The sequence below is a fragment of the Dipodomys merriami genome, unplaced genomic scaffold (genome assembly GCF_024711535.1).
Source record: "Dipodomys merriami isolate MVZ:Mamm:240054 unplaced genomic scaffold, mDipMer1.0.p SCAF_1, whole genome shotgun sequence".
NCBI classification, from domain to species: Eukaryota; Metazoa; Chordata; class Mammalia; order Rodentia; family Heteromyidae; genus Dipodomys; species Dipodomys merriami.
Window position 1 is genome coordinate 83,877,374 of NW_027202270.1, and position 72,089 is coordinate 83,949,462.

A 72,089-nucleotide genomic window follows, 5' to 3' on the forward strand; every position below is an offset into this window, starting at 1 on the left:
TTTTGGCTAAAGGCTGTAGGAGCTCTCTGGCATGGCGCCACATCTGGACAGAGACTGAGCAACAGAGAGCCGTAGAGAGTAGTTTCACTCACCAGAATTGAAAAGTGGTGTGGACATGGATGTGAAGGTCAGCAATGGTATTGGTGAAAAGTCTCACATGGTGTCTCAAGGAAGTTTGGTTCTCGGAAAAGTGGTGGTTAGGAAATTCTAACATTTCCATCTCAAAAACCCCATCCGAGTCATGGCACCATATGTAAGGTATATTAAATAGGTTTCATTAGGTAGCCAATGAGGAGAACACCACACACTATTCAGGCAGGAAAAGAAGTTTATTTACCTAACTGCTGCCCCTGCCATTCATGGTGGAGAAGCATGGCTGAAAAGGAAAGGAGGGGTGGGGAGTGGGCAACACACAACCCACCTCTGGACCAAGACTTATCTAGGCCAGGGACAGGAAGAGGTATGGCCAGGTGGGGGAAAGGTGTGGCCACATTGGATCTGGATATGACCTCAGGGTCTGGGACCCTCCTAAGGTCACATGGGAGGCATGTGACCAGAGGTGGCCAGGATGTGACCTAGAAGGAAGAGAAGGTGACTGCTTCCAGGTCTGCCAGTTACCTAGGTAACAGATACTGGGTGGAAACTTAGCCAAGAGGGAGGGAGGTGTCCCTGTTCAGACCTTACAGTGAGGAATACATTAAAAAAAAAAAAAAAACACTTATATTCACGGTATTTGATTCTGGTGCCCTGCATTGCATACATACATTTTTCTAATTTGGGGAGGGGAAGGGAAATAACAAAATTCTTAAATAAGGTTACAGGTTGACCCATTGTAACAATGAGATGTACAAGACACTATGTTTAAAATGAACTTTACAACTTGCATGGGGGGGTGGCGCAGGGAGGAGTTGGGGAGGTAGGGAAAAATAGAGGATGTATACTCAATAGGAAATGTACTCATTACCTTACTCATGTAACTGTAACCCCTTTGTACAGTATTTTTACAATAAACACACACACATACACACATACATATAATATATATATGTATATATATGTATATATATGTATATATGTATATATATAGCCCACTTATACCTAAGTTAGTTACATATGCTAGACACTAAAAGGCTTTTGGAATAAGATAGAACTCGTGTCAACTTTTTAGGAATCTTTAGAATTAAGGAAAACTGAGAATAAACAAATATCTTCAAAACAGAGGTAAAATCTATGTAGGCAGGCTTTGTATCTGGGATATCTTCTAGAGCAAATCATGGAAGGGATGATTTGTAATCCTTGGGCTATGGAGTTAGCATGAGTAGATGGAGAGGAAGTGTTTAGCTTGAATTTCTATATGGATTTGTCAATTTCTCTGATACAACTCTGCATGGGAGCTGGGCACATACTTGGAATTGCTATAAGCAGAGTTCTTTTTGGTGAATGGATTTATGTCATCTTACAGGCAAGTTTCCAGAAACTACCACAGCCCTTGTGCTTGTGCTGTAATTTCTTGAGAGCTTATTTGGAGGTTCTAGCAGGAGAGCGCAGCTACTCGTATTCCCTTGACCAAAGACCGAAGACCTCCTCTATCTGGGATGGTTATCCTCATCAACCTAGCATGCAGCTTTGGGAGGGACTCACATGGAGTGGTGAGGAAGGGGACACCCGCCTAGCCAGCCAGATCAGCCAAATCAAGTCTGGTGATCAATGGGTGACAGATGTCGCAGCCAGATCGCCCTCACATCCTTGTGCTGTAATTTCTAAAATGTCTACTAAGATTTGGCATAAGGTTCTGGTGGCATGATAGCATGCCGATGGAGGCTGAAAGACACAAAACTGAGAGGGTCAAGGGTACCATGAATGGTGAAATTCATGTCAATGAGATCTTGAGAGATAGTAACATGGACCTGTTTAAAAAGGAGAAATTCACTATGGAAATGAACAACTCTTGTGTTTAGGCATCTATCCTTTTTCACCAGTGGGGAAAAAAAATCCTGACATTCAAGTTTCACCCTACTGATAAAAGAATGAGATAGAGAAAATGTGGTTTATGCACATGGAAAAGATTTCAGAGTTGCCTAAACTTAACAGCTCTATATAACCTAATAGTGAGTGGAAGGTACTGCCAAAAAATGTGACTAGGTGAGGTATTGTGGTAAAAGAAATACTCAATACAGGGCTAGAAAGGTGGCTCAGTGGTAAAGTGCTTGCTTTGCATGCATTAGGCCCTAAGTTTGATTCCTCAGCATCACATAAGCAGAAAAAGCTGGAAGTGGCACTGTGGCTCAAGTGGTAGAGTGCTAGCCTTGAGCTGAAGGGGTGAGGGACAGCGTCCAGGCCCAGAGATCAGGTCCCACAACTGGCAAAAGAAAAAAAAGAAAAAAAGAAAAACAAAGAAATACTCAAGAGAAAGATGTGATGAGGAAGTAACTCTACAAACTGGATTCTGATGGATAGAAAGATGTGCAGAAAAAGGCCCCATTGAGGCAAGGGCATAGGGAAACACATGGAAAATTACTATTGAAACATGGTGTATTTATCCAGAACAAGAAGCTGTGGGGAGTTAGAAGCAAGAAGGATTTAACAATTTAAGGTGGTTGTCATATAGAATGGAATAGAAATAGGTGGGAGACATAAAGAAGCTGAGTCCAGTTGAACCCCAGGAGAAACTTTCATGTTGAAAACTATGCAAAGGTGAGAGCATTTTTCTCAAGAGGTAAAGAATTTCCAACCCTGAAGGCATTCAACAGAAACAGAGAGATCATTTGTCAAAGATAATATCAAAGTGCTTAAGAGTTATACTCATAAAACTGTGGCCCTTTATCACCTTATCAAATATATTTCTTACAACAGGACGTACTTTAATGATGAGGTAATCAGAAACTGTCAAGTCAGAAGATCAGAATTGTCATATATCTTGTCCAAGAATACCTAGCTGACAGTAGAAAACAAAGACCAAAATGCTTTGTTCTCAACTGTGTAAACATCTTTCCTCAGATAAATTGAGCTCTTATATCCAACAAAGGACACTGTATGGAGTTGTAAAATAGCAGGGGAGCAATGGCATCTACTGAGCCCTTTGAGAATACCAAGCATTGCCGGGGATCTCCAGGCCATCAGTGAACAAAACATGTCACTTCTTAGTTTGGCAAGCCTTATCTGATGTTGACACTACCACGGTTTGAGTTAATACTAAAATTATTTTATAAATTTAAGATCTGTTTATGAAAGTCTGTTTTAAAAATTCTCTGGGGCTGGGAATATGGCATAGAGGTACAGTGCATGCCTACCATGCATGAAGCCCTGGGTTCAATTCCTCAGTAGCACATTAACAGAAAAAGCTGGAAGTGGAACTGGGGCTCAAGTGGTAGACTGCTAACCTTGAGCAAAAGAAGCTCAGGGACAGTGCCCAGGTCCTGAGTTTAAGCCCCCGGAATGGCAAACACACACACACACACACACACACACTCTCTCTCTCTCTCTCTCTCTCTCTCTCTCTCTCTCTCTCTCTCTCTCTCTCTCTCTCTCTCTCTCTCTCTCTCTCTCTTTGAGCTGGGCACTGGTTGCATCATGCCTGTAATCCTAGCTCGTCAGGAGGCTAAGATCTGAGGATCACAGTTCAGAGCCAGTCTGGGCAGAAAGCCCTTGATACTCTCATCTCCAATTAATCACACACACACACAAATGGAAGTGGAGCTGTGACTCAAGTGTTCTAGCTTTGAGCAAAAGGAGTGACAGTGCCCAGCCCAGAGTTCAATCTCTAGTACTCATAAAAAACAAACAAAAACCTCTAAAAAACTCTTTAATCATTACCAAAGCATTAATTCCTAAACTTAGCAAAGGCAATACTTTTCAGATTCTAAAAAAGGGGATTAAATTTAAAATCATTCCATGTAATTTTTATATTTACATGAGGAATTCTTTGTGGTACTAGTGTTTGGACTCAACTCCTTTGACCACATTCCCCCCACCTCAAATGGCACTCTGTAACCTGACTCACCTCTCCAGCTCTACTTTTTGCTAGTTATTTTAAAATTTAGTTTAAACTGTTTTGAGATGTCATCTTGTAAACTGTCAATTCCTGGGCTGGCTTTAAACCTCAGTCTTTTGCATTTCAGCATCCTGAGCAGATAGGATTACAGACAGGAACCAATGATGTCTGGCTGTGTAAGGGTCTACATCTGGACTCTTCATCTGCCTGTGTGTCTAGCCATACTGCCTTGATGACTGCAGGCAGTCCAAGCTCTTTGTTCTTTTTCTTTTCACAATTAATTTGTAATTCTAGTCTCTTGGCTCAGCTGCCTGTCCAGGCTCTCAGAATCTCAGCTCTGTCTGCCTGCTGAGATATTATCATGACCTACCACCACATTCCTCCACATTTCAGCCTTCTCACTAGATATGATTGCAGGAGTGAGTCACCAACACGTGCCTTTCATGGGAAATTCTTTGGATAGGTTTTGTTTGGGACAAGTTCAAATTTCAGAACAAATCTAAACCCAAGTCTTTGAGTTTCTATCACATCACCTAGCTTGATAGCTATTTCTTTATGTTCTCTACCTGTTATCAAATAAAAATCCTTTTTTTCAGTTAATATATACACACATTCATGCATAGTTAAAATTCTCTGCTTCTATCATGCTCATATAAACAATGCATGCTCTTAGACAACTAGCAATTTATACAGCATAAATTGCCTTTGGGAGAGATTGAAAGCTATATAAACCCCCGGTGTGAAGTCAGCTTGAATGGAGGTGTGTCCCAGAGCAGAAATCTCTTAGAGCACACCTTGTTATGTTTTTTGACCTCAAATTGTATGGGACCTTGTAATAATGAATAGCTAGTGTCACTTCTCTATTCCTGGTCTCTATCATTGCCTCTCTGACTAGAGGTTTATAGTCTATAATCTTTGCTGTTGTCTTCTCACTGATGTTTTATACCTCAGTGACTTTGTGTTAGAACTGTTTTTCATTTGCTTGCTCATCCGTGGTGACCTAGTTTGGGCTCTGATTAGTTTATTTGTTGCCTGATGATGCCTACAAAGCCTTACAGCGAACATTTGACTTTATTTATTGTCTTTAGCTGTCAGTGCTTCTTAACAGAACCTTCCAAAAATACCCTAAAAGGTTATACCACTAAAAGGTGTAAACTTTCTCACTGACTTCTTCTTTTAGAGCTTCAGAGTTCCAAATCTGTCCCCATTCCTACCTCTTGCCTTTAGCTATGTGGCATTTTTTCCCCAGTAACCTGCATTGATCTAGCTAATAATTTCAGACTAAGGACATACAACCATGAGAACTCAGCTAGGTTCTCCTGCTTGTGACTAGATCAACTGCTAGTCACTTTTGAATCATTTCATTATCCTACAACCATCCATTTAGATATGGTAGAGTTTGGTGCCACATAGTAAGATTCAGATTGGTAGTTATAGAAAACACTTGAGTTTATAGACTTGTCCAAGAACATAGCATCCCTATTATGAAACCATCTCATACTTGTAATTCCTACAGAATAGTAGGCTACATTAGTAATGTTTTCAGTATAGAGTTATGAGGCAAATAATTTATATTGAACATTCCAAGCATATTAGAAAATGTGGGGAAGCTTTATCTATAGATATACCAAGAATACTCTACAAAACTTCTCAGAATCTTTTAAGCTAATACAGCAGAAAAGTATTTTAGATCTTTTAAAAGATTTGGGGCTGAGGGTATAGTTAGTGGTTATGCATGAAGCTTGGGGTCAGTCCTTGTCACTACAAAAAATAGACTAAAGCATAATTTTTAGATCCAGGTTAACTCTATTTTAAAAAATTGTACAGAATTAAAAATGAGAAGATTTGATATCTACTTCAATTCTACTACTAATATATCTTGGGTAAATCCACCCTCTCTGAGTGTCTCTTGACTACCTCATACCGTGATTAAGTGAGACACTGTACTTCAAAGAAAATGAGAGCATTGTGACCTAGTGAGGCACAGTGATATATGTAGCACACACACATCCTGTGGCTCACTATCCCAGGAACTTCTACCCTTTCACTCCCCATTAGACTTGGTGTCCACAAGAGTCCATTGTGATATTGTCAGATGTATCATTGAAATTACAAAATTTGTAAACAGATAAATGAAAATAAGAGGGAATTTTGTTCCTATAGATGTGAATTAAAAGCAATGGAAACACATAGAAGGTGTTTTTGGAAGATGTGGTTGGTGTGAACTATATTGGTGAAAACAGAATAATTCACCTTACAGATACTTCTATTAATCTAAGACCATTTTCTAGAAAACTAAAGACATGGAGTTTTGGTATATACTGTGATAGAGTAAATTTAGGATAAAAATTTGCCTGAGGAGCAGCTTGTGACTGATTGTCATGGGTACTTCCTTTTCATTTCTTCATTTTCCACATCTCTGCTCATTTCCCCCTGTAGATAGGGAGGAATTTGACTTCTGATTATCCACATGCTTAGGGTGCTATCCTTTGGGTTCTGGCCTTTAATTTTGAGAAATTTGACTTAGCTAATGAGGTCCTAGGATTTTTATATCAGTTCTCCTGTCTGGAAAGTCAATCAAAACAGAATTTGATTTTTCTCAAGTCAGCAAGTAATTTCAGTTCAAGTGTAGCTCTTCCCTGTGCTTACTTTTCAATGGTTGGGTCCAATTTTCCCTTTGATTTTGGCCTGCTGATTCCTTCTTACCATTTCAGCTCATTGATACTATTCAGACAATTTAAAAATATTTTTAAATAAGCACTTTTTTTTAGTGGGTTTACCATTATAATCTTCCTAATATCACATGCTGGGGACTTTCTAGAGAACACCTACCGATGATTCTTGCTAAGAAGCCTAACTGCCCTTCAAAACTGACTTGTCCTGGAAAAGGCTAGTGACAAAGCTGAGAATGACAGCCTTAGTCTTTGTCCTAAAACTAAAACCACTGGGCTCATTTGCATTATTTTTTGTCTTTATTACACGAAAAGCATTTGTATATTTTAGGTGGAAAATAGCTGGTAGGTAATGATTTTATATCTTTTCTACTTGAAAATTTTCTTCATACCTTGTCAATTTTTTGAGAATAAATTTATATCTAATCAATAAATTTATATATGTAAATATATTATGTAGATATATATCATATAATCTACATGTATATATTTATATTTGTATATAAATTCATAAGTCTATCATTGAATACAGTACTCTCCAGTAAATCTTTGAGTAATCTGTAAACTGCCCATAAAATCATGTATGTGGCTAGCATAATCTTTCCACTAATTTTAAATAACTTAAATATCTACATATGACTAGTGCCTCCATATTGAATCTTGCATATTCCGTGACAAATAGGTTTGTGATTTTTCAGGAAATGGTTGGTTATGTAAGAAGTCTACCTAAAAATAGTTTTGTGACTACATTTTTTTTCAAAAGCTATGTATCATCTGTAGATTATGAAACCAAAATGGTAGCAAGTACTACTGGCATATGTTTCAGCTATTTTCCTCATTGCTGTGATAATCTGGCATAGAGAACTTTAATGTTGACTCCCAGGTCCAGAGTTCAGCCCACAGTCCTTAATTCTTTTGATTCTGGGCCTATGGTGAGGCAGATTATAGTGCCTAGAGTATGGGGAGGAGGAAGCTATCCACCTTATGGTGAACAGAGACAGAGAGACAGAGACAGGGAGAAAGAGACAGAGACAGAGAGAAAGAGAGGGGGAGGGGGAAGAGGGAGAGAGCCTGCCTAAGTGGACTCATTTCTTTTTTCTTTTTCTTTTCATTCATTTGGGTCCCACCACAGTCAGGGCAAATCCTTCCAGCCCCTAATTATTCCTTTCTAGATATGCCCTCACAGACACACCTAGAGATTTGATTTACAAATCTCCTAGGTGCTTCTCAATCCAATCAAGATAACAATCAAGATTAACCATCACAATAGAAAACAAAATAACAAATACAACAGAATATTAATTCAACAAATATTTGTTGAGCCCAAATTATAAATCATGTACAAGACACATAGAATAATGTCCTAAGCCTGATTTTTTACTTTCTGTAAACATGCTGATGATAGATGATTCTATAAATAGCTTTCACTGCAAATTACAACTTCCATTACTTAAACTTTCCCTGGGTAATTTACTTAAAATATATATAAATAGAGTCAACATTAGTTCTGTATGCTCTGAAGATGAGAAAAGACAAATATACCATTAATCAAATTGTGTGCATACTAAAAATCTCAGAATTCCCACAATGAAAATCTCTTTTTAAAATTCCATACCTATAAAAAATGAGTAAAAAAGTCCAATTTGTCTTTCCTACCCTTTTCCTCCTATCCAATGCATGTGAACATAAATTATATGGAATATATTTGGTGGGATTGTAGAGAACTTTACAAGGCCTCAAAAACCTAAACCACTAGACAATCTAGGATAGTGTTTCTTCAAGTAGCACTTGTGAATCTTTACTGGGCATTAGTATATTCTCCGTAGTCCATGTGGAGAATCTTGACATGATGTGACTTGAATAATAGGATACCCTTACAATATTAATATAAGCATGTTCTGGATCATGTTAAATATGTAGGGTATTGCCATACAATTTCTCTTAAGATTGACAGATAGCTGGGTGTGGTGGTACACACTTGTAATCTCAGCACTTGGGAGATTGAGGCAAAAGAATGAAGTTCTTATGTAGCCAGTTTGGGCTACAAAGCAAGACAAACAAATAAACAAAGAATGGGCTGTAATTGTCTTGGATTAGATTTTTTGAAAAGCAGAGGTGATCTTATGCTAATAAACATATCCATTTGGACATTTATAATTGAATTTTCATTTATGCATGTTATGGATATTTAATATTTATTGTTATTCTTTTCATAACTGAAGGTATTTATTAAGTAATATAATTTAAACATATTGTATTATACATTTGACATGAGAACACAAATGTAAATGTTTTTCATAAAAACTTGCAACTTTTTAATGTTTTAACATGTTTTTCTATTTGTGTTTATTTCAAGAATTATAAAATGAGAAATATTTTTATTGTTACTGTTTTTGGGATAAGCATTCAATCCATCTCAAGTATATTAATGTGATAAAATATCACTAAAAAAAGCTTCATAGAGAAATTGTCAAATAATTGAGCCACTCAGCATGATAATAAGAGAAGAGCGTATTTTTGTCTCAAACATTGAATTCTTTGGCAAGTATTTCAATGTTTATTTTGAACACCAATTTCAAGAGAATTTCTTTTACATTACTTTTTAAAATTTTACTTAATGTTCTTACAAATGCTTTGGTTTTATGGATGTATTGAAGCCTATGAATTTCTATCTAACTTTATGTTTAGAACATTGTAACTATTGTAGGCTTAAGTGAAATTATGATCAAAATAATTTAAGACAAAACCATAGGTGTATGAAAAGTATGTGTGGAAATAGTGTACTGGAATATTGTCATTGTATTTGTGAATGCATCATAAAGCATTCTCTTTAAATATTTAGCCAATGTTTAAAATCAGTTTGCATTCCAAGGCTATGTATCATCTTTTAAAGTTCTTATGTGGCCAGAGAAAGTCTGGGAAGTATTAAAAACCCATCATGATAATCATGAGTTGACTGTATTCAATATCACTGCAGATAAATAATAGCTTTATTGACATATTGAAGTATGACAAGGTCAGGAATATTTTTCCTCTCCTATCTCAATTATCTTTTCCAATGAAATTTGTGTGCAACATATACATTATACAAGGCATGGCTTCACCTACCTTCTTAAATTCAGTAATTCCAGCTGGGAGTTGGTGGTTTACGCCTATAATCCTAGTTATTCAGGAGGCTGAGATCTGAGGATTCTGGTCCAGAGCCAGCCTAGGCAGGAAAGCCTGTGAGACTCTTACCTCAAATTAAACATCAAAAACTCCAGAAATGGAGCTGTAAGCTCTAGTGGTAGAGCACTAGCCTTAAGCATAAAAGCTCAGGAACATCACCTAGGCCCTGAATTCAAGCCCCAGGACAGGTACAAAAAAAGAAAAAAGAAAAGGAAATCAGTTATTCCAGATCTCTTATTTGTAGTCTCATTGGTTCACTTGAGCTTCAAATGCACCTTCATACTGCTCTAGTACACATTTCTACCTAAATGTTTAAAATATTTTGAACTCAAAACTTCTGAGCCACCCTCACGTCAGTGGTCAAGAAGCTCTTATAATTCTCTCCTTTCTATTGCCTCAGTTCGTGCTTACATTATATCATTTTTCAGCTTACTACTGCAATAGCTGCATATCTACATTCCCTGCTGTTGGCTGACTTTCACAACAATCTAGGTTAAAGTAGAATACAGTTGACCTCGTTGAGAGTTCTAAGTTGACTTGTGTCTATCTACATGGGCTTGCCTGCTGTGGTTTACTGAGACTTCTACCTTACGAGGCTGCAAATTTATTGATGGTATGAGGACTGACTTCATTCATCTTTGTGGAGCCCTAATTGAATGGATATAGGTTGCCTCCTTTGTTGCCTACTTAGTGGCCGAGTAACCTTGAACAAATTAAGGTGAAGCCAATGATTCTCAACCCTGACTGCATTAGGACTACTATATGACTACATCAAGATTGTACAAGGTTATTATTACAAAAAGAACCTCAGTCCTATCTTCAGCTCAATTAAATCAGAATATACAGAGGGTGGATCCCACAGCTGGATGTACACAGCATTCACATTATTTTAATATTTACAGATGCTACATATATCAGGATTGAGGATTACCACTTTTTGCCTTAGTTTTTCAATTGCTACTTGGTATCCATATCAAAATGGTATAGATACTTGAAGTAAAAATAAATTCAGCATAGTATTTTCAATGATCAACCATGATATTAATACACAACCTCTATTTGTAAGTTTTTCTGCTTTTTCAATTGCTAACTTCTCAGTGAGAATACGTTCCTTTTAATTCCTGGCAGGCAGCAAGAGTTTCCAAGTTTTGTGCCTTCATATTTGCTCTTCATCATGCCTTCAGCAGCTTCCTCTCTATTTTCAAGTCACTCTTGCAAGCACATGTAGTTTTATCTCCCTCCACCTACTGTTTCAGTATGGAGATGCTGCATCTTTATAGCACTTGTCTCAATGCGTCTTTATATACTGTATTTGCTACATTTCCCCATTACACCATAAGGCTTGTCTGTTGAGTTTTCCTCTTAAGGTCCAGTGCTTGGTGTCTGGTGCCAGCTACATTCTTAAAACAGTGGTGAAGGAATGAATAGATTGATAAATGATCCATCCTATAATTTTAAGCAGGCACAATCCTTTAATGGTACCTCTTGGTTATATGTATCTGCCTTAGTCTGTTTTGTGGTGTTGGCCTAAAATACCCAAAGCTGGGTATTTTTACAGGAAAGCTTAATTTTGGATGCTGGTCAGATGGCTCCACTGTTCAGCCCTTGATGAGGACCTCTGCCTATATCAAAACATTGTGTATGGTATTACGTGGGGAGCTCATGTGACAAGGAAAGATGACATGGTGAATCAGGAAAAGACCAGGGAGCGGGCCAGGATTCATTTTATTTAACAGCCTGCTCTATTGGTCATGAATGAACTCCTAACAAATCCCAATTACTCTGAACAGCATTGAAACCTTCATGAGGATGGGCTCCCATGACCTAATTATTTTCCTTTAGTTTCTACCTCCTAAAAGTTCCACCTCCTTAGCATTACTATAACAGCATCAAGCTTCCAGCCTGTTAATTTTAGGGGTCAAACAGAAGCAGTATCCCACATCAAAACATTATAATAAAACCAGAAATAAAAAGGACATTTTTCTAGTATTTTCCAAGCCCAATTATTGAGTAGGAAAATTACCATAATTTTGATTTTAAAATTATTTCGATGTTTTTAATTTGGTAAGGTTTCCAAAGGTCAGGTTGTTAGAAATTTATTATAAGGCTTAGTAAGACATTCAACCTTTGGCAGTCATTAGTGTTAGTCTAACAATATACTCTTCCAAGAAGGCAAATAAACTTTGCTGATGTTTGTATTAGCTAGCTAAAGAAGGTTTTCTTTTCTTTTTTTGCTTTGTAACTTACCTTCTGGTTTGTTCAGTTGGGAGACCAAACAACATACAAAGATAAAGGAAAGAAATCAAAGAATTCTCCAATCACTGACATTTCTACTAGGAAAGAGGACCTTAGTAATCATCTGAACCACTATTTCATTTTGCAGAGAAGACAAAAGTCTAGAAAAATGAATTTATTGGATACAGACTGTCACAGTGGCAAAACACAATTCAGTTTTCAAGAATCCTTCACCAGGCATCCACTAATAATACCGGACCAACTTCTTTCAAAGTTATTCGGACTTCTCAAAGTTTTTATGTTCTGGAATCAAGTAGTTAAATAATTTAATGTTCCAGACATAACAGAAATTTAGTCAAAGTTTATGAATTGACCTCCAATCTTATATGTCTCATCAAATATTTTTCTTCATGCAGACTCTGCAGTTCATATTTTTCCAACTCTGATTTCCCACCACAATCATAGCATCTCCTTCTCTCTCTCATATATATAATATATATACATATATATATATTTATATAAAATCTTCAATGACCAGAATTGAGAGACCAATCTCTTCCATGAAATTTATCCTGGTGCTTAAGCAAAGACAAGGGCTCTTTGTATTTCTCTTCAGGAATTTATATTCTGCTTTGTAGTGCAATGGGGATAACTTCATTAGATGTTAACACTCATAAACTGCTTCCATATATAGTTCTTACTTTCCAGGGCTATCCCTCTGTGCAATTAATAAATTCCAACCTGAAGTAAATTTCCATTATGTTTTTCTTTTCCAATTATGATTTTTCTTAAGGTAGTTTTATACGGTTTGAAAATGGTGGGTTGGAATAAGCATGAGAGGGACATGTAAGACTCATGCTGTTTTATTATAAGAGTCATGGAGGGGCTGGTGTTGTGGCTCAGTGGCCAAGTGCTTACCTAGCATGTATAAGGAAGGCTCTGGGTTTGATCTCCATCACTGTAAAGTCGTCTCATCTGTGGGTGTTTTTCTTTTTAAAAGCCCTCACCTATTCAGTATAATAAACCTAGGTCGTCAACTACTAGTGTAAAAACCCACAGGACTTTAAGAGCCAGAGAAAACAAAGTTCAAGTAAATTTTTAGAATTTTGTGGCAAATTTAGCTTCTCCTGCACCGTGTAGAAGTAAATGTGATGAAAAGATTATAAACCTAAAAATCCATCTTATCCTTTACCAAAGTAAAACAAACAACGTAGTTCAACCAGCTAACACTCTTATGGAACTTTTATGCTCCTACTTCATCTAATGCTTTCCTTAAAATCTGGCCTCACTTGTAAGCCAGGGAAAAGGCGATCTGAGACAGTTCTGCCACACAATATAATCAAGCCTTTAGAAACAGAACTTTGCCTGTGAATGAATGAATTGAATGAATGCTTTCAGCGTTTACAAGTGGCTGGTCTGCGCACGGATCGTGCCGTTTCCATTCAAAACGCAAGTTCACGTTCAAATTCTAAGGACTGGTTCATGCTCTGGAAGGCTGGCCTCTTCACGTCCACGGAAGCGCTACCTGGGACAAAGGAGGGCTTCTCTCCACCTCACCACGACACCCCCAAGGCCTTCTCCGGAAGCAGCCGCCGTGACAGGCAGGACGGCCGGCAGGTGCAGGATGGGGGGTGGGGGGGATACCGGGCAAACAGCCACTGTGCTCTCCCGCAATAAGCTGTGATTGCTCAGAGAGGGAAACCGGGCAGCGGGCAAAGCTAGGGCAAAGCAGCCAGGAACGACTGACAGCGTCCACCGAAGGAAGAAGCAGCTGGTCACCGGCGCTCCGGAGCCCGCAACCTCCCCGGTGAACCAGGGAGGCGCAGAGGGCGGCGCCTCACCCGGAGTCTGCGTGAGTCCTCGCACGACTCTCCTCCTCCGCCCGCGGGCGCAGCGTCGGGACTCGGGTCACAACTCCAGTCTCGCCGGGTCAGCAAACAGCTGATCCCGCAGCCTCCCACCACCTAGTCTGACCACGCCTCCTTCCAGCCCCCAAATCTCCAGCAGACCGGAAGCTCTGTTGCCCCGGCTCACTAGTAAACTAGCGAGAGCCGGCGGGAACCGGAAGTCTCTCTGCCCCGACTGCCGGCGCGGTGTGCGTCCGCTGCGCATGCGGGGTAGGGCTTGGGCGGACTTGTGGGAGGGGAGGAGGAAGAGGTGGAGCACGGGGGGCAAGGGGGCAGGTCCCAGAAGATGGCGGAGGCGGGGGTGAGTTGGGAAGTCTCCCAGCCGAGAGCAGGTGACGTGGTGCCGAGGCAAGCAGCCTGAGGACGAGGGTAGCCCTTGGGAAGAGGAAGTACTTATGCTGTTTTGCAGGCTGGGATTCCTGGTGGCAGGTGTGGGGGACCGAGGACCGCAGGTGGGGCCTGCAGATGGAGGGGCTCCTCTCACCTGGGAGAGATCTAGGGGGGACTTCCGGCTCGGGGGGGAGGCTGCAGGGCAGGCCCAGGCTTCCTGAACAGTGGGCTGAAGGACAGCGGGAAGGGCGACCCTGGAGGTTTTGATGGTGGTGGAGGTTTGGCGAGCTGTCAAACAGAGCTGTCAGGACTTGGGTAGCTTGTAGCCTGGGAGAAAGACTCAGGTTTGCGATGGAGATGGACCAGCATTAGGACTGATATCAAAGTAAACTTTGTATCCACCAAAATGATATGACATTGAGTTGGGGAGTAGGACTTTGGCTGTTTGGATTGGGACTGCGTACATTGGGAGCAGATCTTGTGGGTACAGCCAAAGAAAACTCTTGCCAGGGCTTAGAAGTCGATTGGTGTTAGCTGCTTGGATTTTAAGGTCGTCCGCGGGATGTGACCATCTGGAAAAGAAAGCATGCCTAAGATAGGGGTGGATGTAGAGAGGGTGGGGGGCTAAAACTTAAACAATAATGACCCGTGTCCAGTTATTAATGAAAAAAGTTTTTAAAGAATAATACTCACTAGATAGCGTAGGAAAAACATACTGTGAAGAGCTTGATGTTTTGTAGGATTGATGGATGATTCAAGAAGGAACCCATAGACTAGCTTGCTGGGCCCCGAAACTGCCTAGCAACAGTATTGTAGTGGTACTGAAGATTGCAAGGAAAACAAGCTCCATCCAGTCTTGGGTGTAGAAAAATGAAGGCAGCTGAGCTGTGGCTAGGTTATGTTTTCTAACTTTGAGGTTTAGCACTGATAGTTAACCAAATGAAAATGTGTGAAAGGGATGCCTTCGCTAATTAGGGTCCCATAGGGAGAAAAATAGCTAATGTACTTTTTTTTTTTTTTTTTTTAAATCCCGCGGCTCCCCCCTTCACTCCCATTTTCTCTGGACTTCGTGTTCAGTAATGTGTTTTGACAGTGTGTTGTTACATAGTGAGTTTTCATACTCAGGTTCATGTCTAGTATGATCAATCTGTGAATCATGTATATTTGGGAAATAGTTGCATTTACACATAGTTGCACTGAAAAGGAAATAATAAAATGCAGTTCCATTATTCAAAAAGCTTCTTTTCGTTCTTACCAGAAAATTAGCCCCAAATGGTAGGCTAAGTTTTTTTTAGAGACAGAGATCGATATTTAAAAGTAGTAGAGGAATTCAAATGTTTCTTGATTAACATCTTGATTAACATTTTAGTGTTGAGGAAAAAAACAATGTATTCAATGCAAACATTTTTTTTTCTTAGAAGTTTAAATGCACTTAGCCTGTTATTCCTACACTCATGCTTTTAAGGAGACCTAAACTATTCCATTGATTTGTGTGTCTTTCTAGTCTTAATGCATATTCTCTTTTGTGGACAATATTCTAAATTAAGAGAGCATATGGTGAAAAAGAAGTAGTCATTCAGCTTTATGATTTGGTAATATATTTGGAAAATGAGGACTGTTTGGAAAATAACCACCTTTGTTTGGGTCTAGGGAGTATTACAATTGTTAGAATGCAACTGGTTCTCTAGGGGGTATCGCATTCATTAAAATGCAACAGATTCTGAAGTTTTCTATTTTTGTGTTAATTTTCAAATGCCTGTTGCCTTTAAGTTGATTCTGTGTTAACATAAACTTCAATTTTCATCCAAACAACCAGAATCATTTATATCCCTTTTTTATTTACCTTCAAATAATAATATCAATTCATTACCAGGTAGACACATGGAATAATGTTTTTTGTATTTTTGATGCTTTGTCACTGTTCTAGCCAAGGTATGTGAAGTATTTTTCTTTGTTCAGTCATGTGTCTTATGGCAGTTGTAGGCAGGTATGTAGGTAGAATTTTTTCATGTCCCGTAGAAAGGTTTTTGTTTTACCTTGTTGAAAACATTCCTTTGGAATGTATAGCAGTTTACCAGTATAACTTGAAAAACTTTTTCTGTGTCATTTTGTGTGTTTGTGTGTGTGTGTGTGTGTGTGTGTGTGTGTGTGTGTGTGTGTGTGTGTGTGTGTGTCGTATTTACAGAAGAGGAAATGTTGTGAGGTGAAAGAAAGTCTAGAGTTAGAGTGGTTGTGCCTACTGGGAAGGAGTTGTATGTTCTTAGAAAGTTATTTGGCCTACTTGATTTTGTAAAGTGGGAATTTAAAGCATCAGCTTTTATTACCAAGATTATCAGGAACCATTGTGATATTGTCCTTTAAGCAGTGTTTATATCTGAAATTTCTTCCCTGACCAGTAGTTTTTTCAAATAATCTATTTTTTTCAAATGTAGATTAAAAAATGGAGAATCAAATTTCTTATTGTTGTTAGCAATATTTACATGTATAAGTATGCTTTAAGAAAATGATGCCAATAATTAGAAAAAACAAACAAGCCATATTTGTTATTCAGATCTTTTTTCTCTTATTTGGTCCTGTCTTGGGCTTGAACTCAGGGTCTGGGTGTAATCCCTGAGCTGCTTTTCCTCAAGGCTAGTACTCTGTCTCTTGAACCACAGCTTCACTTCCAGCTTTTGGTAGTTTATTGGAGATAAGAGTCTCACATGCTTTTCTGCCCAGGCTGGCTTTGAACAATAGATCCTCAGATCTCAGCCTCCTGAGTAGCTAGGATTATAAGTGTGAGCTGCTGATACCCACCTATTCTTCAGATAATTTACAATAATGGCACTAGGGAGTATAAGTTACAGAACTCCTTTAGTGGGCAATAGATAATGAATTTTTAAAGCAACTTTATGGTTTCATTGTATGATCTTGTGGAATTTGCTATCCACTTGATGAATCTGATCATTACTACATGTCTGCAGTGCATACTTGTAATGGGAAGATCCAATACATCCATTCCATGTACCCCTCTTCCCCCCCCCCAAAAGGAATAAAACTACCGACCCATTGGTACAGACTTCAATTTGTTATTTCACTTGATCACTTCATGTGGTATTCTCCTTACTGGTAAAGTGAGAAAATGTTTAGAACACTGATTCTTAACTTTATTTGGATACTGGAGTTTTTTGAGTCCTTGATATAAGGACTCTCTTTTCTGGAAAGTGCACACATGTACATTTTTGTTGGTTTTGCACAGGGCTCAAAAATAAAACCCTCTGTAATAGATGATCTCCTGATTCCCTTCCATTTCTTAAATTTTAGGACACAATGCTTCTAAAGCCCTGTAGCTTCTATTTTTGTCCACAGTAATTATACCATTGTGTAGACACAAAGTTGGCTTTGGATCTCATTCAAATAAACATCAAATGTTATTTTAAAAGAGAACTTGTGGGGTAATGTAGGCAATTGTAAAGAAGCACTACCAGGAAAGATGGAGTAAATACTGGTGACAAGAAACAAAAATAGTTTAGAAAGTCTTTACTAGCCTTGAAGTAGAGTGAGGAAATAGGACTCTGGCAATCAGAGGCTCTCACTTGGAGGACAATGCCTCCCTTGAGGCATTTGGATGTACTTCGAGGACAATTTTGGTTATCACAAATGGGGAGGCTGGTATTTAGTGGGCAGGAACCAGGGATGGTAAATGATATGTAAGGATTAGATCAGTTACACACATTCAAGAATTAATCTGCTCCAAATGACAGTACTCTGACAAGTCCTGGAAAGTGATGAAGGGTTGGGGATAGAAAAAATGAAATAGCTTCAAAACTGAAGTTATTTTGTTTCCTTAGAAAGTACTGTTAAACATAAAGTATCCATTGCTGTTAATTCCCCTTTGAAATAATTCACAGATGGAAGCAAGTGATTTGCTAAATCCATCCTCTTTTACTCCATTAGCCATAGATTGGGTGCAGTGCCTTCTGAAGGACTTTGTTGGAAATTCTGAAGGGCAGTCTCTTAACAATTAATGTTTATGGTAACCATGTGAATTTTTAAAAATACCATTTTTGCTGGGTGATAGTGGTTCATACCTGTAATCCTAGCTACTCAGTAGGTTGAGATCTGAGGATCATTGTTCAAAGTCAGCCTGGGTAGAAAAGCCTGTGAGACTCTTATCTCCAATAAACTGGCAAAAAGCTGGAAGTTGGGTGTGGCTCAAGTGGTAAAACACTAGCCTTCAACAAAAGCTGATCAGGGACAGCACCCAGGCCCTGAGTTGAAGCCCCAGGACACACACACACACACACACACACACACACACACACACACACACACACACACACACACACACACACACACACACACACACACACACACACACGATCTCCTTTTTAGTACACTTTTTGTTTTAGTATACCTCAAGGTGTTATGTGTTTATTCTCATCATTTGGACTACAATATAGTCTCCTGCTTATTTTGGCATTCATACTTTGAGAATATAGTGCCAGTAAAGTATTTAGTAACTTCTGATTTTATATAGATCCATGTTAATTAAAAAGAAAAAGGGTTAGCTAATTGAGGAGGGTGTAGTTGGACACTGGGCACAAGGAAAATAGAATAGGTTTTAGAATCAGACCTGAGCCAACATTCCAGTTCTGATCCTGCATGTTCAGTACTCATTTGCTAAATCCCTTTGATGTAGTTTTCTCATTTGTAACATGAGGATGACAATTCCTCTCATTAGGATTGTTCTGAGGATGAATTACTCTGTGTCTGGCAGAGAGTAAGCTCTCAAAATGGTACTCTTATCAACAATGATGATGAGGGTGAATTCTGTAGCTGGTAAACCCTGATGAGTATCCAGCACACATGAAAGGCTGATTGTATCAATTCCATACCAGATCCAGATGGTGGTTTTCTGGGCATTTTCAGAGTTTCTTTTCCTACAGATTGTTTGTAATATACACCATTTCCTACATTCTAGTAAGCTGTGGAGCTCAGTTATGCTATAGAATAAGTAGGTTTTAAGGACCAGTTTGAAAATGGTATTCTCTGTTAAGTGTTTATCATATAGGATTGATAGGCTAGGAAAGCTGGGAGCACTATGTTCTCTTTTTTATAGTTGTTATTTCTGCTAGCCCCATTTGTTGAATATAAGTTCCAAGATTTGTGAAGTGGCTTGAGAACTAGAAACTCAATGTATTATAAATGGTTATGCTCTAAATTTTCCTTCTGAAAGGCCTGCTGAATCCAGAAGAGTGAGCCCAGTTTAATTAAACAATTAGGACTATGTATGTGTGGAACTCTCTGGTGGACTAAGCAGAGGCTCTGTGGAGGTGTAATAGTGAATAAGGCCTACATAAAAAGTTTATTAACTGTAAAGTAACTATACATATAATTACCAGGTAGCAAGTGGAAGTACTGTTGGAGTTTTAAATAAATTGCTTTGAGAGTCAAAACTAATGTCACTTATGTACTAACTTGTAAAGATATCCAAGATGGATCATAATTGGGTAGGATGAAAGTAACTTACAAAAAATAGCCTGTGTGGTATTTTCCCATTTAAAAACTGTTAGTATTCATAGAAGACAAACAAAAGTATAAGTGACAAGTTTGGAAAGGTGAATGTCATGACAAGAACAAGGGCTTTGCAGTCTGGCTGCCAAGATTGTGTTCCTGGTGACTTAACCTTTAATGTTTGCCTCACAGTGGTTGTCATAGACAAAACTTTGCTTACCTCTTAGGGGTTGTTTTTATTTTTTACCTTTTGAGGCAGAGTTTTGTTATGTGGCTTAGTACTTCAAACTCCCAGTTCTCTTGCCTCAGCCTTCAAACTGCTGAGATGACAAGTGTGTGTCAAGGTTAAGTAAGTTTCCTTATATCAGTGCTTAGAAAGACATACAAAAAGCTTCACATGTTGTTTATCTGAAACACACACAACGATGACTACATTTGTATGGTTTGTGTTACCATAATGAAATACTAGAGGCAGGCTAATTATAAAGAAAAGAGCTTTATTTTGCTCATTGTTTCAGAGATTCAAGGATATCATACCAGCATCAATTCTGTTCTGGCAGCTATACAATAGATGGCTAGAGTGCTGGTGAGAGGGCAAGATCACATTACCAAACAGGAAGCAGAGCGGTTGGGGTCTCAAAGTGCCTGCCAGGGCTCTGCCTCAACCAAGCCCCGAACTGGTGAATCTCCATGGGTAAAAACAATATTCAAACTCTGACAGTCACGTTACCTAGACTGATTGTGGTAGAATGTTTTTGAGTTTTGGGAATCAGGCCATGAGGATAAAACTTCTGTAGAAGTATTGTCCTTAAGTTACTCATAGGCCTCCTCTTTTACTGCTTCCTCTTCTGGCTTGCTTACCATGACTGCCACGATTGCAACATTTGACAGCCTCTGTGAAAGTAGTATGGGTCACAGCTGTGACTCTGGGGAGAGCGGGGCAGGTCTGGCTTCTGTGGTTAGTGTATATATTGGTGTTTGGTGCTCTGGTATTTATAGAATGCTTTTATGGAGAAATTAAATCTATATAAGCATTAAAACGTTCAAATGGTCATTTTGTTCTTCTACAGAGGACAGCCTCAAGAAAAAAGTCCCATTTTATTGTGAAAAGTACAGTATCTTTGGTCAGAATATATTATGTTGCTTTTCTGTAAAGTATGAAATACTCCGTTGTAACTAATGTGTGTGGAGAGTTAGATAGATGATACCTTGGATTGTCATCTTCCAAATTTTTTTTTAAATTGTGAAAACACCATACAGAGGGGTTACAATTATATGGGCAAGGTAATGAGTACATTTCTTATGAAGCATTGTTGCCTCCTCCTTTGTTTCCCCTTCCCATCTCGCCCTCCCTCCCCTGGCATCTTCCAGATTTTGTTGGAAGTATTTCAGGTTAACTGTTTGTTTTTTCTAGAGGAGGGGCTAATTTTTTTTTTACTATTATTCTAATGTTTGTGTTTCTTGGATTACTTATTCTGGCCTAGTAAATCTAAATGTGGTACTTAAAAATTATGGCATACATATTATAAAATTACTATTAAAATATTTTCTTAATCAGCAAATAGCTAATTTAAATAAATCATACATATATTTCATTGTGAATGTGTTTAAATTAACTAGTGTAGAAATCAGAAAAAGGTGTATATATGTATCAGACACATATTGATTTCTTTTTTCTTTTCTCTTGCAGGATTTCTGGTAGGTCCTACTTCAGGACAAGATGTACCATTGAAATATCGGTCCACTTTGATTAACAGACAACTGGACTTGTCAGCTGGCAAGCTTCTTTTTAACTTAATTTTGTTTTCTTTTTACGGCTTGGACTTATGAAACTATGGCAGAAGGAGAGACGGAGTCACCTGGACCCAAAAAATGTGGCCCATATATCTCATCTGTCACTAGCCAGAGTGTGAACTTGATGATTAGAGGAGTAGTTTTGTTTTTTATTGGAGTATTTCTCGCATTAGTGTTAAATTTGCTTCAGATTCAAAGAAATGTGACACTTTTTCCACCCGATGTGATTGCAAGCATCTTTTCCTCTGCGTGGTGGGTACCCCCATGCTGTGGCACAGCTTCAGGTATGTGTAGGCTATTTCTGCAGTGTGCAGGAAGGAGACAGGACAAATGAGTGGATGTGCTTTGAATGATAAACTTAAAAAAAAATTAATCAGCTTGGGGTATAATTTAAAGTCAGAACAATGGATCTGTAGGTGAAAACCTTGATGTCTTTAGGCAGTAGATACAGTCATGTAATTATGGCCACAATTCAGCTACAGAACATTTCTCTCATCCCTCAAACTCTTTTTTTTGGGGGGGGGTCCGGTCGTGGCGCCTGAACTCTGGGTCTGGGCACTGTCCCTCAGCTCTTCAGCTCAAGGCTAGGGCTCTACCACTTGAGCCATAGCACCACTTCCGGCTTTTTTATTTTCTGCTTATGTGGTGCTGAGGAATCGAACCCAGGGCCTCATGCATGCAAGGCAAACACTCTACCACTGAGCTACCTTCCCAGCCCATCCCTCAAACTCTTTAATGCCATCTTTCATTTCTTCTCTACCTCATCCTCAGGCTACACTGCTCTGCTTTTCTCTCACTAAAGACTTTTTTTTTTTAACTTTTTCTAAAATGTCAATAGAATATAGAGTATGTACTCTTTTGTGATTTCTATGTGACCTGTGAACTTTAAAAATTTTATCTTTCAAAAAATAAATCTTGGCTTCCTTTAGGATGAGACATTTAGCATCACTTCTCTTAAGTTAGATTTTAAGTGATTGTGATGATGGCCAATACAATTTGATTTTGAAACAAATAAAAATTTGAAAAATGAAAAAAAATATTAGAGTTTAAAGCTTCATGTTGTATTTTTTAGATTTTTATATATGCGTTTATCCTTTACATCTTGTTTTGAAATGTACCATGAGAATAACAAATGTTGCAGAAATCAACAAGGCACACTCTCCTTAAAATCATCATTATGCTTTTAGTTACTCTGGCTTGTGTTTTGATTGTATAGACAGTGTGCAATGGATAAAGTTGAACATTTTAGATACTTTATTGATCTTGAGCTTCCATAATGAAAATCTCTTTTTCTAATGACTTAAACAAATAAGTTAATACATAAAGTCATAGAAGGTAGCCATAAACATGTTGTAGAATATAATATGGTTTAGATAGAAAAATTGCATTTTTGAATGCCCATACTTAATATATATCAATATCTCACACAGGAAATAGGTCCTCTTATCTTTCATCCTAGATTTAGAAGTCCAAAGGTGTGTCCAAAGGTGAGGCTGATTTGTGATACATATTTAAATGATCTCATGAAACCTGCTAGACAATCATGTTATCCTGTTGCATGGATCAGAAGACATTGTCATGGTAATGTTTACTGTGACTTTTATAATGAAGACTAAATATTACAGTATTCACTTTAAAAGAGAAGCCATAAAGTTATTGATTCTTAGCTTCTCCAGGATTATCATTTTCTAAGAGAAATAGTCCAAATAGACAAAGACAAGAAAACATAGTTACATTTTTATCACTCTTTGTTAATGTCTGCTGGTCCTCATGCATTTAGATTCAGAAAAGAAAAATCAAAAGCTTATTCTAGTTTTGTTATTTTCCTTAAAGGTAAAGCTCTGGCAGGCTGCCAATAGAAGCCTTTGGATTTGGGAGAACATGCCTTTCAGTACTTACAAAGGGAAGGCAGAGGAGAGCAAGATGACTTACTACAGGTCTACTGATATGGCAGCACATCTCTTAACCCCAGGATTCTGTAGACCAGCTTTGGGAGAGAGATGGTGGTATTGTGTCTGGTTTGGGGAATAAGAACTCTGAGATAAAGAGAGGAAATCAATGAGATGAGGGCCCTGGACCAGGGCTAGTATATGGTAGCATCATATACTGGGGAACAGAACAGAGAGAGCTGGTCCCTTTTTTTTGGTACTCAGATCACCTCTTTGCAAGCCTTCACTCAAGGTGGTAGGCCTGGATGGAATCTGCTGGTGTGTGGTATATATTCTGGTTTGGGGCAGAAAAGTTTGAGTTTTCCTTATACCTCATAGAGAGATGGGGTTCATCTGCTCTTTCTTGTGTCCCTGTCACAAGGACTCTTTTTTCAATAAACTCAGATTTAGAAAGAAAGGCTCCAAATCTTAGCACTGCCACTTTGTCCTCACTGTCCTTCTACTAAGTTTGTTACACTTAACCTCATACCTTTTTACTTGGTAGAGTTGCATTCACAGTTCTTGCTTGACAGTTTCTTCTGTAAATGTGTGCTATACTTGGGCAAAACAAAGTAGAAGTATCCTCAAGTCTTGATTCCAATTCACTGTGCTGCTGGTTTTGTTGGGATGGATGAAAGTAAAGATTTATCAATGTTTCCAAGGTAGAAAATGGATTTCGGCATATTGTCTGCTTCCTCCAGTCCTGATTGTCATTTCAGGGAAAATATGAGGAAAAAAAAGAAGTAAGTGATGTAAGAAATATAGTTGTTGTTGTGTGTGTGTGTGTGTGTGTGTGTGTGTGTGTGTGTGTGTGTGTGTGTGTGTGTGTGTGTGTGTGTGTGTGTGTGTGTGTGTGTGTGTGTGTGTGTGTGTGTGTGTGTGTGAATTTTTGGGTGGTATTTATGTTGATATGTATTTTCCAAAACCATTGAGGTTCTTAACATCATTAGTAAAAACTAATGGTCATCTTTTGATGACATTCTTAGACCAAGTATCTATCTTTTGGAGGGTCTCCATCCAGACTCAACATTTTCTCCCTGTAAACAAGAGCCTCTGGTTATTTCTTTTTTTCTTTTCTTGTCTTTTTTTTTTTTTTCTTTTTTGGTCATGGGGCTTGAACTCTGGGCTTGGGCACTGTCCCTCAGCTCTTCAGCTCAAGACTAGCACTCTACCACTTGAGCCACAGCACCACTTCTGGTTTTCTGAGTACTTTATTGGAGATAAGAGTCTCATGGACTTTCATGCCCAGGCTGGCTATGAACCATGATCCTCAGATCTCAGCCTCCTGAGTAGCTAGGATTACAGGCGTGAGCCACTGGCGCCCGGCTGTTTATTTCTACTTACCTATAGCACAGTCCTTGACAGAAATGATGATGATTCTTCAGGACAGCTAGAGAAGCCTGATGAACAGCTTTTGATGCCCTTTCCATTTCTCAATTACCTGTTGTTCATTTAAAGTTGCTGATGTTAGGAGTTGATTACCTCCCTATGGGTGCAGAATAGAGTTAGAATTGGAAAACTTGTTCATTCCCAAGGGCCACAAAAGACTCATCCTAAAGATTTCTAGAGAAGTTGCCACAAAATCCACAAGTAGCCAAGTTGAGTCCATACTTCTGAAAGTAATAATTAAAAAGAAAATATGTTTCCTCTTTCTTCATGTTGATCATTACCCCATTCCTGGAGAGTTAGCTCTATAAGATCATTCTTTTCACTCTCCTTCCTTACCTACCTCCCAAGAGATACACTACCTCACCGTCTGTTTCTTAACCTAGATGCTTGGAGTTACCAGTTCTTTTCTTTCTGTTTGTTATTTTACACCTCCTCCACTCATGTTTTGTACTCACCATTGTAAGAACGGTTGCCCCTCTCTAGCACAGATATAATGTTGACCTCTTTCTGATTCCTCACTGTGGTAGGGTAGTCTTCTTACATTAAGGTCTTTGCCTACTTTTATCTTTCTCTGGATCTTTGTGAACTCTGAAGCTTCCTTCATGCCTGGGCTTTCAACTCCCTAGTAATGCCAGCTGTTCTCAGTCAGCCCTGTGTTTTCTCAAATGTCTCTGCTTGTTGAGAACACTGTATACTAGTCGCTTGCTCAATGCTGCTGCCCCTACGATCACCATTTCTGGGAAGCTTTCTGACAGCCACCACCCCACCTCCCAGCAATACTTGGAAGAAGAGGATCTGGAACCCTCAGAACCCTGTCAGTGCTTACCACAGCATTATATTCAGTAGTTTGCTCACTTAGCCACTGGGATCATGATTTGCTCTTTTTACTTCCCTGTCAAGCAAAAAAATTAGATATGTTGTGAGGTGTAAGTATTTGCTGAATAAAAATATAACCCTATCTGTCCTCATTTTTCATAGTTTTCCATGAAAGGGTAACAGCTGGAATGGCTTATTTTCCCCAGCCCTTCTTGCAAAATGCTTAACTGTGTTCCTTTTAGTGCCTCCCTACATTGAGCACAGTGCTAGGAAAATGTGATGGCTTACGATTGGTGTTTTACAAACTTCTTTGGTCTTTGGTATTGTCAGACTCTTACTAGGAAGTCATTTAAAAATATTACAAGAAATGTGATTTTGTACCAGCAAACTATCTGATTAAGCAGACAATATTTGCCTATGATTTTACACAGGCATGATTTTAAGTCTCTCTTTTAAAAAGAAAAAAATATAGGAAGTAGAAGAGAAGCTCAGAAATATTCTGCTGAGCTTTCCAACAGTGCAGCCTCACTGTGCTATTGCTATCAGACTCTGCTGCGCCTTTATTGAAAGGAAAGAAAGAAGACATTTAATGGGAAGTGACAAGCTTCTTTGAATTCTCCCTCTCAGTGAGCAACCAAGAACCATGCATACTCAATGGATTTGATCTTTATTGGCAAATCCCAAGGTTAGCAGTGTGACAGTTTAAATTCCTTTTTTGTGGTTTTGCTTTCTCTCTTCAGTTGTCTCTCACTTGTGAGTCTGACATCACACAAATAAGAATATAGTCAATTTTACTGATTTATATCTTTGCACACACGTCAGTATTCTCTATGTGATAATTCTTTACTTATGGCATCAACTGCTGAGCAAAATTGACTTGGAATGCATCCTCTTAGTTGATTTTACTCAGAAACAAGAAAGCAAGATGTAGATATATATATAGATACAAATAATATTGATAACTGCAGATACATCGATCTGTATATCTAACTACATATGTTTTATGGAGAGAGGAGGAGGAAGAGGGAGGTTGACAGATGAGATGTTAGTTTTCTAACTTCAGTTAGGAGAAAAGAAATAATGTTTAGATATTTTAAATTATTGGGCATGATTATTGTTATTTTACTTATTTACAAATTTAGAAATACGATAAATCTCACAAGATTTTAGAAAACTGTCTTTTTTTTTTTAATCATGAAATTTAAATTTTCAAATAGCTGCTAGAGGTCTGCATTGCTAAGATTTGTCTCTTGATGATCTGAGCCCAGATAGGAAAATGTGTATATTATTCCAGCATCTCTTCTCTAGATAGAACTTGTTAGACAGTTCTTTCCAGTACTGTCCTATTGGTCTATTGGCCTGTGATTTCAAAAATATATTAGTTTCTGGTTCTGTTGATGATTGAATTCAGCACTTGTAGGATGTAGCTAGCCAAATCCATAGGGGGAGAGGCACATCTGACCTTTGTACACTTAGATTTGGTATAATTCCATTAGACATCATAGGTGATGTTGGATATTTCTAACATGCTGTTCAACTCAAGTGGTTAGTATTACTTTATTATAGAATTAATAGCAGTACAGTTCTGTTTTGAGAAAGATTAGGAAATCACATCTGCCTACCTATTTCCTGTTAAGTTTAATCGGTAGAGTGTACTCTCTACATAAATTGTTGAATAAGGTCTAGGTTCATTAGCATTTTTTTAACAAATAACATAGTCTACATTTTCTTCTACATGAATAAAAATGTTAAGATTTGACAGGTATTTGAGTTAAGGATTAGATGAGACTACTTTGATTGGATGAGACTACTCTATAGTCATAGCTATTTTGTATACAGTTGATATATGTGTAAGTACACAGGTAGCTTTCAAGATGTTCTTTCCCAAATTAAGAAATATACTAAGGTGCTTTCTTCATGCCTTTTAATGGTGGACTGAAATTCTACCTCTATATTTGTATTCCTGTATGCCAGGTGCCTTAGATTTTTCTGTATGCAGAATGAAATGCACACATAGATTTCTGTTGAAAGTTTTCCTGCTTTAACTGTATGACCTCGGTCTTACTAGAAGAATAAAATGTGAGTGTCAGAAAAAGGTGGAAGATGCAGAAAACTAAGACAAGCAGCTGATAGGGGCAAAACTAATCTACATAACACAATAGCCAGGAGCATTTGGACATAGTATATATGATAAATTGCTTGTTACATGTTCATGCTTCTATCTTCTCTTTAGATGGGTTGCATCTAATAGCATATCTTAGGGTTGTAGAAATTTCAGAGGATATTGTTTAACTGTTAAATCGTTTGGTGCTTTTCAAGTCTCACAGATATTCAGAGCAGAAAAGTAGCATTTGTCAGTTTAGTCCTGTCTGTTCAGTTGGGGACCACACACTTAAAGAGTGTTTTGTCTGTTAGAATTAAAAACCTCTTGTCATTTACAGTGCTTTCTTCAATGAGCTATTCTCATTTTTTTGGTTTTGTTTTGGGAGGTAAGTTTAATAATGTCAGTGACAATGTTAAGTAACTTGATTTTTTGATAGAAGTATTTAAAATGGTGGCTATAGCGATTTTTTTGTAGCTTAATTGTTGCCAGAACGATACTGGAGATGACTTAATTTTTTTTCTTTTCTTCCACAGCTGTGATTGGGTTATTATACCCTTGCATTGACAGGCATCTAGGAGAACCACATAAATTTAAAAGAGAGTGGTCCAGTGTTATGCGGTGTGTAGCTGTCTTTGTTGGTATAAATCATGCCAGTGCTGTATCCTTTACACTATAATGAAATGCACAATAATAAAGCAGCTTGCAACAAACCAAAGGTTAAACAGCCCCTTGCACCTTCACTGTAGTAAATTGTAATGTTCCCAAGTAGTCATAAAAACAATGCGGGCTGTGTAGATAGACATTGGAGTAGCTGTTGTACAGTTATAGTTGAGGGTATGGGCCTTATTAAATCTATTTTTCAGTATCACTTAGACTTCTCACATTAAAACATATGTGTTTGTCTCAATCAGGTTTTTTTAAAAAATAATTTTATTGTCAAGTGATGTACAGAGGGGTTACAGTTACATATGTAAGGTAGTGATTACATTTCCTGTTGAACATTGTTACCCCCTCCCTCATTTTTCTCCCACTTCTCCTCCTTCCAGTTGTAAATTTCATTTAATTACTTCCATTAAGATTTGGTAATTCTAAGATTTAAGCAGTTACATTTTCAAAGGATTCCCCCACCCCACCCCCCACCCCGCCCCAGCTTTTTTTTTTTTTCCACTTAGGATTTGCCAATAAGGATATGTGGTGGTTTCGGGTACCATTTCATATTTATTTATTTATCTTTTGTAACTTAAAGAAGTTATAATTTTTAAGAAGCAAACTAATTTGCTGGTTTTAATCTAGACCAAAAGGCTGCCTAAGTAGTTTTTGTTTTGCTTTGTTTTGTCTCATTTCACTTTGTTGGTTCTAGAGTATCAACTCAGGATTTCATGAGTTCTTGGCTGGCATGCTACCACTAGAACCACACTTCCAGCCCAGCATTTTTGCCTTTTACTTTTGGAGATAGAGTTTTAAGGACTTTTCCAGGTTGGCTAGGAACTGTGATTCTCTAGGTCTTGCTCTCCTGAGTAGCTAGGGTTAGAATAAGCATGAGCTAGCCACCTGTGCCTAGTTTTGTTTTGTTTTGTTTTTGAGACAGGGTCTCACTGTGTTGCCCAGGTGATCCTTCTGCCTCTGCCTCCAGATTGTTGCACGTTACTGACTTAAAAGTGATGTAAGTAGAAATAGTCAGCTTAGACCAGGCCCAAAGTAACTACTTTTCCTCTTAATATGTATATATGTGTATATATGTATATATTTATATATAGACACAGTTTAAATATATATATATATATATATATATATATATATATATATATATACAGTTTTAGCATTCAAAAATTCTATTTTATTTCATGATTAGTTTTTTTATAGTGTCTTCTAAAGATGAGTAAGGTAGTTACCATTTTTCTTTACCTTTTTGCCTCTGCCCACAGGACAAGAAAACAAAATCCCCCCTAGAGCATGGATCCTGCCCTCAGAAGGTTTTAGTCCTTTTATTGTTTCTACTTCCTCTTCTCTATCTTTTTCTACCTCATGACTTTCCTTTGTAGAGAAAAATCTTGGAACCGCTACTCCTGACTTGTTCTTCTAGAAGATGTAGTTTAGACAGTGAAGCTGGTAGGAGCTTTGGGAATGGAGCAGAGAAAAGAGTGGAACTCTGGTTGCCAAAAAAAAAAAAAAAAAAAAGACAAATGGGCCTCTGCATTGGGCACAGAGCCACAGTGTGAGCCTGAGGAGCCACAGTGTGAGCTTGAGGTGGATCATGCTGTAAGTTCAATCCTGTGTTCCTTATCAAAGGTATCAAGCTGTTTGGGAGATATATAGGAACAGAAACCATGGAGGGAGTTAGGAACCTGGGTTCTAAAGAGTTACTGAGCCCTGTTTTACCCCCTCCTGTAATACACTTAAAAATCTTTCCAAAGCTGTGATTTTCCTTTTCCTTTTCCTTTTGTATTAAAGATTTATCTAACCTGGTGAAATTTTTGAAATTTAGGATTTTCTAAAAAATAAATGTTATGGTTAGGAGTGCTTAAAAAGAGAACAATCCTAGGCTGCTCTTCTTCTTCTTCTTCTTCTTCTTCTTCTTCTTCTTCTTCTTCTTCTTCTTCTTCTTCTTCTTCTTCTTCTTCTTCTTCTTCTTCCTCTTCCTCTTCCTCTTCCTCTTCCTCTTCCTCCTCCTCCTCCTCCTCCTCCTCCTCCTCCTCCTCCTCCTCTTCCTCCTCTTCTTCCTCCTCTTCTTCTTCCTCTTCTTCTTCTTCTTCTTCTTCTTCCTCTTCTTCCTCTTCCTCCTCTTCCTCCTCTTCCTCCTCTTCCTCCTCTTGCTCCTCTTCCTCTTCTTCTTCTTCTTCTTGGTTGTGGGCTTGAACTCTGGACCTGGGTGCTATCCCTAGCTCTTCAGCGCAAGGCAAGTCCTCTACCACTTGAGCCACAGCACCACTTCGAGTTTTCTAGTAGTTATTTGGAGATAAAAGTCTCATGGACTTTCTTGCCCAGGCTGGCTTTGAACTGTGTTCCTTAGATCTCAGTTTCCTGAGTAGCTAGGATTACAGGTGTGAGCCACCAGTATGTGGCTATGATTTCTATTTTTAAGATTTCTGCTTTAAATACAAATTTATGTTTTAAATCTTAAAGCTTTATTAACATATTTTTTGCTTTGTTCACTTTTTTCTTCACTCTTACTCAGTGAAATACTTAAATACAACAAACTTAGCTGTTTTCTATCCTTTAAGCAAAATCTGTTTACAAAATTTATAGGCACTTAAAATCACTTAAAAGTACTACTTTTAAGATGGATATATTTTATTTGTTTACACTGGAAGCTTCCTTATTTTGCTGAATCAAGTTGACTGAGCAGAGGTCGGCCTTACACTCTTTATATATAAATGTTATTGTACAAAGGTTTCAGCACTCAAAACTTTTCCTTGGAGTTTAAACTGAATCATGAAAAATGCTTGCTTAGAAAGCATATATCCACATGAACTGTTGGTTTCTTGATAAATCAAGCCTAAAAAGGGACTATCCTTGATAGAGTACCACACAGGCCTCAGATGCTGAGATCCCAGTAAGCTATATATGCATGTTCATAAGGCTGGTTTTCTCAGTGTGTGCTTGCTGGTAAACAATGGTGTTAAAGGAGGGAAAAAAACCGACTTGATACACATTTTTTTGACTTCTCTCTAGATGTAGCATGGCCGGGTAGTTTGGTGAGATATGTAATCCCCTGCAAGGAGGTGGTTATAAAGCCAAAATGTGGCCTTTGAGACATAGATAATGCCCTTTTAATGACACTTGAAATTAATTCTTTTACTGTAATCCTCTAGCAAGAAATGAGCAAATTGAATTTGTAAAGCTTCATTTTGCCCATAGATTTTGGAGTATGAAAGGGCGGTACATTGGTGAATAGATGCTTAAGTAGGTGACAGAAATAAAATATCATTTGAGCAAACTGTCCTATGCTAGAAAGTCTCAGGAACCAAAATAGCCTGGCAGGTTGCAAGATAATGTTCACTTCAAGGCTTTATCCTCAACAAATTAAAACTAGAACAGTTGACATAATAGAAAGGGATGCTGTGTCCTTGGTACTCTTGTTTCTGAACTGCATTATTATAAAATGTGTCTGTCAGTAAATCATACAGAGAATGTGCTGTCCTGTTAAATAGCTGTCAACTCTTCTATTTCAAAGTTCCTGTATGATTTTCAAGTAATTCTAAACCCCTTCTTGAGAAATAGTACTGGTTTCCCTTTTCACCAAAGTGTGTTCCTTCAGCAATACTAGTGTTCTGAGCTTGAAGTTGCATGTTTAGTCAAGAAGTCATTTTCTTAAATTATAATTAGAAATGTATATAGACTTATTTTTGGAGGGGTACAGTTCAGTGGGATCTATTAAGTAATGTCTTCTGAATTTGGTGTTTTTGAATTGAATACTTTTAATTCTACCGAAGCTCATATATTATACTGAAAGCCTTAATGTACTCAAGAATAAGCAAATAATTCCGCAGTACCATCTCTTTATTTTAGAAGAATGAGCAGGTGATATTCGTTAGCTATAAGTTTTAACATGATTCTTTAACACTGATCTCAGAAGGTGGATTTTGATAACAACATGCAGTTGTCTCTCACCCTGGCTGCTCTGTCCATTGGACTGTGGTGGACTTTTGATAGATCTAGAAGTGGCTTTGGCCTTGGAGTAGGAATTGCTTTCTTGGCAACTGTGGTCACACAACTGCTAGTCTATAACGGTGTTTATCAGTAAGTATTATTTCTTTCTGTGCTTGTTGGGCTGTGTAAGTAAATGATAAATGAATTCAGAAGTGAGATTTTGAATTGAGTTGGCTAGTTTACAGAATAATTTGTTTTCACTGTGATTATCTTATGTGTCCTTTCATTTCCTCTCTGGGTTCATTTCCTCTATTATTCTAGATACACATCTCCAGATTTTCTGTATGTTCGTTCTTGGTTACCATGTATATTTTTTGCTGGAAGCATTACAATGGGAAACATCGGTCGACAACTGGCAACGGTAAGCTGATGCTCCTTTAGACCCTTTTCTGTGTGACACCTATAAAAACAAAGCCAAGTCAGGTGGCATATATGACAATTTTCTCTAAATAACCATCTGTCTTCAAGGGAGAGCAGTTTATGAAGGCAACATTCTCTGATTTCTGGTTTGTTCTTTCATTGATTGAGATAACTCATTTGAAAGAATTTAATCATGGGAGTATTAAAGGTTGAGGAGCTACTAGAGAAAAAGCCAAAATATGTTATGGACCATATGGGGATTTTTTTTTGTTTTAACTTATCTATAGGTTTCTTCCCCCCCGCCTTTTTTTTTTTTTGCCAGTCCTGGGGCTTGAACTCAAGACCTGAGCTTCTTTTGCTCAAGACTAGCAACTGAGCCATAGCACCACTTCTGGCTTCTTCTGTTTATATGGTACTGAGGAATCGAACCCAGGGCTTCATGCATGCTAGGCAAGCACTTTGCTACATTCCCAGCCCCTTATCTATAGGTTTCTATTCCATCAAAGGGAACAGGTTTAAAAGCGAAAAGGGGCACTGGTAATAAACACAATATTTATAAATTCAGACTGTCTCAAATAAAACAGTTGCTATGAAGAGAAAGACACTGCTGATAACCACATCATGGTGGCCAAGGTTGGAGAGTAACATTTGGAAGCCACAGCATTTCATAAATCCTATCACTTTGACCATTTTAGCCAAGTGGGTGAAGTTATTGGTTTGCTTTTGCTATCTTTTTTGATAATTTGGCCACCAAATTGAAACTCCACGTTGTCTTCTTTCATTTTCAATTATAGCTATAGATTTTTATAGTTGTACTTTAATATTACTGTTTGATAGAAAACTTCTATAAAGTAATAAAACTTTTTCTTTGAATGATTAAGTGATTTGAAATAATCATCTGAATTCAGCCTTGTGATGACATTGCTGTGTTGATTTGCTTTTTTGCACCTTAAAGAAACATTCTTCCTTTCCTGTCACAGAGTTGATCTCAATACCATACTGCTATGTGTGAGTGGGTTGGGGGGGTGGGGGATGCCTCATCCAGGTCCTGAGGCTTGAACTCTGGGCCTGTATGCTTCCCTGAGCTCCTTTTGCACAAGGCTAGTGCTCTACCACTTGAGCCACAGTGCCATTTCCTGGGCTGGCTTCAAATGGTGATCCTTCTATCTCAGCCTCCTGAGTAGTTAGGATTACAGGTGTGAGCCACTATTACCCAGCCTTATACTGCTTTCTTTGTGTACAATGCAGAAAACTCATATTTATTCTGGTTTTGGCACTTCTAGCATGTGATCAGGAATGGAGATGTAATTGAGTAGTTGAGTGTCTTATAATGCTCTGAGCTCAATCCCCTGCACCACATGTAAACACAAAAATAGAGCTCTTTCCCTATCACATTTTTCATTGAATCCTATTAATTATCTAACTCTCAGAAACTGAGGAATAAAGTGGGCATATGTATTAATTTTTGGAGCTTTGTGAAGACAATGTTAGCTTATTTGCAAGTTGTAATACAAAGAGATTTTAATCTATTAACCTTTTGACCTTTTAATTTTTGCAGTATGAATGTAAAGTTATTGCAGAAAAATCTCATCAAGAATGAAGAAGGCAAAAGCATATCTTTTATATACGAAGAAGAAAATGGCATGTAAATGATACATACACCAACAAAACTTGGAACTGTAAAATTGCCAATATGCAGTTTTTCCTTGATTGGTGTGTACACACACACACACACACACACACACACACACACACACTCACACACACACACACACACACACACACACACACACACACACACTGTTACTGCAATCTGTGATTGCTTCATCTGTAAATCAGTTAAAAACCTTTATGCATTTGACCTCAGTAACTGTAAGGTATATGTGCACTACATTAAAATATGTTGAATACTAGATGAAAATTTAAAATTAATTTTTAAAACATACCATACCATTGTATCACAATGTTAATGTGCCAAAATATTCTATTATGGTCATGAGTATGAGAATGCTTTGAAAAATTCATGAATTTAGGGAAATAAGAAGAAAGACACAGTTCAAACAAAAAGCAAATGGGTAGCTGGTATTTTGTCTTGTGGTTGCTGTTGTGCCTTTTTATTTTTGTAATCACAGCAGTATGAGTCAGGACTGCCCTAATGTTTGGTTAGTTACTATTTTGGTGTTGTTTCAAAGAGTGTTTTAATATATTCTCTTCCATACAATAGGTTTAAACCTGTTACTGGAGAGATCCCAAAGAATAATTTTCTGTCTTTACAGATTTTACTGGAGCTATATGTAGTTTGCAGGTGAGGCTATCAACATTAAATTGTCTTGAAACTAAATTTGGAAATGTACACACAATTTAAAGTTAAGGAATTTAATGAGAATAAATATGGTTTGGGAATACAAAGTGACCTTCTCCTGTGCCACAGAGTGTCAAGTGATCAGAGCTGTCGTTTACAATGCAGAATCTTATTGCTTATGCACAAGGGACACAGTAAATAACCAACAAATCAAAATGAAGTTTCTAATTCTATTGGGCTCTGCAATCTATCAGATTCTATAAAGCAAAACACTCTGTAAAGCAGTTCCACTCGTTGTCAGTGGAATGCCTGGATTTGCAACCTTACCATATGCCGTGTGGGGGATGGATGAATACATGATTCCCTGTGTGCTCATGTCCACCAGGGAACAGTTCAGGTCTGTTGAAGAATGTATTGTGGTAACATTCTGTGCATGTTGAAGATTTGATAACAATTCTAGGCATATCTTGCTAATTACAGCTGTTTAAATATGCATATTCTTAGCTGCTCCCCCCTCCCCCCCCCCCCGCCCCGGACAATTTTCCTTTTTGAAACTGTTGACAATTATCTGATGCATGAGGGCAGTCTTCTGAGTACTTTCCTGAGTGTGTGTCCATGTGCATAAGTGAGAGAGTGTGTATGTGTGTGTATGTGCATGGGCTCCTGTTTTCCTCAGATGTCCAGTAGATACTTTAAATATTTTGATTTTAAAACAGTTGCTCTCAAACAGAGATCTTCTATGCCAAACCTTGATCTGCTTCTGTTTTCAGCACAAATACGAAGATCCTAAGAGGATTTCATTTTGAGTGTATATACAAGCTTATCTATAGTGATGATAAACAGATTACTATAATTTATTATTCTATCTTCCAGATAATGTTATTCATTTAGAAAAATACAGTATATTTTTAGAATCAACTTTGTAAGCATTATGAAATCTTTAATAAGTTATAAGGTCTACAATGCGTTTACTTTGAAAATTGCTGTTAAAAGCAAAATGTATTAAATATGTAATTATCAACTTGACTGAGTCTTTTCTTTTCCTTATGGCAAGTCTTAGAATATAGTACTATGGATCAATCTTATAAAATTAGTATGTGTGGTTGAATTTGTTCAGAAATTATGAGAGAAAACTACATATAGTATTGGGGAGATTGAACAGTTGTCATTGGAATTCTAAAATTATTTCTAGATTATCTGTAAAACATGAAAATATAAATCTGGCAAAACGAAATAGTTTTAATATTTTGATAAATATATAAATGCATGATACCTTTTTGCAATGAAAGTGATATTTTTAATATCACTATATTGGAAGTGTTTCTTTGCTTTCATTTAAAGTTAGAGGAATTTGATCAGCTGAAAATTGGGATTAAATTCTACAAAAACAGAAGGAAACAATTCAAATGAAATGCCCAACAGTACTTTTGTTGTGAAATTTGTTTGCACTGAGCTGTTTTACCTTAGCAAGACCACAGGACTTCTCAACGGTGCATATATTTCACGTATTTTATATTTCTAAGTGGAACCCATACTCCAGATTACTCAGTACAGACTTATAAAATGAAGTATATTCTGTATACAGCAATTTCTGAGTAGTAGACTGTATGTCTGTCTGAAAAAAATGTTTTTCATTCCTGAAGAACAGGCTAGCAGGCTGGAATAGTCTAGATTTTCCATTTTCTTTTTCTTCCTTTGGTACGTTGAAGAATTTTACCTGTATGTCTTCTATCATCTCACATTGCAGACAGTTGTTTTTTAATTTTTTTGAAGTTTTGTTATTATAAAGGTGCTGTACAGAAGGATTACAGTTACATAAGTCAGGTAATAAGTACATTTCTTTTTGAACACTGTCATTTCTTTCCTCACAGTTTTCCCCTGCTCTCATCACCCACAAATTGTATAGTTCATTTTCAACATAGTGTCTACTGAGTACCATGGCTACATTTGTTCACCCTTTTTTCCACCATTTCTGAACCTCACCTTACCCTTCCAAAGACATAAAAAATGAACAAACAAGCAAAAAAAAACCAAAAACAACAATGAAAAACCTTGTTTCCATATCTTGGAGTTCATTTTGATATACATTATTTTATATGATTAGAGGCACATAGACATTGCACCTTTGTGTTCCTCCCCTAAGAGTCTCCTTCTCTGGTCTCACTAGTGTCCTATATAATTTATCATGTTCCAGGGTGTTTTTAGCTCTGTCTTCCTCATATGAGTGAGTATGTGCCATTTTTCTCTCTTGGCTTCGCTTACTTAACATGATTTGTTCTAGATCCATCCATTTCCTTGCAATTGACATAATATTATTCTTTCTAATGGATGTATAAAATTCTACTGTGTATAGATACCAAATTTTTTTCATTCATTCATTTATCATGGGGCATCTGGGCTGTTTCCATAACTTGGCTATTCTGAATAGTGCAGCAATGAACATGGATGTGCAAGTATCTTCATGTATCCTGGCTATTGATGTTCTGGGTAGATGCCTAGGAGTGGTATGGCTGAGTCATAGTGAAGATCCATGTTTAGTTTTTTGAGGAACCTCTAGACTGCTGTCCAGAGTGGTTGTATTAGTTTACATTCCCACCAACAGTGCAATAGGGTTCCTTTTCCCCACATCCTCACCAACATTTCAAATTCACAATGTTGACCAGTCTAACTGAGGTGAGATGGAATCTCAGGGTTGTATTGATTTGCATTTCCTTTATGGCCAGGGATAATGAACATTTCCTCATGTGTTTCTTTGCCATTCTTACCTCTTCTGAGAAGACTCTCCTTAGTTCCTTTGCCTATTTATTGATTGACTTACTAGCTTTTGGAGGACTAATTTCTTGAGCTCCTTGTTTATTTTGGATATTAAGCCTTTGTCAGATGTTTTGCTGGTAAAGATATTCTTGCAGTATAATTTCTTTTTTTGGATGGGGCTTGAATTCAGGGCCTGAGCTCTGTCCCTGTGCTTTTTTTTTTTTTGCTCTTTTTGGAGATAACAATCTCAGGGGGAATTTTCTTCCCAGGCTGGCTTTGGACCTTCATCTTCAGATTTCAGTATCTTGAGTAGCTAGGATTACAGATGTGAGCCACCACTGTCCAGCAATTTCATTTCTTTTTATGAATGGCCTTTTATTCTAATAATCTTCCATGATTCTATTCTCGGGGTTTTCAGATTCACTCAGATTTGTTTAGTTGTAGTTTCTTTTTATTAATTATTTTTAGTTGTTTGAAGAGGTTTCAATCTCTTAGATTTGTTTTTCTTTTTCTTGCATTTTCTATTTGTGGGCTCATACCTCCCCTTTTTGAAATTTAAATGTAGCTGCATGTTGGAATCATGGAGATATGTAAAAAAGAGTTGATGCCTGGGTTCCACTCACAGTGACTGCGGGATAATTGGTCTAAGGCAGTACCTCAAGCATTAGGATTTTTTCAGTTCCCTAAGTATAGCCTAGGCTGCAAGACACCAGTATAGTTCTGTGTTAAATACAGTGTGTCAAGTTAAAAATGTGAGGGGTAGTGACACTGGAAATGATAAGCTAGGGATACTTGGAGGTACATTTTAGAGTAAACTCATCTGAACTTAGAGACTTCAGCCTGAAAGTGAAGGAAGAAGAGCCACAAGTGCCTTCATTTTTCTATTTTAGGAAAATAAGTGGATATGTGTTTTCTTAAGCAAAACAAGAATGCAGAGACGTGAGCCGGTGAAGTCAGTGGGCTTTGGTTGTTGAGGTGAAGGTGTGCAAGCATGTGGATATTTGAATCTGGATGACTGAGTGTGCATGTGGATGCCATCAGCATATGGTAGAAATCTGTGGGAATGGATGAGACTACCTAGGGAGAATATTCTGGGAAAAACATAGTCTAAGGTTTACAGAGAAGCTGGTGAGGAATAAAGGCAGTATGGCCAGAAGGAAGAGGTAAACCACAAAAGAGGGATGTGAATGAATCAAAGCAGGAAAAGGTCTGAGGCAGAGCACAGCTGGTTTTATGAAGTGCAGTTGGAAAGGTGAATTATCCTTGAAGATACAGGAGAAGGTGATAAATGATTATTCTACATTGAAAATTTTTTTTTCTAATGTGTTATATCTTAGTTTAAACTATTTCACTGTAGGTCTGAGTGTAGTGGCTCATGCCTGTAATACTTGCTACTTATGAGGCTGAGATCTGAGGATCACAATTTGAAGCCAGCTTCAGCAGGGAAGTCCACGAGACTGTTTATCTCTAATTAACTACCAAAAGCCCAGGAGTAGCTGTGACTCAAGTGGTCGAGTGCTAGCCATGAGCAAAAAAGTTCAGGGATAGTGCCCAGGCCCTGAATTTAAGACCCAGAACTAGCACCAAAAAAGAAAAAAAAAAAACAATCGCTGTATACTAATAGCTCACAAAGTATCTTTAAGGAAGTCTGATTGTATACCTGGTCCCCTTCCTGGAGTGAGGAGAGCTGGGAACAGTGCAAGGACTTCGAAAGCAAGGTGGAAATTTGGACACCAATGAAGAGTAGATAGGAGCTTATGAGGGATGGAGAATTGCTAGTGTTGAAGCCATTGAGGACCCAGGTAGAAGTTCAGGTCAGTTACTTGCAGAAGAGCTAAGTGGGCTCTGCAGCTCAGGAGTATATTCAGCTCTGAGAGGGGAGGGAGACTGACTGTAGTTGGGATTTATGGGTCGGTCACCTTGTCCCAAGGTATGTGAAAGGGAATAGGAGACTTCTATCAAGAGATCATGTGAGACATCATGGGATGTCAGAGGGGAATCACTGTTTTATGGAACGATGGAAAGTGTGGTTTGCAGGTGGAGAGGAATGTAGAACTATTCTAAATCCTGATGAGCTTGAACAAGTGGTCTAAGTAACTATTTAGTTTTCTGAAGTAGGGGAAGAGGACTAGCAGTGGAATAGACACATATAGTTCTGGGGTGACCAGATGTTCATATTAATACTGGTGTCACCTGGAATGATCTCAAGATTGGGTAGAAAGAGTGAAATGAGGTAATTTTCCAGGTGACCTTGTTCTTTCGGAATTTTAATTGGAATCCTTTTCCTTCTCTGATTAAATTCCTTTTAAGGTATATATCATTAGTCTAGGCATTCCCAAGTTTTACTACAATATGTCAAAGTAAACCTTGTTCAAAGACATTTTGTTGTGGGGAAGCACTATTGAGGTTTGAACTCCAGGCCTTACACTTGCTACCAATTAAACCATGCCCTAGTCATGTTTTGGCCCATGCCAACTCAGACTCTACAAATTCTTTTGTATCTGCCTCCCATGTAGGTGAAATTTTCTGCTGTTACTTTCAGCAGGCTGGGGCCCCCATAGCCCTTTTGACTCAGTAGCCTACGAAGACCACCAGGCTTGCAGCCCTGAAGGAGGTAAAGCCTGCTTAGTATTGCAAATTACAGCTCAGGGCAAACAAGGCCTACCAGTGTTGCAGCTCCATTCTGCTGTGGCCTCCTTGGGTTTGTGTCTTAAGAGTTTGGTGAATGAAGTCCAGGACAATGGAAGATAAATGTGAAGCTATTTATTCTGAAAAGATGTATCTAGCTTGAAAGCTGCTGCTACTATTGCCACTCTGTCAACTGTCCATCCTTTCTTCCCTAGAAGGGTTCTTTGTGTCTCTATCTCTGAGTCTAGAGTTTTTTGTTTTGTCATGGGACTTGAACTCAAGCCCTTGATGTTGTCCCTGAGCTTCTTTGGTTCAAGGCTAGTCATATGCCACTTTGAACCACAGGTTTACCTCTGGTTTTCTGGTGATTAATTGGAATTAAGAGTCTCATGGACTTTGCTTCCCTGGCTGGCTTGGAACTATGGTCCTCAGATTTCAGCCTCCTGAGTAGCTAAGATTACAGGTGTGAGCCATACTTCCTCCTCCAGCTCTGGGAGTTCTTATATTCTGGGTTGTGTTCTGATTGGTTGATCCTATTATAATTAGGTGTTTGGGAGTTGGGTCCCACAAAATTCTGAGTAGTTATTAATTCCTAATCAGGACACTAAAACTAGACGAAGCTAGGGAAGGGCAGAGGAAAGATGTGCTGAAACAATGTCTTTTGCATCTGGTTTTGGCCTACTTGGCCAAGATGCTATCCCAGGGCCTTAGTCCCAGTTAATTTTCTCTGTTAGTACCAACAAACTTGGTTTATTGGTTGAGATGGAGAGATGGGTCCTATCAACTTTTGTTCCTGCATGGCTTCAAACTGCTCTCTCTTCCTGATCTCTGCCTCCTGAGATTGCTGAGTAGATGGGCTCACAGGCATTTGCCACCACTGCTGGCCCCTCAAAGACATTTTTTAAATTCTTGACAATTTCCTTTCTATCTTTGTTTCTAGTATTCTTTTGCTCACTATCACTATTCTTTTTTTACTAAAATTCTTCCAAGAGATCATTAGCCTTTTGTTTCTGTTTCCTGAACATCCTTTAGCTGTTCTCTGTTGTACTATAGTCTAGAATTACACAACTTCATCTTCCTGAGAATATTAATTACACTTTTAAAGTTTTACACCTATTGACCTCTGGTTATGAGCACTGCCTGCCATGCTTCTTGGAACTGAGTGCAAACACTAATCACTCACACAGGAGTAGATATTGAGCTGTCTACTCAGACTTAAGTCGAAAAGAAGTAGAAGTGTGGAAGGGTTGGACACCTAGCACCTTCCACAGGACCCAGCAGGTCATTTGCCTTAGGAATTTTCAGCTCTGGGCATTAGGTGACCCTGAGCTTAGAATGTCCCTGGTTTTACTTTTAGCAAATTTTCTTCTTGCATGTTTCAAGCTGTAGTTTCCATCTACCTATTTGTTCTGAAGTTTTTTCTTCCTTTCAGAAAATCCTGTGTCTGCTACAAGTTCTTATTCTGGTACACTTCTTTCTTTTCACTGTAGTTGTGGATTTCTTTACTTTTCCTTCCTTCCTTCTTTTCTTTCTTTCTTCCTTCCTTCCTTCCTTCCTTCCTTCCTTCCTTCCTTCCTTCCTTCCTTTCTTCTTTTCTCTCTCTCTCTCTCTCTCTCTCTCTCTCTCTCTCTCTTTTTCTTTCTTTTCTTTTCTCTCTTTTTTTTTTGTCATGGGGCTTGAACTCTGGGCCTGGGTGCTGCCCCTCAGCTCTTCAGCTCAAGGCAAGCGCTCTACCACTTGAGCCACAGTGCCACTTCCGGTTTTCTGAGTGGATTATTGGAAATAGGAGTCTCACAGACTTTCCTGCCCAGGCTGGCTTTGAACTGCTGATCATCAGATCTCAGCCTCCTGAGTAGCTAGGATTACAGGCGTGAGCCACCAGCACTCAGACTGGATTCCTTTTCTTTAAAAAAAAATTCCTGTTACTTTTATGGAATTGTACTAGGAGGAAGAAAACACACCTTGCCTAGTTTGCTGGTTTAATTCAACCTTTCCCAACACATTTTGTTTTATCTTATTGCTTTGCTGAGGATTGAGCCCTGGGAAGCAAGAGCTTTACTTCCAACCTCTCTTGCCACTTTTCTTTTGTACTGGTACAGGTACTGAACTCAGAGCTCTCCCTCAGCTTTTTCACTCATGACTGGCACTCCATTTGGGGCATTTTGCTGGTTAATTGGAGATTAATTGGAGAGCCTCTTGGATTTATTTGCCCAAGCTGGCTTTGAACTGTGATTTTCATAAAATCTCTTGAGTAACTAGGATTACAATTGTGAACCACTGATTCCTGGCTCACTACTTTTTTATATCATAAAATTATCTCCTTAATCATCTATCTTTCTTTGCATTTCAGAGATTTACACTTAGTTAAGACCTGAGATATATAGGTTAAGACAACAGTGTCCTACTGGCTCTCAAAAAAAATTGGAAAACATTGTCCAAAAAGAAATGTTCTTTTTACCTGACTTATGTAACTGTAATCCTTCCGTATATCACCTTTATAATAACAACAAAATATTGGAACATAGCAAACATCCCCACCTCTCCACTCCACACAGTTGAAACATCCATACTTCATTGCCAGCAAGTGTTCCAGCATCTGCTCCTGTGTGATTCCTTTCCTTTTATCTGGGGAACCTGTCATCTTTGGCTGAGATTTACAAGATAGACTTTTCTAGGCTATGTTAACTGTTCTGAAGACAATGTTGTTAGGTATCAGCTTTGGCAGACCAGATAGATAACAATGTGTCTTGGCAAGACGGGGCTATTGATGAGTCTCGTGTCAAAATGGATTGCCATATATAGGTGATTTTTCCCTTTCACTGTTTCCCTGTTTTCCTTTTTTTTTGGGGGGGGGGCGGTCGTGGGGCCTGAACTCTGGGCCTGGGTGCTGTCCCTCAGCTCTTCAGCTCAAGGCGAGTGCTCTACCATTTGAGCTACAGCGCCACTTCCGGTTTTCTAGTGGTTTGTTGGAGATAGGAGTCTCACGGTCTCTCCTGCCCGGGCTGGCTTTGAACCGCTATCCTCAGATCTCAGCCTCCTGAGTAGCTAGGATTACAGGCGTGAGCCACCAGTGCCCGGCTTTTCCTTATGTGGTGCTGAGGGCCTCATGCATGCAAGGCAAGCGCTCTACCACTGAGCCACCTTTCCAGCTCCCCCCCTTTTTTAAAAATCAGGATTTGCATGAACAAAGGACAATTTGACTCTAAATCATATTTGCTGTAGCAGCTATGTCCACCTCTCTTTTTGGATGGAGGATTTGTACCTGCCAGTTCTGTGGCTTCCCCAAAGATGTCCTTAAAAGTGATGAGCACTGAGGAATATGCTGCTATTTAAAAGCAATCCTTTTAGGGGCTGGGAAGGTGGCTCAGTGGTAGAGTGCTTGCCTTGCATGCATGAGACCCTGGGTTTGATTCCTCAGTACTACATAAGCAGAAAAAGCCAGAAGTGGTGTTATGGCTCAAGTGGTAGAGCACTAGCCTTGAACTGAAGAGCTGAGGGACAGTGCCCAGGCCCAGAGTTCAGGCCCCATGACCAACACCACCACCAAAAAAACAACAAAAGCGATCCTTCTGATTGCTGTTCTGAAAACAGTAAACTCACTCAACTCCTACTGTGCTTCCATGAGACTTTCATTTACAAGGTTCACCTCTCCTTTAGAAACACTTTTTGAGGAAATTTGCAACCAGGGCCAATTCAATAGTGATGAGCAATAAATGGAAGAACCTAAGTGCTAAGTCCATTTTGGGGGGAGAAGTCTCTCAAATACATTCCCTAGGACATTGTGTTATCCAATGAAACTCATTCCGATTCCCTTTATAGTCATCACATGTCATTCCCGGATCTTTTGGGAATGTCTGAACAGCCAAAATATGACAGTGGTGCTTCTACTTCAAACAGAATCTGCTTGCACAAAAGCTTGGGATTTTTCCAGCGGGACATCACAGCCAAACAACATGCTACTCCATCATCTTGAGGTCAGCTGGGTAGGCCTCTCTTGCCTCTGCACATTTTGCCTTTGGAAACCTGCAGACTGACACATTGAAGATGAACCTTAGAGCTGCTCATAAAGACAAATCTGTGGAATTTCCAGTGCCCCCCAACTTAGTGCATGTCAAGTCCTGCCTGTCCAAGAGAAAGTAAGTCAGTACATGTCAAAGCAAATCTTTCCAGAATATATGTAAAATTCATCTAAACACTCAGTCCAGGACTTTGCCCCTCCTGAATAAAGTAGTGATAAATAAATGCTTGATGTTTTTCTCTGACTTTCAAATGACTACTTGTTTTCATAAGTATATAACTTGGCTGGAGTGTTCAGACTGTCTGCTATAAGAAGACATTAATCCTTAAAAACTCAATGGCTTTGCATAGTGAGGTTTATTTTACATGGCATAGACAGCCTGGATCACGGGAGGACTGTGTTTCATGGCCTGTGGTTACCTCACTAGGAGCATACAGCCCTATTTATGGTGAGATGAAAAAAAGGAAGGGGTCTAGACCATTCACCTACTTCCTTCTGCTTGATCTCAGAAGTGATGTGCTGTAGTTTTGCTCTGTTCTGTGACCAGGATTCATCCTGGATAATTTAACTGTGTGTGTGTGTGGGGGGGGGGGGAGGATTAGCAGTCTTGTCTCTGGAAGGAAAAATAGCAAAATATTGCTGATCCCTGGTAATACCCACCAGTGTTGGAGGGAAGCAGAACTCTGTTCTTAATGTTTCACTCTGAGCAAGCTAAGAAAATATTTATGTTGTAAGATTTAAGAATAAATTTAATGTCTTTTAAATATATAAAATACAAACTTTAAGTCCTAGGGTGAAGAGAAAGAAGAGTTTACTTTTGCTTTTTTCTATCATATAAATGGAGAAGAGGAGATGAAGGGCTAAATCAAGCATTTCCTTTGTACCAGCTATGAATATCCTCTATGCACTCTGATTTTAGGTGTAGACTCCATTTGATTGCTGGCCAGGTTAATGATTTCTGAATAGCATAACAGTTTCAGACCTGGTCTGATTTCATTCTATTGGCCAAGGAGTGTCTTGTCACTGCATAGTACTGTCCCCAGAAGTCTGTCTGCTGTTTGTGAATGTATGCATATGCAGAGGATTTCTAATACCATCCCTGAAAATAAATAGCTTAGTATAGCCAGCATTGTTGGTGAATGAATGCAGTCTTACATTTCTAGTCGAAAAATGAAGGACTCTGCAGGCATACTTAGATTAATTTGTTCTGCCACCTGTGACCTAGTTTTCTATAGGGAGTTAGGAAAAACCTTCCTAGCAAACATAATGACCTTGCGCTGCCTTGAGTGCCTTCAATATGAATATCAAGCCTCCCTCCATGGCAGAAACTCCACCATACCCTCCATAGACTCAGTTCCATATGGAAAGCTGACAGACCAGGAAAGAATTTTAACACGTTGTGACTTCTGACCTTTTCAAAGGCACTATCTTACAGAAAGAAGCCTATGTGAATTATTATCCTGAGTGGCCTGAGGGAGCTGTACAGATAGTTGTGTTGTATAGATGGTATAAGAGGAAGAACAGTATTCCCACACAGGTCAGGAAAACCTATCAAAAGGTGGGAACACAGAAAAGGAGGTCCTCCACCCATAGCCCTTCCCCTTGGATGGCATGCCAATCAACATTGTGTGTGTGTGTGTGTGTGTGTGTGTGTGTGTGTGTGTGTGTGTGTGTGTGTGTGTGTGTGTGTGTGTGTGTGTGTGTGTGTGTGCGCCAGTCCTGGGGCTTAAACTCAGGGTCTGTCTGGGTGCTGTCCCTAGTGCGCTACCACTTGAGCCACTTGCGCTCCACTTCTGGCATTTTTTGTAGTTTATTGGAGATAAGAGTCTCGTGGACTTTCCTGCCCCAGCTAGCTTCGAACCATGATCCTCAGATCTCAACCTCCTGAATAGTTAGTAGACATGAGCCACCAGCACCCAGCTCAGTCAACTTTTTGTTACTATGCCAAATACCTAAGGTGAGATACTTTATAAAGAAAAGAGGTTTATTTTGGACCACACTTTCAGGGGCTGGAAGTCAAAGCAACATAGTGAAGATACCCCTCTCAAGGTTGTATCACATCATAATGGAAGCATGTATGTAGCTCCCATTCAGTGGCTTCTTTCCTTTCCATATAAAGCCAGTAGGCTTCAATCATGAGACCTCTAACCTAATAATCTAATCACTTTCCAAAGGCACAATCTGTATATACCATAGTCAGGTATAGTATCTCCAAGTACCCTTAAAATAAGACTTTGGGGATTAAACTCTTGGGTGATTTTTTTGTGGGGGTGAGCATAAATTGACAGGAAACCCACATGGACAGAAAGGTAAACATCTGGTCTAGTAGCAGGAAAAACTTCATATGGGGGAAGGAAAGAAAGTAGAACTTAACACATAGGGATTAGCTTTCCATTGTAATTTAATGGATTTTGTAACATCTCCAAGCAGGACACATTTCTGCTGGCATAATACAAAACTTCCCATAGAGGTTACTTTCAGGAGACCTGTGAATTGAGACTATGCATCTAGCAAAGCTTATGTTTCTTCAATTAGTAAGTATTATTACTGTCAGACTTTTATTGAGAACATTCTGGCCAGGCATGTTGTCTCATTCCTGTCATCCCAGCTCCTCGAGAGGTAGAAATAAGGGTTATAGTTAAAGGGTCTGGGGAAAAAAGTGAGACCCCCCCATCTCAACAAATAAACTGGGCATGGTGATGCATGCATATGATCTCAGCTATATAAGAGGCAGATCTCAGCCCAAGGTTGGGCCTAGAGAAAACAATAACAACCAAAAAAAAATCCCGACAATCCTTATCTGAAAACAACATACAAAGAGCTGGAGGTATGGCTTAGATGGTAGAGTACTTACTGAGATCAAATCCTTGTACAGCCAAATACCAACAAACATTGAGTCTCACTAAAGTGTGATCCTTATCAGAGTAGGGAGAAGAGTAGGCTTTGGGAGTCAGACAAACCCAGACTAGAACTTGAGTGAACTGACCCACAGACTGGGATCCTGGACAAGTATATCTAGTTGTGTAAACTTCTGGTTTCTCACCAATAAGATGGAAATGCAGCATCACCTTTCAGTGAGAACTGAAAGAACTTTCAGTATTAAAGGTGATCATGTAAAAGGCTTAGTTCAAAGTGCTGCACAATTAAAATAGTAGCTCCTTTCCTTTCCCTCTCTCTTTTTCATTTCAAAGCATGAGCAATGACCTAGCACACTGGAACTTCCTTTGGATTCCAACTCTTTGCTCAAGTTTCTTCTAAATGATTTGTGTCTAAAACACAAATCGACTGTACCTGCTGACCACCTTGCCATTCTTCGTTCACCAGGTTAGTGAACAGAGAGCAGGTCCCTAAGGATGGAGGTTTGGGAACTGGCCGTCTGTCAGCATACTGATTAGCAAACCTGGAGGTAGTGTGGCCAGTGCAGATTCTGGGGTTGCTGCTTGTAGAGGGATGCTCAGATAAAGTAACACAGGGTGCACTGAGCTCACCAGAGGGAAGGAAGGGGCTAAGAGACAGGAGATGAGTTCTGTCTGCATCTCATTTTGCTTAAGGATGATGATGGTCCTCATACTTTATAGTGTCACTCTGCAAGAGTACACTTTCCTGAAGGAGGAATTACATTTTAATTAGCTAGAAGGTGCCTGCTTTCTGACACATCAGTCCTGTTCCTACACACCTCATCATTTGGATTATTTTTGCCCATGTCCGCCACTTGCTTGCTCCTTTCATGTGTATCAGAAGGAAACCACCAAGCTGCCTGGAAATCCTATTACCTAGACCTCAGGATATTAATTGTCGCATTCTCCCCCACGGTTACCCGTTGCACAAGTGCTCTGAAAAGTGGTTCTCTTTCAATAGTGTCTTGTCAAAACGCCAGGCACAGTTTGTTTTTGACATTTTCTGCTACTGTTAAATAATAGTCTTGCTTCTGTCATAGCTAATGTTGACTTGAAGGCATTTGGAGGGCATTTCTCAACTCCAGCCTTAATGGCGAGACCCAGGCTTGACAGGTATTTTTCTTGCTTGCCCAAGGCAACTGAATGTAAGGATTGTGACATTTGCTTTCTAAGCTCTAGGAGAATTTCCAGTGGGCACACACCACCTCACTCTAGGTCTAATTGTGCATACACATGAGACCTAATCCTGACCTCACACCACATACACAGGAAATTCAGACTGTAATTCTTGAAGTTTTGCTATCAAAGGATCAACACTGGTATAAACAGTGTCCTGTTTTTAGGACTGCCTGTTTCTGCCTTGGTAAAGCTCTATCAGTTAGAATGTCATACTTAATTACATTACTGATCTCTTTAAAATCAATAAGCATTTTTATTGTTTCTGTATTTGCAATGGAGCAAGCCCTTGTTCACTGCCCAGCTAGCAGCCTGTGCCCCATGCCATCTGTCAGGGCAAATCTGGCTCTTCATGCCAAGTGCTTTCCTGTGTTGTAATGTCCATTAATGCAATGTATACTCCTTGTTTTACCCTTTCATGCAAAGGTATCTTTTGAGATTTTCCTTTACAGTACTAGAGGTGAACATATAAAGATCTCTATGTTAAGGGACTATGATTTCTGAGATGTTCACCATTCATGAGGTAATGGAAGAGAGGCCAAGAAAAACAAGTAGGTAGAGCAAGTGGGAACTGGACTAGCATTCTGTGGAATTGCAAGGGAGTAGGCATGACATGTACATGAGGAGCCAAGAATGAGCAATTGGCTTCAAAATAAATACCACAAGGGCTGTTAATTGCGCAAGACTTGTTTTTTACAGAATAGAAGTCTATTGGTCACTAGCATTTCCAGTAATGAAGGCAACTTGAGTTCAGAGCTTTGCGTAGGGAGCTATGCTATATGTCTAGAGGATGCATGGTAAGAATATATTTTTCTTTAACTAGACCTATGCCTCAAGAGTCAGCAGTGGTGCTCACTGGACACTATGTGGAAAATGAACTATACAACTTGTGGATGGGAACAGGAGGGAAAAACTAGGAGAGAGCAAGGGAAGGAGTGACATGTTTAAAAAAGAATTGTACTCATTTACCTGACTTATGTAGCTGGAACCCCTCTGTATATCACCTTATCACCTTTACAATAACAACTATATATATATATATATGTACCATATATATGTACCATATATACCAAATATATATATATATATATATATATATATATATATATATATATATACATATATATATATATATATATTTTTTTTTTTTGGTCCGGTTGTGGAACCTGAACTCTGGGCCTGGGCGCTGTCCCTCAGCTCTTCAGCTCAAGGCTAGCACTCTACAACTTGAGCCACAGCACCACTTCCGGCTTTTTTTCTTTTTGCTTATGTGGTGCTGAGGAATCGAACCCAGGGCCTCAGGCATGCAAGGCAAGCACTCTACCACTGAGCCACCTTCCCAGCCCCAACAAAATATTTTTTTAAAGAGTCACTTTCACTTTCACATTTTAAGGAATGCATGATTTCCAAAATCTGAGCATCTGAGTTGTTCTATCATTAGTTCTCATGAACTGTCTCTTTCTCTTTCTTTTTATCCTAATGCTGATATATTTGAGTGACTAGTTTTAGCTAGCAGCAGTTCTTCTTCTTTAGAGAAGAATACAGATTCCTTTAAAATTAAGATGTAATTAGCTCATATATCCCACAGCCATTTGGCTGATTACAAGACTCCCAGAGAAAAAAACGGTACAGCTGGGAGGAGACGAAAACTCATCAAGGACAGTCTGTCCCAGCCATTTCTACAAATGCAGAGGCAAAGGCACACATTGGCTAAGTGCCTGCCCCACATCCTACAACCAGACAGTGACAAAATCTGATATTTTAGTTGCTTAATTTGAATGTTAACATTCCAGTGCATAAGAGATGGAGATTTTATTTTTAAATTATGCAAAATTATCTCAAGGGAGCATATAAACTGGTAGGAAATGGGCATTCATTAATTGTGAAAGTTTCTATTACAAAGGACAATTTGTTACCTTCATTAATAGATAGTAAATAACTCTATATATTATACATTCCACACTTAGTAACCTATTTACTTCTAATATTAGCTATAATGTATAAAGGTATTATCCATCATGTCTAAAGTCATTACCTCATATTTGAAGATACAGTATAGGAGAGGTCATAGAGAGCTTCCATGGTCTACAACTAGAACCCTTATCTGGAGATGGAGCCCACATCCTCATTCTTCCCAGATTGCTGTGCTGACTATGGGTGTCAGCACAGAATTTGGTAGGATTTGGTTTATTTCTATGTTCAATGTGGAACTTAAGCATTTACCTGAAAGCTATTCCTTTGTCCTTTCTATCCAAATTTCAAATTTCACTAGAGAAATGAACAATTTCACTAGCAAAGGATCAAATAGAACTAGCTTAGTTCTAAGCCAGAGATTTACCAGTACATTGGATGCCTTAAAGGAAGAGATGTTACAAAAGATTATTTGAATCAGGACTTTAAAATAGAGATATTTCTAAATCAAATGCTTGGGTTATACAATTACATAAGGAGTGACTTGGATATTTTCAGTTTTAATTTAAATTTGAACCTCTAAACTACTCCAATGTCCTCATTTTAAAAATTGAAGTTGATGTGTCCACAAGAGAATAACTATGAAATGTACCTGCAATTTTTCAAGCTTGCATTAGACTTACATATGATCAAAAAAAATCCCACAAACATTACTGAAGAATTTTGAAGGCATGTCTGCCTATTTTTATTCCTTACATCTTAATATTTTTTACTTTAATAAAGACAGGGCAGAAAAAATATAATCAGGCTAATTGTCAGATCAAGTACTATAACTAATGAATAGACATAGAAAATGCCAATTATTGCCTCCATGTTATCCTACCGTTAGTTCTGGAAAGTGTGGTCCCTCCTACACTCTAAACTCCACCATTCCCTGAGCATGATCTATCTAACAAGGTCATGGGGAAACTAGAGTTGTGAGCTCATGTGGAGAAATCAGGTTGGCTCAATGGTAATCCAATATGACAGTTCTATTAGTTTCCAAATAATCTTAGGAGCTGTGCATGACAGAATATATGACTCAATGACTTGAGCAAAGAAGAAAATTTTTGGCTCATGAAACTAAAAGCAAATATTGGTGTTGCATATTGCTGGGATTCAGATTTCAAAAGTTGCCATAAGGACTTACCTTCTTTCCATGCCTTCACCTTTTCTGTTGAATTGATGTTAGTCTTGAGCTCCACAGAAGCAGGGCAGTTTCAGCACCTTCGGCTCATGTCTTCTCTCATTCATGTCCCACTTCTCAAAAGCCTCAGCCAGTCTTATCAGCATATTGGCTCTGGGGAAGCCAAGGTCCATTGCCCTAAACCAATTCACATGGCTGGTTTTACACAGAGAAAATCGAACATGGTAACTAACGTTCTATATCAGAGCCAAAAAGTCATAGTGAAGTAGAAACTTCAAGAATGAGGAAAAAGGACAAAATATAGAGAGAAAATGAAAGAATTGACCCTGAAGAAAGGGGGAAGAGAGAGAGGAAGAGCAAAAGAGGGGGAGGGGAAAACAGAGGGAGAGAGGAACAGAGGGGAGGGAAGAAAAGAGAGGGAGAGCATCTGTTGTCTGATGAAAACCTATCCTTTCCTTCTATTAAAATCTTTAAAAATGATTCAAGTAGAGTCATTTTCTGTTCTTTGGATTCAAATGACTGTGACTAAGACATTTTCTCCAGATTTCCTCTTCTTATTAAGGCTGGATTCCTGGCAATATGTGTTATAGGTGCCATACATTCCCCAATAGGGAAAGATACATATGCTTTCCAAACAGATCATCCAAAGGTTAGATGTATAACACAAACTAAATGATCTTGGAGGTCCATGAAACTTACAGATCTGAACCTTTCTGCTTTTCAGACAATATTATACTCTGTTCCATGCAAAACTCGCATTTGTTTTCAACCCTTATCCCACTCAGCTCTGCTCTCTCACTTGGTGTAAATGGCAAAACTTTTATTAATCAGTATAGCTAAGCATGATTTGGCTGCACTTTCTTTTAAATAGATTCCTCCTTTTCAAATCAGAACATTGAGGCTAGTGGGGTGAGACACCATTGAAGAAATGTCCTTCAATCTGAGTTGGACCACAAGAACCTGTTTTAGTCTCTTGTTTGAAATGAGAACTAGCAACACCAGAAAAGGAATTCCAGAACTACTCTAAGAAATTCATCTCAATTTTCAGTTTCTCTCATCTTCATTTGCATTCATCAAATACTAGATTAGAGTGCAGGGAGGATCTCTCTATAGTAGGAATACTACTCTATGGTAGGATACTATCTACAGTAGGAATCCATTGTATTCCTTTGAAGCCTCTACTACTTTCTATTAGTATGACCTTAGGCACATTATCTTATCTCCATTTGCCTTGCTTTCATAAAAACAATCTGTAAAATGGGGACATTGGCAGTGGATATAAAGACTAAGTAATCTAACACATACTATGTACTTGGATGAGGCTCATAGTAAACATTCAAATGTTATTAATTGCCAGTAATCATCAGTTAGGCAAGAATAGGACCTTGTCCTCCCTCAGCCATGGCTAAAGAAAAGGGAGAATTTTCCAATGTGATTTGAGAAATAAAATTTATGTATGGTGAATTTAATGCACAATACAAAATTGCCTACGTACATGTGTAGGTGTGAGGGAAATTTTTCTTCTGCCCACTGAATATTCATTAGAATGAACTTAGACATACTAATTTAAGAAAGGGGAGGAGGAGAAAGCGAGTCAGTTTTGGTTTTTACTTTTTCCTGGTCCTGGGGCTTGAAATCAGGGCCTGGGCACTGTCCCTAAGCCTCTTTGTGCTCAAGGCTAGTACTCCTAAACTTTAACAACAGTGCCACTTCCACCTTCTGAGTGGTTTATTGGAGATAAGAGTCTCATGGACTTTTCTGCTTAGGCTGGTTTTGAACCATGATCTTTAAATCTCAGCTTCCTGAGTAGCTAAGATTATAGAGGTGAGCCACTGGTGCCCGGCTGAGAGTCAGCTTTTAGGGGAACAATGCATGATTTTCAAGAGAACTCAGAGAACTTGAAGTATAATATACAGAAGCCCTGGAAAAGGTGATCGGACTATGGGTAAATGATCTTAATGGGACTGAGATAAAGATAGGAGTGTATGATGGAAGCCTGTCCCGTACAGGTGGGTTGACAGATTTCAGCTTTTTTCTCTGGTATCAGTCTAATTAGTGAATACTCAGGGCTGACTCCAGACTGTTTCTTTGGTACATCCTGACACGGGGCAAATAAGACACCTTGCAGAAAGCCTCTTCCTATGTTTACCAAACTGGAGGAAAAGCAAGACAACGTCAGAGGGCCCTTGACTGGGAGCTTACTTTGAAGGACTTTTAATGACCTTTTAATTACATTAGACTCAATATATAAATAATTAGGAGGTTGACTCTTATTTTCCAATGATACTAATAAAATTAAGAAATACAGACTGGATGAATTTGGGAGTGAGCGTCTTACTTCTATTCAGATTATCTTTGTTTGCAAATGACACGCAGACATCAATGGAGTTTTCTGAACCCATTCACCTATCTAGCGTGAACTCCTCCTTAGCCTTTCTACATATCAGAAAATGACACATCTTCTTAGGTCAGTTGGATTAAAGATGAATAATAATATAAAAGGCTTACTGAACATAATCATAAATGTATATGTGCTGGATATATGTCCAGAAGGTAAGGAACATATAATTCATTTCAAGGGAGTAGTCACAATAATGGCCCCCAAGCAACCACAATAAAAATCACAATTTTGGAAAGCAGTAACAATGTAGGCATTTTTTTTCTGTTCATTTTGCAACAAAATGAAAAACACACATACTTGGAGAACTTTGAGACAGTTGTCATTTAAATGAGCCTTTGGGAAAAGAGAAAAATACCAGTCCAAGTTGTATATTTCTTCAAAAATAATGGAAATTAAATAACCCTTTATGTTCTGAATTTAAAGTATTAAATCAGGACCCAAAGGAAATGTCACAGTCCCACACTATTACAAAAGGAATGACATTGAGGGAATTAAAACTGGGCAAAAAAATGGATAGTGAATGAAAAGGTAACAGAGAAAAAAAAACAAATAAGATACAAATAACATGAACTAATGAATCCAATAACAGGAAGTAAAAGAAAATAATAAACGAGAGACTGGGTCATTGGGGGAAAAGTGAAATAGAAAAGAATGCAGTTATAGTATTTAGCAAAAATAAGGGAAAATGGAACTAGGAAAACTGAGGGATGGGTATGCTTGAGAGAGATGGGGAAGAAGGAGGAAAGGGGTGATTGATCAAGACACATTGTATTTATAAACTGATATGTTGAATTGAAACAAAAAAGATAAAAAAAGAAAAGTTTTATCAGAGACAAGAGACAAAGAAAAGGATAAAAGTAATAAATAAAAAGAACAAAACTATGGGAGAACCAAAAAAAAAAAAAAGAAAACTATACTGTGCGACTTTATGTATATAAAACTGTGGATCTGAATGACTTGGGTACTTTCCAAAAGAACATTATCTACTAATACCAACTTCAGAACATCTAAATAGACCTATTTGCATGCAAAGAGCTAAAATTATTCAGGAGCTAATGATTAAAAGCATGAGTGTTAGAACTTTCTCAGGCAAAGAAACCATTAAAGATAAATGATTCCCATTATACAAACTGATCCAAAGATCAGAATTTGTTTCCAAATCCTTTAATCCTGCAAAGATAATATTGGTAAAAATTGCTGTATAAGAAGAAATTATAAATCAGTCTCAAGCATGAATATTGATTCCCAAATAAAGTATTAGCATGCACAGCAGCATATTGAAAGCATAATGATATTATCCCTCAGTATCCACAAAGGCCTCATTCCAAGAATCCCATATGTACCAAAACTTGTACATGCTCATGTCCTTTAAACAAAGTAGTATTATTTGCATTATAGCTCTGTGTGTATCTTCCCATGTACTTAAATTATCTAAATGACTGATAATACCTAGCACAATGTGAGCAGTATATAGTACTTTCATTGAATTATTTCCATAATAATGACAAGAAGTCAGCTAGTCAGTTTGTGTTAAATACAGATGCATGCACACGTACACACACACACACACACACACACACACACACACACACACACACACACACAAATATATATATATGATCCACAGTTGGATGCATCAGTAGATTTGGAACCTGTGGATACAAAGGGCCACCGTGATTCTTGACCAAGTTCTCTTCTTTCTATGAATGCATGGTCAGGTCATCAAAACAGATCTATGGAGAAAAATCCTTTGATGACTTCTATAGATCCTAAAGGTGTTTTTGTATTTGCATATGAAATTCTAGAACGACTTAAGGAGTTAATGATACAGCTGTCTCATGGGGGCAGAATAGGGCCACATTGGAGAACATATAAAATTCTAGATAAGAACAACTTTCTTCACATAGATTATTTTGTACCATTTCATTTTCTGGCTATAAGATCATTTTATTTATTTATTTATTATTCATATCTTTTTTAAAATTGTGAAAATACCATACAGAGGAGTTACAATTACATGGGCAAGATAACAAGTACATTTCTTTCTTTCTTTCTTTTTTTTGAAGTCCCTTGAGTTCTTTATGTCAGAAAAATTTGTAACTGTAAAGCAAATACAACTTCTGGTAGGAACAAAAAGATGTTTAGTGTTCCCTTCTAAAAATCATCTCTGTGCAGTCTATAGCTACTTTGGGAATGAAGATACGTCTACCAGAAACTGATGTCTCCTTTGTTCAAGTTTTTAAGACAATTTCTGACTTGGAATATGCCATGATAATGGTTTATCACTTTGAGATTTTTATTAATTTACTTATGAGTACTTTTCTGATCAAGCATTGTTGCCTCTTCTTTGTTTCCCCTTCTTATCCTTTCCCATACCCCCACCTCCCCCCACCCGATCCTCCCCCCCACCCCAAAGTTGTAAAGTTCATTTCCCCCCACACCAAAGTTGTAAAGTTCGTTTTTTCGACATAACGACTTGTACATTTCATTGTTGCACCTGTATCCCTATATAAATGATTTGTTTTTCCCTTCCCCTCCACAAGATCATTTTCCTTATTAAAAACTAAATTGCTGGGCAAGCATGACACCCTAAGTTCAGACCCTAGTACTACCAAGAAGATTAAAGTTCTATATTTTAGCTATCAGTTTATCCCATGCCAGATACTCTAAACTTGGTTCTTGTTGAAAAAGCAAGCTTCTAGTCAATCATAGACAGAAACAAAGTTACATCATGGAAATGTAGGGTAGAGTTAAGGGTGTTTTTTTTTTTTTCTCCTCTGCCTACAGATATAAGGTAGGCTTGGACTTGTCTTAGTGCAAGTGACTGAGTGCATGGGCTTTGATAATCACATCATGCAGGTTCACAGGGCTGGTCCCACACTGCTATTAGGGAGCATTCAAGGCAGAAGTCATTTGGACTCACTCTGAGCCCCCAATCTTTCCAGTGCATGCAAAAAGGAATTACAGGATTCTAATGTGGTTTCTAGCCAGTACCCCAGCATGCTGCAGGAATTCATTATTCATGCTCTTAAGTTCACTGAAGACTTATTCTGTGTCAGTGCTGGCGACACAGAACAACATGATATCTTACATTTCCCCAGAGAGCTTAGAAACCTGCTCATATTTTCCACTGCAGAGGTACCCCTCACGTACCACACCACCGGACCCTCACCACAAGGTGCAGAGGAACCCCACTGGAAGTCCTCCAGCACCTGAGGTAGAGATATACTAGATTCGTTGTTTATTGGGCAGGCTTTTAAAACCCATAACAGGCAGCCTGGCACATAATAGCTAAGCAATAAGCAGGAGATGTCTTAGCTGGAGAGCTCAGACAAACCCTCTAAGGGTTTTAAGGATTGACTTTAAGTTGGTAAGACAAAGCAGCACGGAGGAGTGGTGAACCCCATGAGGGAGGTTGAAGCCTTGGTTCAAGCTGCCCCCTCTGGACTACCCTGCTGTCTACACTCATCCTGTAAGTGTCCCTTCCTAAGAGAAAACCAGTGGTGGCCTCCTCCTCTACTCTTTTCTTTCATCTATTGTTTGTTTGCTCATTGTTTGCCATTGTATTCCTAGGACCCAACCCAATGCTTGGAATCCAGTAGGTGCTTGGTAATTATTAGGTGAGAAAATGATCTTGAGTTGTGTTCTTGATGGAAAGCTATTCAGAAGTTTTCACACTGATGCATTGTTAGTCCTAGGATGGTATGGTGTGAATTTTAAATATTCCACAAAGGTCATGTATTGAAGTCTAACCGTTAACCTGTCTTAATGAGATAAAGTGGTGAGACATGTAGGAGGTGGGGCCTAGTGGGAGGAAGTTAGGTCTTTGGGTGTGCACTCTTGAATATTGCAACTCTGTTGACCCCTTTCTGTCTGTTTTCTGGCTACCAAGAGCAACCATGATGGAACTTCAGAAGCCAGTAGCCAAAATCAATAATTCTCTTAAGTAATTACCTGATTTTTTTTTGGAATGGAAAATTACCTAACCCATTGAGTAAGCATGAAAAGTTATTCAGGCATTTATTTTTCAGTATGAGGTAGAGCCAGTGACTCAGAGTACTGGACTTGGGAATAGTAACACATTGGCCGGGGCCTCGTAACCTATCTTTTCTTTGCTCTGACCCTCTCTGCACTCTGTTATTTGTACAAAATCCTTCTCTGCCTGAAATGCAAAGACTGATATATGTACAAAATCCTTCTCTGCCTGAAATGCAAAGACTGATATATGGAAAATTCTTCAGGGGAAACTATTTTAGGTCTGCCTGTTGGTACTGTCCTTGACTGTCAGGAACTCCACATATTTATCTCACTGCTACTTACCATTCACTGTGTAATTTTTGGTGCCCATGTATTTTCTCCAGACCTCAATTTCTGCTTCTTCAAAAAGACAAAAAGCACATCTACCTTGTTTACTGGCCTTGTTTTTAAAACTCATAAAAGGATATCTGGTGCATCATAGATGCTCAATAAATGGGAGCCAAGTCCATTGCTATTCTTATTGGTGATGGCAATGGTGTGTTTCGTGGCCCATTCATCAGTCTCAGCACATTGCAAATACCAGTCGGCAGAACCTCCTCTGTCATCTCCTATGTCTATGTGTGCAGAGAACAGTAATGAGAACACTGAAATATTGAAAAATTAATTAAATGGTACTAAATGAGTGGGGCAATGAAATGTGAAGTCTTGGCAAAGGAAGACAGAGAAATTAAAACAAGGCCTTCTGGTATCATAGGAAAAACACTCTCCTTTAGATATTCAAGCCTAGGCTTAAGGGCACAGGGTGCTTATTGGGAGTATCTTGGCATCTAATCTGAATCTTTTGCCCTTCTCCTTCTCTTGAATTCTTGGCAATGCATTTGTTTGGTTTCCTCCTTCCCATCTGTTCACTCTGCAGTTGCCCCCTTTCTGTCTGTTTTCTGGGTATCAAGAGCAACCATGATGGAACTTCCGAAGCTAGTTGCCAAAATCAATAATTCTTTTTTTCTCTTAAGTAATTACATGGGTTTTTTTTGGTCACAGTAATGGAAACCTGCCTAACACATAGACTAAGCATGAAAAATTATTCAGGCACTTACTTTTTAGTATGAGATAGAGCCAGTGACTCATTTCCTCTGCCCTTCCATGAATGCTGGTTCTTCCCTGGTCTTCATCCTCAGAATCACCCAGGCTAGGGACCTAGAAGCATCCCTCTTCCTCTTTCTTGGATCAGTTGCTCTCTAGTAGTTCTCAAATGCCATCACTGACCATTCCATCTTCAGACAGCAATAATCACAGATGACTTTCTATGGAAGATCCTCAACTGCATACCTGCCTTCAGCTATTGTCTTTACATAGTTTTCCTAATGTTTCATCCCCATTCAGACAGAATAAGCCTTCTGATGCAGTCTCTGCTAACCTCAGAAAGTCACACTTCTCAGCTTGGATCCCAAGGCCCTTCAGGATGTGGTTCCTGTCCATCTCTCCAGCTGTATCTTCACCCTAATTCCTGGTCCCTGTTCAGCAAAAGACAGAAACTCTGCACTCACCTTCAGGGGTTTTTGCTCACAATGGCCTCTGTCTGGTACTTCTTTTTCCATCTCCTAGTTAGAATTCCATTCAGAGACCATGTTTCCTAAGCAGGCTTTGCTTCCAACTTACCCAAATTCTTGCTCAACTTCCTTTTATTCTCCCATGCATTGAGTGCACTTACCATTATATTTCACTTGTTGTCTTTAGGGCATAGTATCACAGTTGCCTTTTCGTGGGTTACCATCTCCTGATTGGGAGTAGTGTTGAGGAGTGAGTCACTGGGCTGGGCTCATATATGAGAGCTGCCATCCATGTGCTGTGTGGACTCATGTGACATTGTAACCTCTGTGGGCCTAGATTTCCTCTGTAACAGGAAATGGCTTGGCCCATGAGTCCAGCAGTCAGGCTCATTGCTTGTTCTTCCGCCACTGATGATGCCATGGCAGCCCTAGGCTATATCCAGACCATCCTGGGCCAGACCCTGAGACAATCGGACAGCTCCAGCCTGGTGCTGCCCGCATGCCAAACTGAAGCTGGTAGGTAGCAACCACCAAATGGCCAAGAGCCTGCAGATCTAAGAGCAGGTGCAGTAGACCCTGGCCTGGCCCAGAAGGGCAAGGGCTTAGTGGTCAATGGCTGGCTTTGAACTGCCATCCTCAGATCTCACAGCCACTGGTGCTCTTTTATCCACACTGATGAAATCTCTAAGAGTCAGGGTTCATTTGCTGATCTGGAAAATCACTGGAGCCACTGCAGCCTTGAGGCTGCTGAAACTGGACTGAAGGAAGAGTATCCACAGAGGGAGAGCTGACACAACCCCCCCACCCTTTCCTCAATTGAATGAGAATCCCAAAATGATTCCCCAGTATTTAGAAGCCCAGGACCATTCAATGTTGAAATGGGACACTCAAGAAATTAACCCTCAGACAGACAGACAGACAGACAGACAGACAGACAGACAGACAGACAGACAGACAGACAGACACACACACACACACACACACACACACACACACACACACACACGATAAAGGAGATCTCATCAAGGAATTTTACTTCTGCCACTCTACCCAATGTTAAGCAGGGATACCAGGCAGCGTGGCCCACTTGGAGTGGTGTTGTGCCTCCTTCCAAGTAGGAGTGGGGCTCACATGCTATGACTGGAAATCATGGGGGTGATTTAAGGAAGCTAGAAAGCATTCTTTCAGTGAAAATGTTCCTGCTCAGCGGGATATGTTCTTTTAACCCCCTTGGTAAGGACTCAAATCTGTGACACGGCTGGCTGCTTACAAACAACACAGCTGATGGTTACGGTTTAAAGTCAAGAAACAAGTAACTGCAGGAAATGTAAATACAAAATAGTGACTTGTTTCAAGATGGAGACATTTGGTTTGACAGAAAAGACCGCTTTTTCACAATAGCAAAGGAAAAAAGCAGATTATAAATGCTGTACAACTCAAGAACTTTATAGCTTCATTTCACAAAGTTTTGGAGACTCTATTCCTGTCAATCAAATGCCCATAAACAGAGAAAGACCACCAGGATTAAGTGAGATACTATTGTATTTAAGGTATGTGAGTATATACATGTATATACTGTATGCACATACCTTGCCTACAATAGTATGCAATTTGCATAAAATTTACATATGTCACATGCAAATATTTTCATACATAAGTATGCAATTCACATACAAATTGTAAATACTTTGCACACAATAGTATGCATATTTCTTGCCTATGATAGTAGCATATTTGTTGTATTTTCTAAATCTGCACTGAAAACATGCAATTTAGTATGTTACTTGTGCTAAAGAAATTAATGGAATATCTAGACCTTCCCAATATGATAGCAGCTAGTGAGTCACAAGTGATCATTAGTCATTTGAATGTGGTCAGTACATAGTTCTACTGGAGAAGATCTTGAAGACAGCTGGGATTCGTGACTTCAGTTCAGTCAGGGTGGGAGAGAAGAGTGCAGACCCGTTGTGTTTTATAAGGCCTCTGGAAACTTTTCAGTTCTGAGTCAGTCTGGAGTGGAATCCCAATAGAAAAGCTGAATGGATCCAGTGCCCTCTCTTACGGGAATAAGAAACACTATGGATGGGAGAGGATCAGTAACTAGAAAGTGGATCTAGGATTGGATCCAGGTGGGAGGAAGATAAATACTAGGATTAAAAACTTTCCACCAGAGAGTTCCACTCCCTGTTATGGAACAGGGATGGTCTGTAGGATAGAATAATGAATACATTGGAGGTGGATTTTAAGACATGAAATGATGGGGCTGAGTTGTGAAATGAGAAAAGGGACTGTAAAGTGGTGTAGTATTCCTGTGGCCTGCACTCATTCCCTCAGCTCTGGCGTCTGATCCCCACTTTGCCCTGGTCCTGAGAGTCTCCAGCACAAGAAGGTCTAGGGAAGTGGCCTGAGAGCTACCTCTCAGGATCACTGGGTGACTATAATTTTGTGATGGAGGTCGTGGTCTTGAATTGTCCCCTGGTACAGCTGTGAAGGTAGCCAGCTACCGCAGATCCTGTCCTGCCCTTCCTCCCAACCAAGTAATCAGGGTGGATGGGGTGGGGGCTGCAGGAGCAGCTCTCATAATGACTCCACTTATTCTGCAGGGATCACAAGGAGTTGGCCACATCCTCCTTTCTTTCTTTTTTTTTTTTAAGTGTAAAGATGTCTTTATTTGCACAAAAATTCAAAACACCGAGGTAAAAATATTTCTTGAGATCGAATACCCAAAATGTAGAAATATCTTTACACTTGCAGCCCTATGGTACTTCCCTCCTTTCTTTCATGTTTCTCTCTGACCAATGGGATACAACAATTGAGGCCACACCCACATTCCATACTGCCTAGTACCACTGGCATTCCTCTCTTGGCTCACACCACTACCAGCAGTTGAGGGAAGTGTTGAGTGGTGAGTGAGAGCATGCAGGTAATTTTGAAGATGCAGTAGGAAGTAGAAATAGTTGGTAGTGATGGAGAGAACAGAGGTGATTTCAGAGAGCCTTGGAATGTGGCCACCCCACCTTCCCTGTCTCAGCTCTGAGATGTCTGAACAAACAAGATGAAAATAATTAGTTGCAGGAAAGAAACTTCTGCATGAATTGCTGTAGAGGAATTGTCCTGGTGGACCCACTGAAGTCAACAACAACAACAAAAAGTCAAAAAGAGAGGTAATCCCAAGACAAATGCCACCGGGAATTGTAAATCAAACAAGGGTACAACCAAAGATCACCCTGACTCTGAGCCACTAGTGTCCTTTCCACTGATACTAGAATCAGTAACAATACATCGGAAGTCCTACTTTTCAATTTTCTAGTGGATCTCCACACTGAAAGAGTAATCAACAGATTCCAAAAGTAATGGAGGAGTGGGCACAGCTGGAGAGAGAGCTAGAGAATATGAAGGAGTTGGTGACAAAATTAAGGTTGGAGAGAGACAACATTGCAGACTTGAAGGTGGAGAGCTCCACATGGAAGAGCAAGGTCCAACAGCTCTTAGAACAGATGAGCCAACTGAGAGAGGAGACAGAGCAAGGGCTATAAAGCATGTTTCTGAGCGAGAGGCCAACCTGGTGAAATTTAGACCGCAATTGCCAAGCTGCTGCTTTTACAGCCTCCTGCAGGGCCATCTCAGGCTGACCTCAGAAGGAGCTCAAGAACCTGGAGTAACAACTTTACATCCAAATGCAAGAAAATCAGAGCCTCAGTCTCCAAAATCTGGAAGAGCAGGAGCGGCCATGGTTACTATAACAGCAGGCTAAGGTATGGAATCAATATGTATGAGATCGGTACAAGATCCTTGAGAAAATGGAAAGAGAACGTGGGGCCATAAGATGCACAATCTTGCACAACCAAGAGCTCAAAGATAGCTAGCCTAGCTTTAGAATACCTTCAACAGGTTGAGTGTGAGAAAGGAGTAGCTCACCAGTGTATGGCACTCAGAGCAGCAGGTCCATCTGCAGGAGAGGCCAGACCAGCTAGAGGAGGAGTTAGGAGAAAAAGAGATGGCAAAGTTAAAGAACCAAGTAACTCAGAGTTTTCAGGAGTTGCATGACCAGTGTCTGGTCCAGGCAGGAGCTCAGAGCCACCTGTGAACTGCACATGGCCTCCAATCAGCAGCTGACCTCAGAGAAGTCCACCCTGCACAGCACCTGCTGAGGCAGGCCCAGCAGCTGAACCAGGTGAAGGAAGTGCAGGTGCAGAGCAAGTTGGGGGCCCAGATGGTCAATCAAAAGTTACAGGATACTCTGAAGTGCCTGAATACCACCAGACATCAGAGTGAGCAGCTTTGGGCCTAGCTAAACTTCCTAGCTTTCCCTAGGGGAGATGAAAGAGTGAGCAATAAGAAAAGGGTGAGGAGGCTGCTCCTATATGACTGTCCCAAAGGAGATATAGCCAACCCATTAACCATATGGGACTTTTACCTTGAAGCACTATCTGTTGCTGAAAGTGAAGCTCAGCTAGCAGCTAATCTGTCATCCCATGGCCAGATAAAGCTGGAGCACCAGGCCCTCTTCCATAAGAGCTGGAAAAATGGGGTGTGTGAGGAGAGGAGTCAGGATACACAGGCACCCAAGAAGAAGCTGAAAATCTGCTTCACCCATGACCTGCCCAACAAGCTGGACTACCAGAAGCAGTCAGATGCACTCCAACATTTATGTAGCCAGTTGTCAGAACACATGACTACCACTGAAAGTCTGTTGTATTCTACAAGGAGTAACTGGCAGTCCTGAATGAACTAAATCAGGAGAAAGAAAAGTGTGTTAGCCATTGGCCCAGAAGAGGAAGAAGAAGCTTCAGGAGCTGCTGTTATGTCTTGCAGGTAAGGGGCACAGAGTTCCAGGTTCTGGCAGCTTCCCAGACTCATGCTGCTGCTGATACCTCAGACCTCTTGGGCCCCACAAACTGGAAGTTTTAGAGGAACAGCAAACTTTTGAAGAATTGAAGCTTGAAGAGAACATGGAGCCTGACCATGGAGAAGCTGGGGTGCCTTAGCCCCTTGAGGACTTCCCCCCCAACTGCCAATGCAGTTGGATATCCAGCAACTGCAAAAGCTTGCAGGCTTGGGCAACAACCCCTGCTTCCTGTTATTTTATAGGACTACTACAAAGGCAGAATTGGAGATTCTTATTTCCAAAAGCCTGGCAGCTCCCATCTTGGAGAGGTGGGTTCCTGTCTTCTAAAATGTACTTTAGGGCATGGCAGCTGGGTGGCATTCTCTCAGGCCTAATTATCTAGGATAGGGTAGAGAAGAGTAACTGTAGGACAACCAGAGTAGAGGCTGATGGAAGTAGCCCAAACTCTGAGACATCTCTCAGTCTATTGGTGGCCAGGGAAGGAGCCCAGGTGAGTGTTACTACAAAGAGTAAATATGAAGGAAGGCGGAGAGTTTTATACTAGTGCTAGTAATTATTTTATGGTGGAGTTGAATAATACTGTATTATCTCAATTTCATGGCACAGTTTAATAATGTTGTGTTATAGTTTTATGACATTATATTTCTTAATTTTATATACTTTCATGTTACTATATTTGATAAGTTATATTAATCATTTCGTGTAATATGTTGGTGCAGTTGTAGTTGTCACTTGCATTTTTGAAACTGTATTGAACTCTGTACCAGCAATAGTGAATGTTCTTGTTTGTATGTTAAAATGCCACAATGGGATATTGAGATGAGGAAATAATAAAAACTGGAGGGCTGGGAAGGTGGCTCAGTGGTAGAGTGCTTGCCTTGCATGCATGAGACCCTAGGTTCGATTCCTTAGCACCACATAAGCAGAAAAAAGCTGCAAGTGGCACTGTGTCTCAAGTGGTAGAGTGAGCTGAAGAGCTGAGGGACAGCGCCCAGGCCCAGAGTTCAAGCCCCCACGACCGACAAAAAAATAAATAATTAAAAATTAAAAATTAAAAAAACTGGAAAACAATAAAACATTAATACTGAAAGTTTGGAAAAAGAGAAAAATATGAGTAGAACAACTGGAAGCATGCTACATTTGAAGAATAACCTCTACATGGAGCATAGAATTGTAATCTGAAAATAAGAATATAGAATGACCAAGTATCTCTAGAATGTCACATATCTCAATCTTTCAGTGAAGCATACTACAACAGTTTATATTGGATATTGTACTAAATAAAATGAAATATTAAAGTGCAAACAAGAGGAAATGCCTTTAGTTTAAGAAGTAGGAATAGCTCTTCAGCCTTCTGTGAAGATGGGATGAGCTGCTATCTGGGAAATTCTGGGAATGGAGCACCATGCATGGCAGTTCCTACGTGAGTAGCACTTCTTGTTATTAGGCTGTGATTATCCTGAAGGTGGAGTGATCTTTCTTATTCATTTCTGAACCCTCAGATTCCAACCAACCCTGGCACTGAACCACTGATTAATACCTATAGCTCTGACAATGACAAAATGCATGAACATTGGTAGAAGAAGCAGCAAAGAGCTTATAACACATTTTTCCATGCTGCAGCTCACTCAGTGCCAACACTGCTGTCAGGTACCTGTGGTTATTCCCTTTTTACTGATGAAGAAACTAAGGCTCAGAGAGAATGCCATTAGTCTAGCTTGTTGGAAGTATGATGAACAGAGATACGATTAAAGCCAGTCATTCTGGTTTCAACAATCATGCCTTTGGTATTTGGAGACTTTCAAAGCCAAGATTACATCAGTCTTTCCTTTGCCTGTTCCATATTCTATCTGGAAAATTCCCACTGTCTTTGCTGACCCTTAACCCATTTAAACTATTGGTCTGCACCACCCAATGACATTGCCTCTCTCTTTCTCTCTCTCTTTCTGTATCTATATCTATATCTATATCTAGATATCTAGATAGATAGATGTATAGATGTTAATATAATTTAAATATATGATATATTTATATGTAATATGTATATTTTTCTACCACTCTAGGTTTTAAAAAACAGAGACCATTTATGATCAGTCTTAGTATCTCCCAGGTCCATGAAGGTCTAGAACCAAATTGAACTGTAACTCAATTCATCAGCATGTGACATGCACACAGGCTAGATTGCAATGATCCTAGGAGAGGCGCACTGATGTAGGGAGACCATTTGGGCAACTCCTTCCTGCTTGGTCCCACTGTGGCCCCACCAAGGCAAAGTCTCTTACCCTCTGGAGAATCTACTGTAATACCTCTGTCAGTCAGCTAGGCACAGCCCCAAGCTCCCACTCTACAGTACCCATCCTGACCTTCACCTCTATAGAGAGATTCTCAATGTCAAAGGCAGCTTCACTATAAGAAATAGAGTTCTGTTAAAGCCAAGAGGTGACAATTTCACCTGAAATTTCCCAAAGGAACTTGTTTTACCAGCACTTTCTGACTTCTGACAAGAAGGTATTTATCCCAAGGCCTTCTTGATATCTGTCACTAATTAAATGAAAAATAAAAAGTGATTGACGCAGGTAAAAACATTACTTGGGAAACAAAGACTTGCAATTTAAATGCACATCATCAGGGCAGCTCTGAAAAATGCCTCTTCAGGCAAATGCAGGAGTACTGCTTTTCATATGAGAACCTACAGCCCTTGCTTTTGGAAGTAAGTCACTAGCTTGGCAGAAATGCTTGGTTCTAGCCCTGCTTTGACTGGCTAGCTAATTCCAATATCCAAGCTGAGTGATGTTGAAGGCTGTTAGATTCTGATTTCAGTTATTTAGCCAAGTCTGTTGAAACCTTTTGTACTTTAACCTTTAGTGGATGTGACTATAAGCCTTTTGCCTTCTTCTACATCTTCACCAAGTCTGAGCCTTGATCATTTCATTTCCTTTCTCACTACTGAACAAAGAGCTGTGCCATGAATTCAAAATATTATTTTCTCCTCCTTAGAATCTGCCCATCAGAAGCAACCTCAGCCCGAGAAGAATGCCTAGCCAGACTTTGGACCATCAACACACCAGTTCTCTTCTGAAACCATTAGGGAACTTTAGCAATTGATACCACACTCATTTTCGAGGGCTAACATGTGAAAGGACCTGTGACTTTAAACAGATGTCAAATTATTCATAAACCTATTTAGAGCCTTGAAGTCCTCTTTTATAAGACAGAGAACATGGAGTTGTTGTGCAAAGGTGATTATAATGAACAAGAGAGATAAATGAGTACAAATAAGTTATTGCCTGCTGAGAACCTCTTTCTAGCACACCCAGTATGCCAAGTCTTCATGACCAGTAGCATTGATGGTCCCTTCTTTACCTTTACAATGCCACTCTGTTGCTGTGCAACTCTGCCACCCTCTCCCATTCTTGCTCTGGGTTCAGTTTTGTGACTTATCTTGACTGATGTAATAATGCAGAAGAGTTAGTATGTAGGTCCAGAGACCAGGATTCAAGAGGCCTTATGTCTTTTCCTTTTGCACTGCTTCAAGTATTATGACATGCCTGAGCTAGCCTACTAAAGCCATGTCGCCCATGGAGCACAAGTGAGTCCCTTCAGCCAAGGCCAGCCTAGATCAGATATCCTAGCTCACTTAGTGCATCCAGCTGAGACATGCAGAGCTGTCCAGTTAAGCCCAGTGTGGCCTAAGGCATGTAAGGAATAAGTGCTTATTCATTTAGGTTCTTAGGGTTTATGGTTACTTATTATAACTGATACCATGTGGCTTAGCGATTGGGCGGATAATGGGAGTATAAACCCACACCATTTGTAGGACATGAGTGGTCCAGAAAACCCACAGGACTATGTGGTTTGGTGTCTGTGTCAAAGCATGCCTATAGATAGCAAAATTATCAGCAATCTTTGCGATTACAGAAGTTTTCCAAGGTGATAATGGTGGAAGGTAAGTGCATATGCAAGTCTTTCTTTTTTCACATACACTGTTTTCTCTCTCTAGGCAGCATACTCAGACTTTCCCCATGGCTATTCTCTCTGCCATCCTCTGTTTATTGGAAAAACAACACAAAATCAGAGTTAAAGATTCATGTTACTAAGGAGATAAGGTATAGAATGATTAGTTCCCTTGTCCAACATGTACCTTGTACCTCACTTTTTATCCAGAGAAATTATTGTGAATTCCTCAGCTATTAGTTTGCAGCAAATAGAACTCCAACAAGGTCCTGTATTTTTTTTGCTTTAAACATTATTTTAAGTAGCTGTACAAAGAAGTTGCTATTTAAGAAAGCAGTTTATACAATGTCTCCCCTTATAACATTCTCACCCATCCCTCCCCAACCCACGTCTTCCCTCACTTTTTTTAATTTTGTAGGATATACATTGAACTCCTGACTACATTCCCTCCCTCTTCTTCATTCATTTACTGCTCTCCTCTTGACTCCATCCTGCCCTGTTCAAGTATACCCATTTCCTGGTGTTTATTTTGTTGAACTTTGACTTTCTAAGGAATTATGCTATTTGAGTTCTCCCTTGAATCTACCATATTTCAATCAATACATTTTCCTATATTTACATACCACCTAACGTATTTACCTAAAGGTTTTTGAACTAATTCTAGCTTCGTTATGAGGGGACAGTCAACCTTTGTCTCTCTGTGCCGCGCTTACTTCACTTAATGCATTTTTGATGTTTGTAGGAGTATTGGTATACATGGAACCTTGCTAATCCCAGTTTTTGTTTACACAATTCTCCCTTTCTTCCCACATTGCTCTGGAATGTTCTTCACAGCCCTTAAACGTTTGTGAACCATATTCATCCCTATGTTGCTATTTCTATTTCTATTTTACTACTGATCTCTATTGTGTCAGTCTAACTTAATGAGGTTGGCCATTGATTAGTCTGGTTGTATGTCTGAACTGGCTACCTGAATGACCTTAATCAAGTTACTGAAGACTCTGAACCTCTTGTCTTATTTCTAATGGGAGTAAAAAGTACTTAATTCCCTAGGATTGTTTAGAGCATTAAGGATGATGAAAGATGTAAAACACCCAGTACGGTGACTGACATATAGTCACAATGAGGAAATACTAATTTCCTCCATCTTTCTTTTTCCTATGTCTTTACTTGATTCATTCAGACTCATCCTCCCCTCCTTCAAAGTCTCTCCCATTTGTCTGACAATTAATCATGTATTATTCTGCAGCAGGTATTCTGTGGGGTTTTGTACTATCCATCCATCTTTTGCCTATGCATTGTGGCATTGTCTTTTTTGGGGGGGCGGGGGTCTGGTTGTGGGGCCTGAACTCTGGGCCTGGGTGCTGTCCTTCAGCTCTTCAGCTCCAGGCTAGCACTCTACCACTTGAGTCACAGCACCACTTCCGGCCTTTTTCTTTTTGCTTATGTGGTGCTGAGGAATCGAACCTAGGGCCTCAGGCATGCAAGGCAAGCATTCTACCACTGAGCCACCTTCCCAGCTCATGTTGCATTGTCTTACAACACCAAGTAAACCCAGACTCTGATCCAGGATTCCCAAAGTCATTGCCTACTTTCTGAGGAGAAACGACCCAATTGATGACATTTTTTTCTGGACTCTGTGCTATAGAACTCAGACTGGTTTTACCAATAAGGACACATACATATACGTACAAAGCACAGAGGCCCAGAGCTCTTCCTAGGGAGAAAGTGTACCTACTTTGATTATATGTCTACTACTTTCAGGATTTTTGCCATAGATTAAGAAGACCACCAGTGCTGTTGTTAATAGTTTCTTAAAGTGATCCACTGCTTTCCTTAAACAGACTTAGTTTTAAAGGAAGCTTTCAATCAAACTTTTAAAGAAAAACCAATGTTCTTTGCCATAAGGAGGTAATGCCAAAAACATGTACAATAAAAATGTTCAAATTCAGCATCAATGTGTTTGACCTTGACCTCTGAGTCTGAAACCAGCTTGCTGTTATAAAAAATGGAAACTAGACATAGTTGTAGTGATATTTTAACCACTAAAATAACTTGTTCTTTATATAACCAAAATTGAAGAAAATTATTTCATTACCTTAGAGTGTCCAATCTCTACCTAAAACTTACCACAAGTGAATCATATCCAACCCTGTAAAAAGCCATAAAATAAGAATATAAAAACCTGTATACAGTCTAGGTTCTGATGGCTCATGCCTGTAATCCTAGCTTCTCAGGGGACTGAGAATTGAGGATTTTCATTCAAATTCAATGTGGTTGGCCATTGATTAGCCTGAGCAGGAAAGTTCCTGGGACTCTGACCTTCAATTAACAAACAAAAAACCTGGATGTGGAGCTGTGGCTCCAGTGGTAGAATGCTAGCCTTGAGCACAAAAGCTTAGGAACAGGGACCAGTCATGAGTTCAAGCTCCAGTACTGGCGCACACACACACACACACATACTACACACACACACACACACACACACACACACACACACACACACACACACACACGTATATATACTGATACAACATTGGGCAGGTTGTTAGGACTTGTGGTAAGGACTGCAGTGGTGAGATGCTCATGTGAGATAAGGCTAATCAGGAAGTGTAGACACAAGATAGGATACTGGTAAGACAGGAGAGGGAAAGACACCGAGGCATTCTTTATCTAAATATTGGATATTTGAATTGTGTACTGCAGACTAGTGGCATTTCCAAAGAGAATCATACACAGCAATAGAACTAAAAGCTAGACCCAATAAAGATAGCAAAGTGAAACTGAGGCTAGTAAGTAACTTATACTAACACAGAGTAAATGAAATAAGAGATAGGAACAATGGTCATTGAACTAGGTTTCAGAGAACCCATGGACAACCTGGCATGATTTTTCACCACCTAGTAAATGTAAGGATGTCAGATATTCTGAATTCAAACACCTACATGTGCCAAGCTGATATATAAACAACCTATTTGGTCTGAGTATAAAAACAATAGTGATTTAATAGTTCCACTTAAAGATTCTTGAGATAGTTAAACCAAAACAATAATCTTTTTTGTTGTTGTTTTTGCAATTCTCTGATCTCAGCCTCCTGAGTAGCTAGGATTACAGGTGTAAGCCACTGGCACTCAGCCTTTTAAAAAATCATTTATTGTTATTGTAGTGTTGATACACAGAGAGGTCACAGTTACATGAATCAGACAATGAGCACAATTTTCTCTGAACCATGTCTCTTCTCTTGCTCTCCTCAGTTTTTCCCTCCCATCCCGCCCACACAATATGTTCATTTTCCACATACTGTCTAGTGAGTACCATTGTTGTGTATGTTTACCCTGGTTTCACCTTTTCTGTGCTCCCTCCTTACCCTCTCAAATACAAACTGAAAAACAAGAAAAAAGGATAAGAAGCAAAAAACAGCAACAATGGCAACTAAAAAATGACTGTTTCCCCAGATGTCCTTCAGTGGATGAATGGATCAAGAAAATGTGGAATAGATACACAATAGAAATCTCATCCATTAGCTTTCTAATATCTATGATATTGTACTATTCATAAGGAAATGGAAAGACTTGGAAAAAATTATATTAGGCAAAGTAAGCCAGAGTCAAAGAAACATAGGCTGGCATGTTTTCCCTCATTTGT

At 39.2% G+C, this 72,089-nt stretch overlaps 1 protein-coding gene across 6 annotated transcripts; it reads left to right on the forward strand.

Moving 5' to 3' along the window:
- The first annotated feature begins 14,231 nt into the window (after positions 1-14,231).
- On the forward strand, positions 14,232-36,151 carry Insig2 (insulin induced gene 2). Of its 6 annotated transcripts, none has more exons than XM_070024499.1 (6): positions 14,232-14,305; positions 21,490-21,877; positions 28,364-28,488; positions 32,404-32,570; positions 32,742-32,841; positions 34,399-36,151. In XM_070024499.1, exons 2-6 carry the CDS (start codon positions 21,634-21,636, stop codon positions 34,438-34,440), a joined length of 678 nt encoding a protein of 225 aa, XP_069880600.1. In that variant the 5' UTR covers positions 14,232-14,305; positions 21,490-21,633; the 3' UTR covers positions 34,441-36,151. The 6 variants fall into 6 exon arrangements, with proteins under 6 accessions (XP_069880600.1, XP_069880590.1, XP_069880574.1 ...); XM_070024489.1 differs by having other exon boundaries at positions 14,239-14,274; XM_070024473.1 differs by having other exon boundaries at positions 14,247-14,321.
- The last annotated feature ends 35,938 nt before the right edge of the window (positions 36,152-72,089 follow it).

Bases quoted from the DNA above. Each gene is read 5' to 3' on its own strand.
- Insig2 (XM_070024499.1), top strand. From the start codon at position 21,634: ATGGCAGAAGGAGAGACGGAGTCACCTGGACCCAAAAAATGTGGCCCA. The intron at 28,489-32,403 runs GTATCCTTTACA...CACTGATCTCAG, and splicing joins GTATAAATCATGCCAGTGCT to AAGGTGGATTTTGATAACAA. The intron at 32,842-34,398 runs GTAAGCTGATGC...TAATTTTTGCAG, and splicing joins TCGGTCGACAACTGGCAACG to TATGAATGTAAAGTTATTGC.